The 72,089-nt window shown below is 31.5% G+C and overlaps 3 protein-coding genes and 1 non-coding gene across 5 annotated transcripts; 2 read left to right on the top strand and 2 right to left on the bottom strand.

Annotated features, from left to right (window-relative positions):
* Window positions 1-40,164: 40,164 nt before the first annotated feature.
* On the top strand, window positions 40,165-40,632 carry BDBG_16708 (uncharacterized protein; the record flags this gene model as incomplete). The annotated part of the gene is made up of 1 exon (XM_031724599.1): window positions 40,165-40,632. The coding sequence occupies exon 1, from the start codon at window positions 40,171-40,173 to the stop codon at window positions 40,630-40,632; it is 462 nt and encodes a 153-aa protein (XP_031577429.1). The 5' UTR covers window positions 40,165-40,170.
* Window positions 40,633-53,234: 12,602 nt separating this feature from the next.
* Window positions 53,235-57,370, top strand: BDBG_02970. 2 transcript variants are annotated; one of them, XM_031721038.1, is made up of 2 exons: window positions 53,235-54,248; window positions 54,386-57,370. In XM_031721038.1, the coding sequence occupies exon 2, from the start codon at window positions 54,673-54,675 to the stop codon at window positions 56,581-56,583; it is 1,911 nt and encodes a 636-aa protein (XP_031577428.1). In that variant the 5' UTR covers window positions 53,235-54,248; window positions 54,386-54,672; the 3' UTR covers window positions 56,584-57,370. The 2 variants fall into 2 exon arrangements, with proteins under 2 accessions (XP_031577428.1, XP_002626793.2); XM_002626747.2 differs by having other exon boundaries at window positions 53,235-57,370.
* Window positions 53,488-54,256, bottom strand: BDBG_02971 (uncharacterized protein; the record flags this gene model as incomplete). Its single annotated transcript, XM_002626748.2, has 2 exons — window positions 53,488-53,894; window positions 54,247-54,256. 2 exons carry the CDS (start codon window positions 54,254-54,256, stop codon window positions 53,488-53,490), a joined length of 417 nt encoding a protein of 138 aa, XP_002626794.2.
* On the bottom strand, window positions 57,322-57,440 carry BDBG_16707. Its single transcript has one exon. It is a non-coding gene; the product is annotated as a tRNA-Met (tRNA).
* Between the last annotated feature and the right edge of the window lie 14,649 nt (window positions 57,441-72,089).

Here is a 72,089-nt window from a genome sequence, read left to right as displayed (position 1 = left end):
GCTAAAACTAGGACATGGTTATTTCAAATCCTATATACAAAGATTTGATGATAGATTTGATTCAACAGAGTGCTCATTCTGCAATGTGAATGAAAATCCTGAGTATATTGTAATACATTGTGCATTATATAATAGTCTCAGAGTCAGATTAAAGAAGAAGTATGATTTAAATCAATTAAATATGAGGTTCTTATTCTCAACTGAGACAGGAATTAAATACTTAATAGACTTTCTATCAGAAACTCAAGCAGCTATGAGAAAATGACTGAATTCAGAAGTATCTGAATATGAAGAGACAGAAATTGATTAGATATAGTCTGTTAAAACAGCTATACACTCTCTTTTAATAATTTTATTTTGTTATAGTCTCTCTTTACTGTACTTGTTTCTTTCTGTTCTTTTCTATCTATCTCTTTAATGTGTCTATCTTTAAGACTATATTCTCTTTTCCTTTGTCATAATATTTTCAAATGATTTCAAAGTATCAGAAGGTGTTGAAATACTGCAATTTGTAAACAGTTTTTGTATTCTGAGCTGGAATTTTCTGATTTTGCATGTCTGAAATTGATAAATGTATAATAGTTGACTCTATAGATATAGGAAAAACTCTGAGAACTAAAGGTTCTCAGGTAGATGTCATAGTCTCTGACTGTATACATCTATAATTGAAGAATAATAATAATAATAAGACTTTTTATAGAATATTAGTGAGTGTCTCTGAGCTCACTGATTCTGCTAGTTTTTTAACTCTCTTACTTCTCTTGACTGTGTATGCTGTGTGTAGTCTTTTGCATCATGACTTTGACATCTGCAGTTAAAGCAAGCTTGATACTCATAATATCAAGATTTTCACTCAGAGAATTTCTTTTTCAGAGAATTTAGTGCTTTAGTAATAGCATTCAGATCTAGATTCATCATATTTAGATGTATAACTTGTATTATAGAAGTCTGATTATCTGTTCTCTACTGAGATATACTCAATTGCAGTATTTTCTGTCACAATTAACTTACTTATTCTCATATAATGAGAATATTGTATACTTCTTTCACTATATCTGATTACAAGATTAAGTATTTCCATTCTGCTCTCAACTCAGGTGTAAGATCATAAATGAAGATCTGTAAACAGAAAGATATTAAAAGCTCTTCATTCAACATGAGATAGTATAAACTGAAGTATATGAAGTATGATGTAAGATCACTCACTTATCTACACTCAGTGAAGTATTCATAACACTTGTCTTATATATTCACTTTCTCAAAGTTGTGCAAGATTCATTTGAAAAACTCATTCTATGTTCATGGAAATGAATATCACTCTGAGTCTGCAAGATTCATCTTTTCATCAGTCATTCATAATGACTTTGCTTTTTCATGTAGAAACATGACAGATCTTAAGACTTGTTGAAATTTCATTGACTGTCTGTCTGTAAGTTCACATTCAATCTGATAATATGATTGTATCTGACTTAGTCAGCTGATTACAGCATTATTTTTTCAGTTATCATTGAAGCTTAATGACTCTGACAGATTGTCGGGCTTGATATAATTCATACTTGAATTCTCATCCTGCATAGCAGTCTCAGATGATGTGTACACTTCTGATGAGATTATGAACAATCATGATAAGATTTTCAGATTTGACACAGTTATCTGTCTGTATAAACATTCAATCTCTCACTGCAGATCTACAACCTGGTTTTCTCTATTCTTATTAATGATAATGATTATGTCAGTGAAGCTCTTCATAGTAAATTTTAAATGTTGAAAAAGTTAATCATGAGAAGTTATCTCTCTGGAGAGAAAAGCTTGAATCTCTTATAGACTTACAAATAAGTGAACTATCTAAAGAGAAAGAATATGAACAGCATTTGAGAAGAATTTCTACAATCAATATAAAAGACTCTATTCTGATTTATTCAGATGGCTCAAAAAACGAGAATTTGAATAGATTAGGCGCAGGCATTGCTTATACTGAAGATAATATTAATTGTATCTCATATTTCTGAAATCTAGGATGTGAATCTGAAGTCTTTGACACTGAACTATTTATAATAGTGAAAGCTTTCAAACTTATTGAAATAAAATCTCATAAAAGAGAAAATAGTTTGAAAGAGGCATGAATATTCTCTGATAGTTAAGCTGCTTTAAAAAGACTTAGAAATAGTCAGATTCATAATGATCAAATGAATCTTGAACTGATCTTAAACTCTGTTTTAAAAATTCAAAAGAGAAGAATATCAAAGCTGATAATTCATCTGCACTGAGTTCCTGCTCATATGAATATTCATGGCAATGAATTAACTGATTCAGCTGCAAAAAAAGGTTCAGAACTAAGCAGATCTATTCAAAAAATTGTGTCCTGATCTTTTATAAAGAGAAAAATAAAAGAATCTTGTTTTAACAAGTGAAATGAAAGCTAGCAGAAACAAAAGAAGAGTATACATTATTCAAGATTTAAAACAAAATCCAAGTGAAAATCTTGTTCAACTAAATGTAAAAAGAAAATATTCTCATCTATAATACAGCTAAAACTAGAACATGGCTATTTCAAATCTTATATACAAAGATTTGATGATAGATTTGATTCAATAGAATGCTCATTCTGCAATGCAAATGAGAATCCTGAGCATATTGTAATACACTGTGCATTATACAATAGTCTCAGAGTCAGATTGAAAGAGAAGTATAATCTAAATCAATTAAATATGAGATTCTTATTCTCAACTGAGACAGAAATTAAATACTTAATAGACTTTCTATCAGAAACTCAAGCAGCTACAAGGAAATGACTGAATTCAGAAATATCTGAATATGAAGAGAAGGAAATTGATCAGATATAGTCTGTTAAAACAGCTATATACTATCTTTTGAGAATTTGTTTCATTACAGTCTCTCTCTATTTTACTTTATTTTTTCCTTTCTATTCTTTTCTATCTATCTGTTTAATGTGTCTATCTTTAAGACTGTGTTCTCTTTTCTTTTGTCATGATACTGTCAAATGGTTTCAAAGTATCAGAAGATGTTAAAACACTGCAATTTGTAAACAGTTTTTGTATTCTAAGCTGGAATTTTCTGATTTTGCATATCTGAAATTGGTGAATGTATGATAGTTATCTTTATAGATATAGAAAAAACCCTGAGAACTTTTAATTCTCTGGTAGATATCATAGTCTCTGACTGCATACATCTATAATTGAAGAATAATAATAATAATAATCTTCATAGTAAATACTTAATTCACAGTGAATGTCAATTGTTGTTTGACTTCTGCCTCGGCCTGCCACTGTGTACACAAGATCTCAATCTCATTTAGAATTCTTGTACACATACAGAGCTTTGATTTCACTTCAGTGATCTCAGCTACTTTTCTTACTGCTTTGAGTAAACTCTCTGAGAGGTTCTGCATATCTTCTGGTTCAGATAGCAGAGAAGAGTGTTGTTATTCATATTGACTAGAGAAGATATTCATTTCAGTGATTTCTTATTAATTGTATAATGTCTATCATTATATCATTATATTATTATATTATAATATGACTTCTGATTTCCTGTTATTATCATACAATTCTGATGATAATCATCTCTCTTTTTATTCTTCTTTTGAGTAGAGAGTAAACTTCTTTGAATCTAGTTCATCACTCTCATTCTCTTTTCTTACATCTCATTCATTTGCATACATGGCATTCATCTGAGTATGAAGTTTTTCCTCAACAAGTAGAGCAGCATTAATCAGATACTCTTTCACTCACTGCTCTTCATACACTATCTTTTGAGACATTTTGAAACCACACTGATATGATAACTATGAATCACTTCATAGATGGAATTATCACACTCTGAAGAAGTCTGTACTTCTCACCAGTTTTTAGACATGCTATCAGATGTGATTCAAAGGTTGCTTGAGTCAGCATACAATTACAGGTGTACGCCAGCTTCTTATATATGTTATACTAAATTAATTAGTGGCCGCTATGGCCCCTTTACATTCGTAAGCATGTTCGGAAGCGGCCGCGTTATTATCCGGCGGTCGTACGTTCTTCCGAACCACATTATCTTTAAATTGTATTTGAATAAAAAGTTGATTTTATACTTCTTCAGAAACTGAATTTTGATGCTGAGTAAAAATACATCATTTCTTATTCAAGTTACTACTGCTTTCTATCTCAAAAGTTGAAGATAAAGTCAAGAGAAGTGATCTATGAAAGAAAGACATTAAGATATTAATTTAATCTTAGATTTAATATCATGTCTGACTCTGATATTCTAGTCAGTGATATTATAGATAAAGAGAATGAGTTTAATACTATACCACTTATAAATATTTATAATGAAAAGTTATTGAAGAAAAATAAAATATCTGAATAATTAATACAGAATTTTTAAATATAACTCTGTTAAAAAACTCTATAATTGCAGGAGATTTCAATGCACATTATCTCTGATAGAATTCAGAATATGAAAGAGTAGTAAGAGTAGATAAACTAGTTAAATGAATCTTTAAGTATTCAATAGATCTAGTTAACAAGTCTGATTAACAAACATTCTTTAGAAAAGATATAAAATAGAAATCTATTATAAATTTAATCTTCATGTTATAAAATCTAATTGAAAAAAAACTTATAAACTGATTTATTGATTCAAATGAGACATCAGAATCAGATCATGAGATTATTCAATTTAATATTAAACTGAGTGAAAAATAAATAAGTGAAAATTCTCTTCTCTCTAATCAGCATAACTATGAAGAAGCTGATTGAAAAGCAGTTGAAGAAAGTATAAAACTATTAAAATCTGAAAAGCAGAGTGAGCTCTATTGAAATCTCAGTCAAGATATCTTAAATAAAATACTTAAGAATAGAGTAAAGCTCATTACATCTATTATTCTAATAAGTATTAGAGATAATATTTTAAAGAAAAAGTCTTCTGAGTATTTCAAATCTTGATGAAATGAGAATATCACATTCAAAAAAAATAATTAGTCACTACTAGAAGAGATTGAAAGAATAATGTAATATCTGATAAAGAGTTCAAAGCTGTCAGAAATGAATATTTTTCAGATATTAAACAAGTTAAAACAGACTGCTGAAACAAATTTCTTAAAGAAGTATAAGAAAAAGAAGATTTTAAAGCATTCAAATATACTAAAATAAGAAGTGTAGCAAAACTTTCAGTCTTAGAATATAAGTTTCAGAATGAATCATATACAGTAAATTCTTTTGAGAAAAAATGTTAAGCTTTTATGAGAATTCTCTTTTAAAAGTTATCAGATTCAGATTTACAGAAGAAGAATATATCACTTTATAACTATATTAATGAAAATTACTAAGAATAGTCTGAACTTATATAAGATGAATTAGAGTCAGCTATCTTCTTAAGTTCAATTAAAACTGCTGCAGGGCCTGATTTAATTAATCACTTAATCATTCAAAATACATATTTTACTTGAAGAATGAATATTTTAAGCTCTTTTACAATCTCTTGAAAAATGATTATCATTCTGAATGCTGAAGAGAAGCTACTGAAGTAATCCTTGTAAAACCTAATAGAAAAGCTTCAATTTCTAAGTTATATAGAGTAATATCTCTATTGAACTGTCTCAGAAAGATTTTAGAAAAGATAATAGCTACTTGTGACGGGCTGCGCCTGATCAATTATATAGACTATTCCGTTACACTTCACAGATTTCTACCACTCTGATTCTCGGTTGCTGATTCTCAGCTGAAAACCTACAGAATTTCTATTCTTCCGCTCCGAAGCTTCACTGTGTACATCATCACATACATATATAAATATTCATTCTGATGACTGATTTTCACACTTTCTCTCTTTTCTTTCCTTCTTTAACATTTTTCACTTTGTTATATAAGACCTATATATTATACTGATCTATTCAGTGTAGGTGTGGCGGGCTGCGCCCGATCAATCATATAGACTATTCCGTACACTCCATAGATTCCTACCGCCTCATTCCTGATCGCCGATCCTCGGCCGCCACGAATGTGTATGTTCCAATCGCCGATCCTCGGCTACTACGAACGCGCGTATATTCTTCCGCCCCGAAGCACCACTGTGTATGCCACTGCATATGTGTATAAATATCCACTTCAATCGCTGATTCTTGTACTTTCTCTTTCTTTCCTTCTCTAACATTTTTCTCTTTGTTATATAAGACCTATCAATATAATACTGATCTATTCAGTGTAGGCTTCTTACACTAGAAAAATGTTTATTCATGCATCATCTCCTCATTAGAAACAATTATTTATCAAGAGATATCTGAACATGTAACAACACATAAGAAAGAGAAACAATCAGTTAAGGTAAACACTGAGTTCTCAGATAGAAGCTTGCTCATCAGTCACTCTGACTCTGTAACAAGATCTTACAAAGAGAGTAAGATCTTATAAGAGAATATCAGCAAAAGACCTGAGAGTTCTGACACTCAGATATATAAGATATTCATACAATTACACATCTGACAATTGATAATCATATCTAACAATAATATGAGAGAACTCTTGAACACAAGCATAGAAGTAATATCACAGTAGCTTCAAGCAATGTTGAAATTGTAACAGTAATAAATAGCTGATATGTATATAACTCAATAACATCAATATAAAGAGATTCAACAATTATCATAATAAGAAACTCAGACAATTTCAACATCTATAGAATTGAATACAAAAGTGCTGAAAGAACACTTAGATACTCTTACATATTTCAATACTTTCAATCACACTCTCTACTCATTATGAAGAATAGAAATGCTTGTAAAACTGAGTGTAGATGAAGATATTATCAGTTCACTAATCAATTAAGATTGATATATTAATAAATGATTGAAGAATCATATGAAACAGAAGTTTTATTCATAAATAAAAGCATGTGAATCAGTGTTACAAACATCTGATAATATTATCAAATATCTTGATATTCTGTTCTAAGACACTGTTATACAATAGAAAGTATTAGATTGATTACAGAGTATCTGACAGAGAAACACTTCTCTTATAATATTCATTCCTGACTTCAACATTAAAATTCTAGAAGCAGAAGATCAATCTTGAGAGAATCAAATGAAGATTAGTATGCTTAAGAAGACATTAACTTTCAAACTCTTACAGACTCTTATAAGTGTAGATAAAGACCAGACTTATAAAGACTTCTGCACACAGCTTCAGATATTGAATGACTATCTTATCAAGCTCAAGAGTATACAGAACAGTGATAGAAGACATTACATCTCAGTGACTTATACACTTGTGCTGAAGAATAACAATGATGCAGATATCATGAATTGAGTAGACTCAAATGTCTATATATAAGCAAGAGTCTTTATCATCTGAACAGGCTTCTGAGTTCCTGGGATCACTTTCAAAGAAGTCATTAATTAACATTAACAAGAAGTGTGCATCAACTGTAACTGATCAGAGTATATTACTTTCAACTGCTAATCAACCTCTATATCTTCTCAATCAAGAGAAAGATTGATGTCTTCTTATTTAAAAGATGAATCAGTGTCTGTCTGTGTCAACTATATTACAGTGAAGAAAGATTCAGAAGATAACTATAAGAATGTTCTAATGAAACAGGAAAAAGATTAGCTTCTATTCAAATTCATAAACAGAAGCTTGAAGAGATCAGATTATAATAATTTAAAGAGAAAATAACAATGAATGTGATTCTTGTATCTACTGTGATTGATAACATGTATAATATAAAAGCCATGATAGACAGTGATCTATGTTACTATACAATGATAAAATCTTCAGTTGTAAGATATTATAATCTTCAGCATATCTCTTTATCAAAACTCTGACTTTTCACAGAATTTAATGATCTGAAGAATGTTTGTATCTGTTACATGATGAAACTAAACATAGATATGAGAGAATATCAACATGAAGATATCTACACATATAAAGTTAATAATCTTGATTATAATCTTATGTTAGAACTTATCTGACTATCTGAATAAGATATCTTACTGAATGCTTAAAACAGAAGCTTGATATTCTCTAATAATGATAGAATTCACAAAGATAATATTCACAAGACTATGAATCTTACACAGATCTCTGTCAACACTTACAAAATACTCTGAAAAAGAAGTCATTATTAAAACCACTGACAGAGTCACTGACAGAGTCACTGACAAGTTCACTGACAGTAGAATCATGTGTCAATCTATTCCATCAGTCTGGCTGATATCAAAAAGACTCTAGAAAAGTTATCTCATATTATAATAACAGATTCTTATACAAAACTCTCTTAATAATATCATGAATATCTAGATATCTTTTAACAAGATAATATTATAAATATACCTCTCTTACAAGGTTGTGAAGTGAATCACAGTATCAAGTTAGAGAAAAAGAATGATAAGAATCTTGAATCATCATGAGGTTCTCTTTATAACATATTTCAAGATGAACTTCTTCTTCTTTAAAAGACACTTAATGATCTGTTAAATAAAGAATTCATACATATTAGCAACTCTTTCACTGCAGTCTCTATTCTCTTTGCAAAGAAATCAGATGAAGAACTTCAGTTCTGTATGAATTATCAAGAATTGAACAGATTAATAAAGAAAGATTATTATTCTTTATCTCTTATCAATGAAACTCTAGCTCACATTGAACAAGCTCAATGATTTATAAAGTTAGATATCATCACTGCATTTCATAAGATCTGCATTGTTGAAGGAGATGAGTGATTTACAGTATTTCAAATATAATATAATCTTTTTGAATGAGTAGTCACACTCTTTGAACTGATCAATACTCTCAGTATATTTCAGAAGTATATCAACTGAGCACTCTGAGACTTTCTTGATGAATTTGTATCTGCTTATCTAGATGACATTCTCATCTTCACTGATGAATTCAGAAAGAAATATCAAGAGTATATACAAAGAGTATTACAATAACTACAAGAAGCAGGACTATCAATTGATATTGACAAGTGTGATTTCAAAGTCAAGAGTACTAAATACTTAGATTTCATCATAGAAGCTGATAAGAGAATCTGAATGAATTCTGAGAAGGTCTCTGCTATTCTTGAATGAGAGGTCTCATGCACTGTGAAAGATGTACAAAGTTTCATTGAATTTGCTAACTTCTATCAGTGATTTATATGGAACTTCTCAGATATTGTGAGACCACTTACAGAACTCACTAAGAAAGACACAGTATTTCAATGATCAGCAGACACTGAAGCTGTATTTATACAGATGAAGAAGATATTTATTAATATCTCTCTACTGATAACATTCAATTCTGATTGTGAGATAGTTGTTAAAGCTGATTTCTCTGACTATGTGATAGAAGAAGTGATATTGTAATATGATAATGAAGATGTTCTATAATCATGTGTCTTCATATCTAAGAAACTGAGTCTCACTGAATGCAATTATAAGATCTATGATAAGGAACTTCTTGTGATCATACACTGTTTAGAAGAATGAAACTCTGAACTCTGAAGTGTTTTCAAATTTGAGATAGTCACAGATCATAAAAACCTCAAATACTTCACAACTATCTATAAACTCACAGAATGATAGATGTAATGATCTGAGTTCTTAAGCTGCTTTCATTTTACAATACACTATTATTCTGACAGCCAGAACTCGATGACAGATGCCCTCTCATAACAAGAGCAAGATATACTATTCAATGTAACAGATACTCACTGAATGAACTGAGAGCACTGACTCTTGAATCTGAAGATACTAGTTAATCAAGATGAAACAGCTCACAGCACTATACATGCTTCTCTGATTAGAACTGTCACTGATATCTCAACTTCTTCTGAATCTACATTAGATGAGCTATGACATATAGCAGCTTAAACTGATGAACTTCTTCAAGCACTCACTGAAGCAGTATGACAAGAAGTATTCTGATTTCTCTCAGAATTATATGTAAGAACTGACATCTCAGAATGTTCAATCAATGATAATAACACTCTACAATTTCACAAATGACACTGAGTTCCTCACTCTGAACTCTTACACACTCAGATAATGCAAGAGATGCATGATTCACATATAACTGATTATTCAGACTGTGAATAACTGTATAGAATGATCTCCTGAGAGTTCTATTAACCTGAGATATTAAACAGTATCAGACACTTCATCTGAAACTGTAATCACTGTTCTTTCATTACTTTATAAAAGAATCATAGAAAAGATCTACTGAAATCACTCAATATTTCTGATAGAATCTGGTGAGATGTAGTAATTAACTTCACTGTTGATCTATCTGAGAGTAAGAGTTGTAGAAACATTCTGATTATCATTGATTAACTAAGTAAAGATGTAATATTGAAATCTTGTGACAAGATGAATACTGAACAAGTCACTGAAGCCTTCTTACAGAGTTCATTCTATCAGATACATGAGTTACTGAGATCAATAGTATCAGATCAGAGTCATCAATTTGTAAGCACTCTCTGAACAAGAATCTGTCAAGTTCTCAAGATTACACACTGTCTGTCAACTGTCTATCACTCTGAGATTAATGATGCATCAGAATGAATAATTCAGACTGTAAAGAACTATCTCTGTAAGTTCTGCAATCACTCATAAGATGATTGACATGATCTGCTTCTACATACAGAGATCACTATCAATGAATAAGATGCTGTTTCAACAGACATAAGCTTATTCTTTCTTACACATAGTTATCACATGAAGGTGTTGAATCTTCTAGAGATTACACAGTTCACATCAGATCTCTGCAGTCTGATTCAGATCACTGATAATATAGTAATAAAGCTCTGAGATGCCTGTGATTGAGCAGAGGTCTTCATGACAACTGCAAAATAAGATTAAGAGAATCAAATCAATGTTCACTGAGATCTCACTGAACAATATAAGATAGAAGATCTAGTATAATTAAATCTTAAGAATATACAAATTACACATTCATCTTGTATGCTAGATTATCATCATGTCAAGTATAAAGTGATAGAAGTTCTAGATAGTCATAACTACTGTCTTGACACATCATCAGAGATTCATGATATCTTTTATATAAGCTTGCTTCACTGTGCTATCACTGATCTGTTCCCTTCTCAACTAACTTTCAATTGACAGTCACCAGGAATCATAGAAGAAGATAATGAGCTCAAATAAGAGATTGAAGATATTCTCAATGAAAGATCACACAGCCGCAGTTGATAATATCTTGTGAAATGAGTCAGCTATGATCAACTGACCTGAACTCTGAGTTTCATGTTATTCAAAACAGCAGTTCTTGACTGATGAGAACTGCTTCTGAGAAGAGGGGACTAATATGATGAGCTGTGCCTGATCAATCATATAGACTATTTCATACACTTCATAGATTCCTACCACCTCATTCCCGATCGCTGATCCTCAGCTGCCATGAATGTGTATGTTTCAATTGCTGATTCTCAGCTGCTACAAACACATGTATATTCTTCTGCCCCGAAGCATCACTGCATACATCACCACATACATGTATAAATATCCACTTCAATCACTGATTCTCGTACTTTCTCTTTCTTTCCTTCACTAACATTTTTCTCTTTGTTATATAAGACCTATCAATATAATACCGATCTATTCGGCGTAGGCCTCTTACAGTAGGCCTCTTACACTTGAAAAACATTCATTATCTTCTCATTAGAAACAATTACTCACTGAGATATTTAAACACATAACAACACATAAGAAATAGAGAAATAGTCTTAATCAGTTAAGCAGACACTAAGTTCTCAGATAGAAGCTTGCTCACCAGTCACTCTGACTCTGCAACAAGATCTTGCAAAGAGAACAAGATCTTATAAAGAGAATATCAGTGAAAGACTCGAGAGTTCTGACACAGATATATGAGATATTCATACAATTACACTTCTTCTGATTCCACAGATATCACATGTTCAACAATCAACATAATCATGTCTAATGATAACATGAGAGAACTCTTAAACATAAGTATAGACACAGTATCACAGTAATTCTGAGCAATGTTGAAACTATAATAACAATAAATAGCTGATATGCATGCAACTTAATAACATTAATATAAAGAGATTCAATAATTATCTCAACAAGAAACTCATGCAATTTCAACATTCATAGAATTAAATATAAAAGTACTGAAAGAACACTTAAATACTTCTACATATTTCAATACTTCTGATCTCACTCTCTACTTATTATAAAGAATGAAAATGCTCATGAAACTGAGTATAGATAAAGATGTCATCAGTTCACTAATCAATCAAGATTGATATATTAAGGAATGATTGAAGAATCACATAAAACAGAAGTTTTATTCATAAATAAAAGCATGTGAATCAGTGTTACAAATGCCTGATAATATTATCAAATATCTTGATATTCTGTTCTAAGATACTGTCATGCAACAGAAAGTATTAGATTGATTATAGAGTACTTAACAGAGAAATACTTCTCTCATAATATTCATTCCTGACTTTGATATCAAGATTTTAGAAGCAGGTGATCAATCTTGAGAGAATTGAATGAAGATTAGTATGCTTAAAAAGATATTAACTTTTGAACTCTTACAGACTCTCATAAGCATAGACAAAGACCAGACTTATGAAGATTTCTGTGTATAACTTCAGACATTGAATGATCATCTTATCAAGCTTAAGAGTACACAGAACAGTGATAGAAGACATTACACTTATACACCTATATTAAGAAATAACTCAGTCACTCATACATCTGCACTGAGGAATAACAACAATGATGCAGATGCTATGAACTGAATAGACTTAAATATCTATACATAAGCAAGAGTTTCTGTTATCTGAACAGGCTTCTGAGTCTCTGAGATCACTCTTAAAGAAGTCACTGATCAATATTAATAAGAAGTATACATTAACTGTAACTGATCAGAACATATTACTTTCAACTGTTAATTAATCTATGTGTCATCTCACTTAAGAGAAAGATCAGTGTCTTCTCACTTAAAGAATGAATCAGCATCTGTTCACATCAATCACATTGTATTGAAAGAAGATTTAGAAGATAACTATGAGAATGCTCTGATGAAACAGAGAAAAGATTAACTTCTGTTCAAATTTGCAAACAGAAGCTTGAAGAGGTCAGATAACAATAATTTAAAGAGAAAATGACAATAGATATAATTCTTGTATCTACTATGATAGATAATATATATAGTATGAAAGTCATGATAGACAGCAGTCTATGTCATTATACAATGATTAAATCTTCAGTTATAAAACATTATAATCTTCAGTGTATTCTCTTATTAAAATCTTAACTTCTCACAGAATTTGATAATTTAAAAGACATTTGCATTCATTACATGGTGAAACTAAATATAGATGTCAGAGAATATCAACACAAAGATGTCTATGCATATAAAGTTAATAATCTCAATTATAATCTTATGTTAGAACTTATCTGACTATTTGAACAAGGCATCTTACTGAACACTTGAAACAGAAGCTTAATATTCTTCAATAATAATAGAATTTATAAAGATAATATTCATAAAATCATGAATCTGACACAGATCTCTGTCAATGCATATGAAATACTCTGAAAAAGAAGTTATTAATAGAATCACTGACAAGATTACTGACAGCAGAATCATATGATAATCTACTCTATCAGTCTAACTGATATTAAAAAGGCTCTAGAAAAGTTATCTTATATTATAATAACAGATTCTTATATGAAACTCTCTCAATAATATCACAAATATCTAGATGTCTTTTAACAAGATAATATTACAAATATACCTCTCTTACAAGGCTCAGAAGTGAATCACAGTATCAAGTTAGAAAAGAAGAATGATAAAGATTCTGAATTATCATGAGATTCTCTTTATAACATATTCTGAGATGAACTTCTTCTTCTTCAAAAGACACTCAATGATCTGTTAAATAAAGAATTCATACATATTAGTAACTCTTTCACTGCAGCCTCTATTCTCTTTGCAAAGAAATCAGGTGAAGAACTCTGATTCTGTGTGAACTATCAAGAACTGAACAGATTAATAAAGAAGAACTGTTATTCTTTATCTCTTATCAATGAAACTCTAGCTTGCATTAAACAAGCTCAATAATTTATAAAGTTAGATATTATCACTGTGTTTCATAAGATCTGCATCACTGAAGAAGATGAGTGACTTACAGTATTTCAAACATGATATGATCTCTTTGAATGAGTAGTAACACTCTTCAGACTGACTAACACTCTCAGTACATTTCAGAAGTATATTAACTAAGCACTTCAAGATTTTCTTAATAAATTCATATCTGTATATCTTGATGACATTCTCATCTTCACTGATGAGTTTAAGAAAGAACATCAAGAATATATACAAAAGATATTATAATAACTACAGAAAGCAGAACTATTAATAGACATAGATAAGTATGATTTTAAGATTAAAAGTACAAAATATCTAGGCTTTATCATAGAAGCTGATAAGAGAATCTGAATGAATTCTGAGAAGATCTCTGCTATTCTTGAATAAGAGGTTCTGCACACTGTGAAAGATGTATGAAGCTTCATCAGATTTACTAACTTCTATCAGCAATTTATACAGAACTTCTCAGATATCATGAGATCACTTACAGAACTCACTAAGAAAGACTCAGTATTTCAATAATCAGCAGACACTGAAGCTGCATTTATATAAATAAAGAAGATGTTCATTAATACCTCTCTGCTAATAATATTCAATTCTGATTATAAGACAGTTATTGAAGCTAATTTCTCTGACTATATCACAGAAGAAGCTATATTACAATATGATGATGAAGATGTCTTATAATCATGCATCTTCATGTCTAAGAAACTGAGTCTCACTGAATATAATTACAAGATCTATGATAAGAAACTTCTCACAATCATACACTGTCTAGAAGAATGAGACTCTGAACTCTGAAGTGTCTCTGAATTTAAGATAATCATAGATTATAAGAATCTCAAGTACTTTACTACTACTTATAAACTCACTGAATGACAGATGCAATGATCTGAGTTCTTAAACCACTTTCATTTTATAATACACTACTGTTCTGACAGTCAGAACTCAATAACAGATGCTCTCTTGTAATGAGAGTAAGATATGTCTTTCAATATAACAGATACTTATTAAATAAACTGAGAACACTGGCTCTTAGATTCAAAGATATTGATTGATCAAGATGAAACAACTTATGACACTATACACACTTCTTTAATTAGAACACTCTCTCTTCAAACTGACACTGATACTGATATCTTCACTTCTTCTATACTGAATGAATTATAATATACAATAACTCAAACTGATGAACTTCTTCAAGCACTCACTGAAGTAGTATATCAAGAAGCACTCTAATTCTCTCCAGAACTATATATAAGAATCAATATCTCAGAATACTTAATCAATGATAATAACACTTTACAATTCTGTGAATAATGCTGAGTCTCTTATTCTGAATTCTTGCATATCTGAATAATGTAAGAGATGCATAATTCTCATATAATTAGTTATTTAGATTGTGAATAACTGTATCAAATGATCTCTCAAGAGTTCTACTGATCTGAGATATTAAACAGTATCAGACATTTTATCTGAAACTGTAATCATTGTTTCTTCATCATCTTATAAAAGAACTGTAGAAAAGGCCTGCTGAAATCACTCAATATCTCTGATAGAATCTGATAAGATGTGATAATTGACTTCACTGTTAATCTCTCTGAGAGTAAGAATTGTAGAAATATTCTGATTATTATGAATCAATTGAGTAAGAGTGTAATATTGAAATCTTATAAAAAGATAAATACTGAACAAGTTACTGAAGCTTTTCTACAGAGCTTATTTTATCAGATACATGAATTACTGAGATCTATAGTATCAGATCAGAGTTATTAATTTGTGAGTGCTCTCTGAATAAGAATCTGTCAAGTTCTCAAGATTATATATTATTTATCAACTGTTTATCACTCTGAGACTAATAATGTATCAGTATAGATAATTCAGACTACAAAGAATTATCTTTATAAGTTCTGTAATCACTTATAAGATAATTGACATAATCTTCTTCTACATACTTGTAAGAGGCCTACGCTGAATACATCGGTATAATAAATAGAACTTATATAACAAAGAGAAAAATGTTAAAGAAGGAAAAGAAAGAGAAAGTATGAGAATCAGTAATTAAAGTGAATATTTATATGTGTATGTGATGATGTATGCAGTGGAGCTTCAGAGTGGAAGAATTTACACGCGTTCATAGCAGCTGAGAATCAGTGATTGAGAATGACTGAGAATCAGAGTGTACATATTCAAGAATGAAGTGATAAGAATCTGTGAAGTGTAACAGAATAGTCTATATAATTGATCAGGTGCAGCTCATCACATTAGCTCTTCTCTTTCAGAAGCAGTTTTCATCAGTCAAGAGCTGCTGTTTCAGATAACACAGAACTCAGAGTTCAGATCAGTTGATCATAGCTGATATATTTCACAAGATATTATCAGTTACAGCTGTGAGTCTCTCATTGAGAATATTCTCAATCTCTCACTCAAGCTCATTATCTTCTTCTATGATGCCTGGTGACTGTCAGTCAGAAGTTAGTTGAGAAGGAAACAGATCAGTGATAGTGTAGCAGAGCAAGCTTGCATGAAAGATATCATAGATTTCTGATAGTATGTCAAGACAGTAGTTATGACTATCTAGAACTTCTATCACTTTATACTTGATATAATGATAATTCAGTGTATGAGATGAACATATGATCTGTATATTCTTAAAATTCAATTACATCAAGTCTTCTATTTTATATTGTTCAGCAGAGTCTCAGTGAACATTGATTTAATTCTCTTAATCTTATTTCACAGTTATTATGAAGGCCTCTGCTCAGTCATGAGCATCACAGAGCTTTGTTACTATATTGTCAGCAATCTGAATCAGACTGCAAGAGTTCAGTGTGAGCTGTGTAATCTCTAGAAGATTTAACATCTTCATATAATAATTATGTGTAAGAAAGAACAGGCTTACATCTATTGAAACAGCATCTTGTTCATTGATAGCAATCTGTGTGTGTAGAAACAGATCATGTCAATCATCTTATAAGTGATTGCAGAACTTATAAAGATAATTCTTTACAGTCTGAATTATTCATTCTGATATATCATCAGTCTCAGAGTGATAGACAGTTAACAGATAGTATATAATCTTGAGAACTTGACAGATTCTTGTTCAGAGAGTGCTCACAAATTAATAACTCTGATCTGATACTATAGATCTTAGTAATTCATGTATCTGATAGAATAGACTCTGTAGAAAAGCTTCAGTGACTTATTCAGTATTCATCTTATTACAAGATTTCAATATTACATCTTTACTCAATCAATTCATGATGACTAGAATGTTTCTACAATTCTTACTCTCAGAGAGATTAATAGTGAAGTTAATTACTATATCTCATCAGATTCTATCTGAGATATTGAGTGATTTTAGCAGATCTTTTCTACAGTTCTTTTATAAGATGATAGAAGAACAACAGTTACAGTTTCAGATAAAATGTCTGATGCTGTTTAATATCTCAGATCAGTAGAATTCTCAGGAGATTATTTAATACAGTTATTCACAGTCTGAATGACTGATTATATATGAATTATGCATCTCTTGCATTATTCAGATATCTAAGAGTTTGAAGTAAGAGACTCAGTGTTATTTACAGAATTATAGAGTGTTATTATTATCAATTGAATATTCTGAGATATCAGTTCTTATATGTAGTTCTGAGAGAAATCAGAGTGCTTCTTAATATACTGCTTCAGTGAGAGTCTAAAGAAGTTCATCAGTCTGAGCTGCTGTATATCACAGTTCATTCTGTGTAGAAGAAGTAAAGATATCAGTGTCAGTGTCAGTTTAGACAGAGAATATTCTAATCAGAGAAATGTATATAGTGTCATGAGTTGTTCTATCTTGATCAATTAATATCTTCAGATCTAAGAGTCAGTGCTCTCAGTTCATTCAACAGATGTCTGTTACATTAAAAGACATATCTTACTCTCATTGTGAGAGAGCATCTGTCATTGAGTTCTAACTATTAGAGTGATAGTGTATTATAAAATGAAAGTGACTTAAGAACTTAGATTATCACATCTGTTATTCAGTGAGTTTACAGATAGTTATAAAGTACTTGAGATTCTTATAATCTATGATTATCTCAAATTCAGAGATACTTCAGAGTTCAGAGTCTCATTCTTCTAGACAGTGTATAATTGCAAGAAGTTTCTTATCATAGATCTTATAATTGTATTCAGCAGAACTCAGTTTCTTAGATATGAAGATGCATAATTATAAGACATCTTCATCATCATATTATAATATAGCTTCTTCTATAACATAGTCAGAGAAATCAGCTTCAACAACTGTTTTATATCAGAATCAAATATTATAAGCAGAGAAGTATTAATGAATATCTTCTTCATTTATATAAATACAGCTTCAGCATTCACTAATCACTGAAATACTGAGTTCTTCTTGATGAGTTCTGTAAGTGATCTTATGATATCTGAGAAGTTTTGTATAAATCACTGATAGAAGTTAGTGAATCTGATGAAGCTTTATATATCTTTCACAGTACACAGAGCTTCTCATTCAAGAATAGCAGAGACTTTCTCAGGATTCATTTGAATTTCCTTGTCAGCTTCTATAATAAAACTCAGATATTTAGTACTCTTGACTTTAAAATCACACTTATCAATATCTATTAATAGTTCTGCTTCTTGTAATCATTGTAATACTCTTCACACATATTCTTAATATTCTTTTCTGAGCCTGTCAGTGAAGATGAGAATGTCATTGAGATATGCAGATATGAATTTATCAAGGAAATTCTGAAGTGCTCAGTTGATATACTTTTGAAATGTACTAGAGACATTAGCCAGTTCAAAGAGAATAATCACTCATTCAAAGAGATTATAATATGTCTGAAAGACTGTAAGTTATTCATCTTCTTTAGTGATACAGATTTTATGAAACACAGTAATAACATCTAGTTTTATAAATTATTGAGCTTATTCAATATGAGCTAGAGTTTTATTGATTAGAGACAAAGAATAGTGATTCTTCTTAATTAATCTATTCAATTCTTGATAATCTACATAGAATCAGAGTCCTCTGTCTGATTTTCTTGCAAAGAGAATAGAAGCTGCAGCAGAGAAATTGTTAATATGTATGAATTTTTATTCAACAGATTATTGAGTGTCTTTCAAAGAAGAAGAAGTTCATCTCAGAACATATTATAAAGAGAGTCTTATAGTAATTCAGAGTTCTTATCATTCTTCTTTTTTAACTTGATACTGTGATTCACTTCTGAACCTTGTAAGAGAGGTAGATTTGTAATATTATTATCTTATCAGAAGATATCTACATATTCATAATATTATTAAGAGAGTTTTATACAAGAATCTGTTATTATAGCACAGAATAACTTTTTTAGAGTCTTTTTAATATCAGTCAGACTGATGAAATAGATTGATATATAGTTCTACTATTAATGATTCTTTCAGTGACTTCTTTTTCTGAGCATTTCATAGATGTTTACAGAGATCTGTGTCAGATTCATGATCTTGTGAATGTCATCTTCATAGACTCTATCATTGTTAGAGAATATTAAACTTCTGTTTTAAGTATTTAACAAGATGCCTTGTTCAGATAGTCAGACAAGTTCTAATATAAGATTATAATTAAGATTATTAACTTCATATATAGACATCTTCACACTAATATTCTCTGACATCTATGTTTAGTTTCATTATATTGTGGTTCGGAAGAACGTACGACCGTCGGATAATAACGCGGCCGCTTCCGAACTACTAGCGTACGAATGTAAAGGGGGCCCTAGCGGCCACTAATTAATTTAGCGTACGAGATTCAATATATAAGAAGCTGGTGTACGCCTGTAATCATACACTGGCTTAAGCAACCTTTGAATCACATCTGGTAGCATGTCTAAAAACCGGTGAGAAGTGCAGACTTCTCCAGAGTGTGATAATTCCGCCTATGAAGTGATTTATAGTTATCATGCTAGTGTGGTTCTAGAACATCTCAAAAGATAGTGTATGAAGAGCAGTGAGTGAAAGAGCATTCAATTAATGCTGCTTCACTTGTTGAGGGAAAACTCCACACCCAGGTGAATGCCATGTATGAGACATGAATAGATGAGATGTGAGAAAAGAGATGAGGAGCGGTGAACCAGATTCAAAGAAGACCACTCTTCACTCAAAGAGATAAAAGAGAGAAGTGGCCATCACCAGAGTCATACAATGACAACAGAAATTATATAATGATACAAGTGATATAATGATAGATATTATACAATCAATCAGAAACCACTGAAATGAATACCTCTTTTAACTGATACAAATAACACTCTTCTCTGCTATCTGAACTGAAAGGTATGCAGAACATCTCAGAGAGATTACTCAAAGCAGTAAGAAAAGTGACTGAGACAGCTGAACTGAAATTGAAGCTTTGTACATGTATGAGAATTCTAAACAAGATTGAGGCCTTGTATACACAGTGATAGACTGAGATAGAAGTCAAACAATAATTGACATTCACTGCAGATCAAGCATTCACTATGAAGAGCTTTGCTGATGCAATCACCATCATTAATAAGAATAGAGAAAATCAGATCTTAGACCTGCAGCAGAAGATTGAATGTTTATACAGATAGATAACTACACTGAATCTGAAGATCTTATCATAATTATTCATAATCTCTTCAGAAGTGTACACATCATTAGAGACTGCTGTGCAGAATGAGAATCTGAGCATAAAATACATCAAGCTGAGAGATCTGTCAGAGCTATCAAGCTTCAATAACAACTGAAAAAATGATGCTGCAATCAGCTGACTAAGTCAGATGCAATCATATTATCAGATTGAATATGAACTCACAGACAGACAGTTAACAGAATTTCAATAAGTCTTAAAATCTGTCACATTTCTACACAGAAAAGTGAAGTTATTATAAATAACTGATGAAAAGATAAATCTCACAGACTCAGAGTAATATTCATTTCTACAGATATAGAATGAGTTTTTCAAATGAATCTTGCATAACTTTGAGAAAGTGAATATATAAGATAAGTGTTATAAATACTTCACTGAGTGTAGATAAATGAGTGATCTTATATTATACTTCACACACTTCAGCTTATACTATCTTGTATTAAATAAAGAGCTTTCAATATCTTTCTATTTATAGATTTTCATTCATGATCTTACATCTGAGTTGAGAGTGAAATGAAAATACTTAATCTTGCAGTCAGACACAGTGAAGAAAGCATACAATATTCTTATTATATGAGAATAAGTGAGTCAATTATAACAGAAAATACTGTAATTGAGTATATCTTAGTAAAGAATGAGTAATCAGACTTCTACAATATAAGTTATATATTTGAATGTGATAGATCTAGATCTGAATACTATTACTAAAGCATTGAATTCTCTGAAAAAGAAATCCTCTGAATAAAAACCTTGATATTGTAAGTATCAAGCTTGCTTCAACTGCAGATATCAAAATCATGATGTAAAAGATTGCACTCAGTGTGTGCAGTTAAGAGAAGTAAGAGAGTCAAAAAACTAGCAGAATCAGTGAGCTCAGAGACACTCACTGATATTCTATGAAAAGTCTTTAAAGTGAAAGAGATGCTTACATTAGATAACTCTCTGAATTCTGTGAATGTAAAGAAGAAGCAGGCTTCTGAATGAGATGTGAGTAAGAATGATAAAGTAAACACTTATCTCAATGCCTTGAAGCTTGAAATATTAATGTATAGAGAACACTTGAATAAGAATCAAGAGATGACTGTAAAAGTGTTAGTGAACACAGAAGCTTCTATACAATATATTGATAATTATATAATTTGAAGATTGAAAGAAGTCTGCTGAGTGAAGAATCTCTGACACATAAGATTATCTAATAACTGATATTTAATATCACCTGTAAAAGTAGGAGTTCTCTTGCACTTCAGAGAATGATCTTGCTATATTTGAGTGTAAGAGCTGCAGAACATGAAATACAATCTTATTCTTAAACTTGATTGATTTCAAAGATTCAATTTACAGATTCAATGATGTACATGCTATATACAGTTAACTGATAGAAAGAAAATAGTTCATACAATTCTATCAACTGATATGAGAAGGACATTCCATGTCTCTGATATAGAAGGGTTAAATCTGCTTACACATTAATAAGTAAAGAGAATGATTCACAAGACCTCATCTGAAAGCATTCTGTATGTATCCAGATTATGAAAGTGAAGAAAATCCAGATAAAGATATACAGAGATAGTGTATGAAGAAGCTTCTGAAGAAGTATGAAAAGATCTTTTGAATAGATCTTTCACTGGAATTGTCACTGAAACAATAATTTGTACATGAGATTGATATAGGGGATGCAAAACCAGTCAATCAGAATGTGTACTCTCTGTCACAAACACATCTTGAAGAACAGAAGTGTCAGATCATAGACCTTCTAGAATGTGGTCTCATATAATTCTCATTAAGTATGTGAGGCTTTCGAGTTCTATTCATGAAAAAGGCGGGTGAAGAGTGATGAATGTGTATCAATTATTAAGCACTCAACAAGCTTATAATCAAGAATGAATATTCACTATCATGAATTCAATAACAGTTAAATACAGTCAGAAACATCTGATATCTATTAAAGATTGATCTTCTCTCAGAATACTGGCAGATTCATGTAGATGAACTGTCAGTTCTGTGAACTATGTTTAATATGCAATGAGAGAAGTTCAAATTCCTGATAATATCATTCAGTCTGATAAATACATCTGTCATCTTTCAAACAATGATGAATATAATTCTTTATAAACAGAATGAAACCTCATGTCTCATATATCTCAATGATATTCTAGTCTTTTCAAACTCATATGATGAACATCTGAAGTATCTCAATGAAGTACTTACAACTCTGACAGAGTATAAGCTCTATATCAAATCAATCAAGTGTGTGTTTGAAACAGAAGAGTTAGAGTTTGTAGAATATGTAGTAAGTAATAACTATATATATCTCATTCTGGAGAAATTGAATGTCATAGTAAATTGACTGTGATTAAGAAATGTATATCATGTACAACAGTTTCTTGAGTTAATCTCATACTATTACAGATTCATCAAGGATTTTGCATGAATATCTGCATCACTCTCAGATCTCTTAAGAGAAATGAATACAAATCTGTGAAAGAAGAAGTTTTATTCAATCATCTGAAATACTATGTGTGAAGAGGCTTTTCTCACACTGAGAGAATATGTAATAACATTCTCAGTGCTTATTCAACCAGATTGTGATAAACCTTTCTATATCAAGATAGATGCATCTGAATAAGCTATCAGAGGTGCTCTTCTACAGATGAGCAAGAACAGCAAGCTGCATCTAGTAATGTATAATGGTAGAAAACTATCAGACACTGAGCTCAATTACTCAGTGTATGAAAAGAAATTGCTAGTGATCAAGCACATGCTGGCATTGTGAAATAGATATATTGACAACAGATATATGATAACAGTGATCACAGATCATGAAAGTCTTGTCTATCTATAATTAATGATAAAATCTTTCAAATACTTAGTATGTTGAATCTCAGAGTTTCAAGTGTACAATCTTCATATCAAATACTGAAAGAGATCAGATGCAGTGATACCTGACACAATCAGTTACAGATCTGATTTCATGAATAAGAGTTCTGTGAATCAGATACAAGGAATGTTTGTATTAAATATACTGAGAAGAAGTAAGGAATCAGAATGAGTGAATATCATGATCTCTTGCTTAAAGAATAGCAAGATATTGAATAACAAGTGTCTTGTGAGAGTAGTAGAAGAGATGCTTTCAAACTTCAAGCTGAGGAAATTGAGAAATGAAAATGATGTTGTGCTTTATCATGATCTAGAATACACAGAAGCTCTCTATCTAGAATCTTCATTTAGATGTGACTTAATAACTTACATGCACAAGGAATTCAGTCACTTAGAAAGCCCTGAACTCATGAGTGTACTTGAATCAAGAGTATACTAGTCAAGCATGGCTGAGGACATTCAGATGTATGCTCATGAGTGCCTGAATTACCAGATCATGAAAGAATCTAAGAAAGGATTAGAATATGAGAAAGTGCAATATCAGATGAAGTGTATGATACAATCATTTGAACAATGAGAAGTGAATCTCATAGATATATTGCTGCGAATATCAAATGAAAATTGATGAATAATCACTGCTATTGATTATGCTACTAGCTGGCCAGTTATGAAAGCAGTTTCAGAGATGACAGAGAAGATAGTGATGAAGTTTCTACATGATGAGATCTATGTCAACTATGAAATATCACATGAGATTCTAACTGATAATGATGTGAATCTTGTAGAAGAAGCAGTGAGGCATTTTATGAGTCAGTTACAGACAAGATATTGTAGAACAACATTATATCATCTGCAAATAAACAGAAAGATGAAACACTTGAATGAAATCTTGAGTAACATGCTAATGAAATATCTAGTGAGCAAGCTTATAAGACTATGAGATGAATATCTCGGGCAGGTGCTATTGATCACACGGATTCAACAGCATGCAGTCTTCAAGTGTTCACCATTCTACCTGTTGTATGGATTGCATCCGCACATTCTGAAGAATGCTTCAGAAAAGGTGAGGGAGGAAGCAGTTGCAGATGCAGCAGAAACAGCAGTTGTGAACACAGCAGGAACAGCAGTTATGAATGCAGCAGTAGCAGTTGCAGATACAGCAGTCACAGACATGAAACCAAGATTGAAAGAGATCAATCATGCATGTGCAAAAGCTAATGAGCTACTTCTGAACTGAGCAATTCAACTGAAAAGAATATAAGACTCACTAGTTAAGAAATTAAGTCTTAAGATGAGAATGTAAGTTCTTGTATACAATGAGAGTTCTGAGAAGTTTTAATCTAGATAATTTAAGTCATATAAAATACTCAAATCATATTCTCTGAGAATATATGCATTGAAAGAATCAGAGAAATAAGTCTTATACAACTTAATTAATAATTCATGACTTGTGAAAGCAAAGATGTAAGATCTGAGTAAATTATGATTATTCACAGCACTATTATCAGTGTTGAAAAAGAAGAGACTTACAATTGAAAAGTCTTATGAAGTAAGAGAAATTATAGACACTTATGAATCAGATGATCTCACTTATTCTGATCTTTTCACAATTATAAGGAAAGAATGAGAAGTAATGAAGAAATCAGGTGAATATCACACTTTAATAAGTGATAAGACTGTAGCTAGTTGTACAATAACATGCTGCAGACAGCAGATGCAACACAGTAAAGAGTAGTCTCAGAGTGATAGACTTGTATGTGAGTCAGATTGCAGAAGAAAAAGAAATTCAGAGTTGAATTCAACTGTTTACATCAGTTAAATCACAGAGATCACAGAGAATGAACTATCTGAAACATTCATGAACATGTGAGACCAAGCCATCTCAATTCCTGAGAACACTTAGAGGTCAGATGAGATTAGTTTTGATGAGCTGTTTACTGTAGTAATCTAAGTGAGTGAAGAGAGACAGTATAATGTATGAGACAGAATTACAAAAGATGAAAGCTACTCAACCTAGTCACTGAACACTGTATTATATAGAGATCACATAAGAGTAGTGACTAGCAGATAAAGAAAAAGTGTAAGAAAAGAAATGATGAATTGGTCATCAACTGTAAGAGTCAGCTGTAAAAGACAAATGTTATTATACACATCTCATTCATTTTCATACATCACATATTAATCTATTTCCAATGTCATGCCACCTGAAAAATGCCAAAAACAAAGGAAATCTCAAAACTCAAGGTTTATAAGAGATTTGAGGGCTACAAGTCACTCTTATAACAATACTGTGCACATCTTCAATTCCTCTATCACTCTGTGTATGACATTAATGTCATTTATCACAAGATTGGCTGAAATGCTAATATAGAAATATGTACATGTATATGTAGAGAAATTGAAGAAGAGTGCAGAACCTGCAGGATTAGAAGTCAGGGCAGAGAAGACAGAGATGAAAGAGACAGAAGAAGAAGAAGATGCAGAACTGAACAAATGACAGCAGGAGCTACTCAGTGCTGAATGCTTACAATCTGATATATGCACAATCTTCTCTGCAGAGAAGAAAGAGAAAGTGACAGAAGAAGCTTGAAGACAGAAGAGAGTAATCTCAGCAGTATTATCATCTTTGATTAGAATGATCTCTGACACTGAAGCAACTAAGAATCATTGTTAGTGTATGAAAATTGCAAAAGTAGGGATAACAATTACTGAACAAACACCTGCTGATCTTAGAATTGTATATATAATTACAACACACACAAGGCTTCTCAGAAAGAGAGAGAGAGACATGAGAGAATACAGAAAGCAGAATACAGCATGTGAACAGCTTATTCTCATAATAACATCTCAGACAAGATATACAAGCCTCACACCTGTGAGTGTAAAAGAGTATGATATCTGTGTTTCTGTTTCTGAAAACATGAATATCTTTTGCCTGCATCATGAAGTTGAATGACAGACATCAGAGAATAGACTGATATAAATCTATTATTCTGAAGAAATTCATCAGAGTGAATATTTCTGCAATGTTGAACTTTACAGTTGTAAAAAGTTTCTTAATATCTGTGAACATCATGACTTCATACACAGTAAAATCCATAATGATTTCTCCTAAGAATAGAAAAATCAGTGTCAGAAAGAAAAGATGAAAAAGAAAAAGACTTATAATCTTGACACTGTTAATGAGAAAAGTAATTCTCTGAGATGAACAGATAATTGTCTTATCATGAATATTTAAAATGAATGTAATAATTGATGTCTGTGACTGAGCTTCAGATAGTTGTGTTGTACACTGTCTTTGTACAATAGATTATTCTAGAGATTGATAAGAAGAGTGAGAGTGTATATACTGAGAAATGTGATTCATCAAGTCTATGCAACATCTCCTTGAAATGAGAAGAGCTGATAATGAAAGCAGAGACAGCAAAACCAGGGGGAGCAGAAGTAGTGAAAGTGAGGGTCACAGGAACAGGGGTAGCGGGAGCGGGAGAACCAGACACAGGGACAGGTGTAGGAGATTTGGGGGGAGTGGCAGAGAAAGAAACAGAAGGGACAGAGAGGAATGCAAGAGATTCAGCCACACATGGCACAGACAATTCCTTCATTATCACATTCTTCAGGTTCTCAATTAATGATTCAACATTGAGTTCACTATCATCAGCAGACACAGATCTGTCAATGTGTGAAGATTCTACATGAATAAAAACAAACATATCAGTATCTGCATTCATGCAAAATTGTGTCAGAAGACATGATCAGAAACTCACTGAAGAAAATGATTGAGAGTGTATAAGAAGATGAAGAAGGTGTGCCATTCATAGTAGTATGTTCTGACAATTGTTAGAAGATAAACAAGTCCTGGTCACATTTCACAATGCATTACACTTACTGCTAATGAACTGCCTGGTATGAGCACTATGAGAATGCTTGTTGTGAGAACAGAGAGCCATTGCCAGGAACATGTATGACATGATAGATGAACAGATGAAAAGAGTTGAACAGAAGAAGAGGTAGGAATCTTGAATGAGATAATAGTGTTTGATAATGACAATGATGAAGATGATGGTTGAAGAATGATGTAATATAGTGGAAGTTTCTTTGTAAGAGTGTACACAGAATGCTAGCTGAATCAGGGATAGGTCACAAGATCGTGAAATGCTAGTGGTGAGCTAATCCGCATGAAGCTAGGGTGTATGACATGGTCACGTGGGCGTGACTGAATCTGGTGGGGGAGGATGTGGTTCAGAAGAACGTACGACCGTCGGATAATAACGCGGCCGCTTCTGAACTACTAGCATACAAATGTAAAGGGGGCCCTAGCGGCCACTAATTAATTTAGCGTACGAGATTCAATATATAAGAAGCCGGTGTACGCCTGTAATCGTACGCTGGCTTAAGCAACCTTTGAATCACAATATAATAAATGTAAACATCTTTTAAATCATTGAATTCTGCAATAAGTCAGAGTTTTAATAAGAGAATACACTGAACATTATAATATCTTATAACTGAAGATTTAATTATTGCATAGTGACATAGACTGCTGTCTATCATGACTTTCATATTATATATGTTATTAATCACAGTAGATATAAGAATTACATTCATTATTATTTTCTCTTTAAATTATTGTTATCTGATCTCTTCAAGCTTCTATTCACAAATTTGAATAGAAGCTAATTCTTTCCCTGTTTTATCAGAGTATTCTTATAGTTATCTTCTGAATCTTTCTTCACTGCAATGTGATTGATACAGACAGATGCTGATTTATTCTTTAAGTAAGAAGACACTAATCTTTCTCTTGAGTGAGAAAGTGCTGATCTTTCTCTCAAATGAGAAGATATATAGATTAATTGATAGTTGAAAGTGATGTATTCTGATCAGTTACAGTTGATACATATCTCATATTAATGTTGATTGACAACTTCTTCAGAAGTGATCTCAGGAACTCAGAAGTCTGTTTAAATAGTAAAGACTCTTGCTTATATGTAAACATTTAAGTCTACTCAGTTCATAGCATCTATGTCATTGTTATTATTCTTTAGTGTAGATGTAGATATATAAGTGATTGAGATGTAACATCTTCTATCACTGTTCTGTATACTCTTGAGCTTGATAAGACAGTTATTCAATGTTCAGAGCTGTGTGCAGAAGCCTTTATAAGTTAGGTCTTTGTTTACACTTATAAGAGTCTGTAAGAGTTCAAAAGTCAATGTCTTCTTAAGTATGCTAATCTTTATTCAATTCTCTCAAGATTGATCATCTGCTTCTAAGATCTGAGTGTCAAAGTCAGGAATAAATGTTGTGAGAGAAGTGTTTCTCTGTCAGACACTCTATAATCAATCTAATGCTTTCTGTTATATAGCAGTATCTTGAAACAGAATATCAAGATATTTGATGATATTATCAGATGTTCATAACACAGGTTTACATGCTTTTATTCATGAATGAAACTTCTGTTTCATATGATTCTTCAATTGTTTATTGATATATCAATCTTGATTAATTAATAAATTAATAACATCTTCATCTACACTCAGTTTCATAAGTATTTTCATTCTTCATAATGAGTAGAGAGTGAGATCAGAAGTATTGAAATATACAGAAGTATTTAAGCATTCTTTCAACACTTTTATATTCAGTTCTGTAGATGCTGAAGTTGCATGAGTTCTCTGTTGAATTAATTATTAAATTTTCTTATATTAGAGTTGTTGAGTTACATGCATATCTGCTATCTATTACTATTGTAATTTCAACATTGCTTAGAGCCACTGTGATTTCACTTCTATACTCATATTCAAGAATTCTCTCATATTATCATTAGACATAGTTATGTTATTTATTGAATATATAATATCTGTGAAATCTGAAGAAGTGTAATTATATAAATATCTCATATATCTGAGTGTCAGAACTCTCAGGTCTTTCACTGATATTCTCTTATAAGATCTTATTATAGAGTCAGAGTGACTGATAAGTAAGCTTCTATCTAAGAACTCAGTGTCTGCTTAGCTATGTTTCTCTTTCTTACATGTTGTTACATGTTCAGATATCTCTCAATGAATAATCATTTCTAATAAGAAGATAATGAACATTTTTCTAGTGTAAGAGATCTACACTGAATAGATTGATATAATAAATAGAACTTATATAACAAAGAGAAAAACATTAAAGAAGGAAAAGAAAGAGAAAGTATGAGAATCAGTAATTAAAGTGAATATTTATACACATATATGGTGATGTACAAGGTGGAGCTTCAGAGTGAAAGAATTTACACGCGTTTGTAGCAGCCAAGGATCGGCGATTGAGAATGACCGAGAATTGAAGTGTACGCATTTATACGCGTTCATAGCAGCTGAGGATCGGCGATCAAGAATGGCCGAGAATCGGAGTGTACACATTCGAGAATGAAGCGGTAGGAATCTGTGGAGTGTAACGGAATAGTCTATATGATTGATCGGGCGCAGCCCGCCACAATGCTGAAGTTACTATCAATGACTGAGATGCTGTTTTAACAGATATAAGCTCATTCTTTCTCACATACAGATATTATATGAAGATATTAAATCTTCTAGAGATCACATATTTCACACTGAACTCTCACAGTCTGATTCAGATCACTGATGATATAGTAATAAAGCTTTAAAATACTCATAATTGAGCAGAAGTCTTCATGATAAGTACTAAACAGAATTAAGAAAATTGAACTAATGTTCACTGAGATCTTATTAAGTAATATAAGATAGAAGATCTGATGTGATTAAATCTTAAGAATATACAAATCACACACTTATCTCATACACTGAATTACTCTTATATTAAATATAAGATGATAGAAGTTCTAGACAGTTATAATTACTATTTTAATATATTATCAGAGATTTATAATATCTTTTATACAAGCTTACTCTGCTGTATTATTACTGATCTGTTCTCTTCTCAACTGACTTTCAATTGACAGTTATCAGAGATCATAGAAGAAGACAATGAACTTGAGTGAGAGATTAAGAATATTCTTGATAAGAGACTTCACAGTTACAGCTGATAATATCTTGTAAAATGAGTTGACTATGATTATCTGATCTGAACTCTGAGCTCTGTGTTATTTAAAACAGCAGCTCTTGACTGATAAGAACTACACACAATCTCACTTCTGAAAAGAGAGAGTTAATATGATGAGCTGTGTCTAGACTGGTCACTGAGATTATGAATTTCATATTTGACCTCATTTGATCTGATCTCATACATTTCTCACTGTGAATCCTGCTGGGACTAATCATTAAAAAAATATATAAAGTGACTATATATCAGATCTCAAAATAAGATCATGACTTAGAAAAAATAAGAAAGTAATCTCATTTGATTTCATTTAGTCTCATTCTTGATATAAAGTTACTATTTTTAGACATTTTAAGGTTTTTTTTAGACTATTTTTAATTTTTTAAAAAGTAACACTTTTTGATAATACTTAAATAAGATTTAAAGTCATTTAAAGTAATAGAAATAATTTAAATTGAGAAGTAGAAATCATGATCTCATTTGAAAAATGTGATAAGAGTAGACAGTAAGTCTCACTGAGACAGTATGAAACTACTATCTAATGTTAAAACAGTGTAATGAAATCAGTTGAATTGATAATAGAATCATCAAATATTCTGATTCTGATCTCAGACACGGTCACACGGTCAGTCTAGCTGTGTCTGATCAATTATATAGACTATTCTGTTACACTTCACAGATTTCTATCACTTCAATTCTCAGTTGCTGATTCTCAGCTGAAAACCTACAGAATTTCTATTCTTCCGCCTCAAAGCTTCATCACATATATCATTACATACATATATAAATATTCATTCTAATTGCTGATTCCCGCACTTTCTCTCTTTTCTTTCCTTCTTTAACATTTTTCACTTTGTTATATAAGATCTATATATTATACCGATCTATTCAGCGTAGGCCTCTTACACTACTAGATAGTCTGACCGTGTGACCGTGTCTGAGATCAGAACCAGAATTTTTAATAGTTTCATTATCAATTTAACTGATCTCATTACACAGTTTTAACATTAGATAGTAGTTCTATACTGTCTCAGTGAGACTTACTGTGTACTCTTATCACATTTTTCAAATGAGATTATGATTTCTACTTCTCAATTTAAATTATTTCTATTACTTTAAATGACTTTAAATCTTATTTAAATGTTATCAAAAAGTGTTACTTTTTAAAAAATTAAAAATAGTCTAAAAAAAACCTTAAAATGTCTAAAAATAGTAACTTTATATCAAGAATGAAACTAAATGAAATCAAATAAGATCACTTTCTTATTTTTTTCAAGTCATGATTTCATTTTAAGATCTGATATATAGTTACTTTGCATGTTTTTTTAATGACTAGTCTCAGCAGAATTCACACCAAGAAATGTATGAGATCGGATCAAATGAAATCAAATGTGAAATTCATGACCTCAGCGGCCAGTCTACTACTAGACTATCTTTTATAAGCTGTGTTAGTAATTCTCTTCTATTTAGTAAATTAATGAGAGATAGAAAATAATACTCTGCAATTGACACTGTTGTCTCAGTTATTTATAATATTCAAATAGTAAAACATGAAGATCTGGTCTCAACTGCAGTTTTTATTGATATAAAAGATATATTTGATCATATTTCAAAGTCAAAGATAATTCAGACTTTGAAGATGTTAAAAGTGTCACTTTCTCTAATAAAATGAGTTAACTGGTTTATATTTAAAAGAATCATATAACTATTCTTTGGTGAAATGAAATAAAATAAGACTGAGATAAAAATAGAAGTATTGTAAGAATCTTCAATCTCACTTATTTTATTTACAATATACACTGCATATCTATTCAAGAATAAAGACATGAAAATAGTGAGATCTTCAAGTTATGTAAATAATATTGATTTAGTCTACAGTTCAAAAATAATTAAAGAGAATTTAGAAGTGATTGAAAAAGCAGTAAAGAAAATCTTTATTAGATTAGATATTAATTAAATTTAATTTAATATGAATAAAACTGAGTTAATTCATTTTTTTTCTAGATTCAATGAGAAAGAACTATATCTAACTCTTTTATATAAAGAGATTAAACTCAGTTTGAATGTCAAATAATTAGAAGTATGATTAAACTCTAAGTTCAATTTTAAATATTATATTCAATAAAGAACTATCAAGATAGAAAGACTATTAAATAGCATAATCAGACTATTATTATTATTATTATTATTATTCTTCAATTATAGATGTATGCAGTCAGAGACTATGACATCTATCTGAGAATCTTTAGTTCTCAGGGTTTTTCCTATATCTATAGAGTCAACTATTATACATTTATCAATTTCAAATATGCAAAATCAGAAAATTCCAGCCCAGAATACAAAAACTGTTTACAAATTGCAGTATTTCAACACCTTCTGATAGTTTGAAACCATTTGAAAATATTATGACAAAAGAAAAGAGAATATAGTCTTAAAGATAGACACATTAAATAGATAGAGAAAAGAACAGAAGGAAACAAGTACAGTAAAGAGAGACTATAACAAAATAAAATTATTAAAAGATAATATATAGCTGTTTTAACAGACTATATCTAGTCAATTTCCACCTCTTCATATTTAGATACTTCTGAATTCAGCCATTTTATTGTAGCTGCTCTAGTTTCTGATAGAAAGTCTATTAAGTATTTAGTTCCTGTCTCAGTTGAGAATAAGAACCTCATATTTAATTGATTTAAATCATACTTCTTCTTTAATCTGACTCTGAGACTATTGTATAATGCACAATGCATTATAATATGCTCAGGATTTTCATTCACATTGCAGAATGAGCACTCTGTTGAATCAAATCTATCATCAAATCTTTGTATATAAGATTTGAAATAACCATGTCCTAGTTTCAGCTGAATTATAGATGAGAATATTTTCTTTTTACATTTAATTGAACAAGATTTTCACTTTGATTTTATCTCAAATCTTGAATAATGTATACTCTTCTTTTGTTTCTGCCAGCTTTCATTTCACTTGTTTAAACAAGATTCTTTTATCTTTCTCTTTATGAAAGACCAGGACACTGTTTTTTGAATAGATCTGCTTAATTCTGAACCCTTTTTTGCAGCTGAATCAGCCAATTCATTGCCATGAATATTCATATGAGCAGGAACTCAATGCAGATGAATTATCAGTTTTGATATTCTTCTCTTTTGAATTTTCAAAACAGAGTTTAAAATCAGTTCAAGATTCATTTGATCATTATGAATCTGACTATTTCTAAGTCTTTTTAAAGCAGCTTAACTATCAGAGAATATCCATGTCTCTTTCAAATCATTTCCTCTTTTATGAGATTTTATTTCAATGAGTTTGAAAGCTTTCACTATTGCAAATAGTTCAGCATCAAAGACTTCAGATTCACAGTCTAAATTTCAGAAATCTGAGATAAAATTAATATTATCTTCAGTATAAGCAATGCCTGCGCCTAATCTATTCAAATTCTCATTTTTTGAGTCATCTGAGTAGATCAGAATAGAGTCTTTTATATTAATTGTAGAGATCTTCTTCAAATGCTGTTCATATTCTCTCTCTTTAGATAGTTCACTTATTTGTAAGTCTATGAGAGATTCCAGCTTTTCTCTTCAGAGAGATATCTTCTCATGATCAATTTTCTCAACATTTAATGAAGAAAATTGATTCTTAATAAGTGAACATAGTCTATACAGTTGAGAGGGCATTTTCTTTAAAGTATTATTCTCATTTCAATCAAGAAATCTATTTCAATCCAGTTCATTTCCTGAGTTAACTGATGGAAATGAAGAAGAGACTCTTTCTCTGATTATATGATTTGAGCTCATCTTCATGACTCTCAGAGCATAGTTTATACAGGCCTTTTCAAATCGAATAGTAGGAGATGAAATTGAAGCTTCAATTTCCATTGCTTTAATAGAAGATGACTTGAATGCACTCAGAATTCTTCTCAAAGCTCTGTTTTGTAGACTTTGAAAGAGTTCAGTGAAGTTTCCTTGATTATTTCATCAAACTTGAACTTCATAATCAGCTACTGAGGTAATACAGGCTATGTATAACTGTCTCATAGCCTGAAAGGATAGACCTCTCTCAGTATTTAATAGCCTGATTATACTATTCAGTAGTCTCTCTGCCTTGATGATTCTTTGTTGAATATGATATTTAAAATTCAGCTTGGAGTTTAATCATACTCCTAGCCATTTGACATTTAAACTGGGTTTAATCTCTTTATTCAAAAGAGTTAGACTTAGTTCTTTCTCATTAAACCTGGGAAAAAAGTGAATTAACTCAGTTTTATTCATATTAAATTGAATTAGATTGATATCTGCTCTAACAAAGATTTTCTTTACTGCTTTCTCAATCACTTCTAAGTTCTCTTTGATTGTCTTTGAACTGTAGAGTAGATCAATATCATCTACATAACTTGGAGATCTCACTATTTTCATCTCTCTATTCTTGAATAGATATGCAGTGTATATTGCAAATAAAACAGGTGAGATTGAAGATTCTTGTGATACTTCTATTTTTATCTCAGTTTTATCTTGTTTTCTTCCATCAAAGAATAGTTGTATAATTCTTTTAGACATGAAACAATTGACTCATTTTATTAGAGAAAGTGACAGTTTTAACATCTTCAAAGTTTGAATCATCTTAGACTTTGACATATGATTAAATGCATCTTTTATATCAATAAAAACTGCAGTTGAGACCAGGCCTTCATACTTTGCTACTTGAACATCATGAATAACTGAGAGAACAGTATCAATTGCAGAACATTGTTTTCTATCTCTCATTTATTCATTAAATAGAAGAGAATCACTAATAGAGCTTATAAAAGATAATCTAGTAGCTATTATCTTTTCTAGAATTTTTTTCAAACAGTTCAGCAGAGATATTACTCTATATGACTTAGGAATTGAAGTCTTTCTATTAGGTTTTGCAAGGATTACTTCAGTAGCTTCTCTTCAGCATTCAGAATGATAATCATTTTTTAAGAGATTGAAAAAGAGCTCAAAATATTCATTCTTCAAGTAGAAATATATGTTTTGAATAATTGAGTGATTAATTGAATCAGGCCCTGCAGCAGTTTTAATTGAACTTGAGAATATTGCTGACTTTAGTTCATCATATGTAAGCTCAGGTCATTCCCAGTTATTTTCATCAATATATTCATGAAATGACATATTTTTCTCTTCTAAATGTGATGATGAGTTTTGAAAGAGAATTCTTATAAAAGCTTGACATTTTTCCTCAAAAGAATTTGCTGTATATAATTCATTCTGAAATTCATATTCTAAGATTGAAAGCTTTGCTACACTTCTTGTTTTAGTATAGTTGAAGGCTTTGAAAACTTCTTTTTCTTATGCTTCTTCAAGAAATTTGTTCCAGCAATCTGTTTTGGCTTTTTTAATATCTGAAAAATATTCATTTTAAATAGCTTTGAACTCTTCATCAGATATTAAGTGATTCTTTCAATCTCTCTTAGCAGTGGCTAATTGCTTTCTTTTAGAAGTGATATTCTCATTTCATCAAGGTTTGAAATACTCAGAAGACTTTTTCTTTGGAATAATTTCTCTAATACTTGTTAGAAGAATAGATGTAATCAGCTTTGCTCTATTCTCAAGCATTTCATTTGATATATCTTGACTTTGATTTCAATAGAGTGCATTCTGTCTTTCAGATTTCAGCTGTTTTACTCTTTCTTCAACTGCTTTTCAATCAGCTTTTTCAAAGTTATACTGATTAGAGAGAAGAGGATTTTCACTTCTTTGTTTTTCACTCAGTTCAATATCAAATTGAATGATCTCATGACTCAATTCTGAGGTTTCATTTGAATCAATAAATCAGTTTATAAGTCTTTTTTCAATTAGATTTTGTGACATGAAAGTTAGATCTATAATAGATTTCTGTTTCATGCCTTTTCTAAAGAATGTTTGTTAATCAGACTTGTTAACTAAATCTATTGAATGCTCAAAAGTTCATTTAATCACTTTATCTGCTTTTACTGCTCTTGTGCACTCTGAGTTCCATCAGGGATGATGTGCATTGAAGTCTTCTGCAATTATAGAGTTTTTTAAGAGAGTTATATTCAAAAATCCTCTATCAATTGTCCAGGTATTGTTGTTTTCTTTCAATGATTTTTCATTATAGATATTTATAAGTTGAATAGTATCAAACTCATTATCTTTATCTATAATGTCACTCACTAGAATGTCAGAGTCAGATATGATATCAAATCTCAGATTAAATTGATATCTTGATCTTTTTCTCCCATAGATTGCTACTCTTGATTTTATCTCAGATTTTTCAGGAAGAAAGCAGTAATAGCTTGGATGAGAAATAATGTACTTTTGCTCAGTATCAAAATTTGGTTCTTGAAGAAGTATAAAATCAACTTTTTATTCAAATGCAATCTGAAGACAAGAATAAATGCAATTTGAGTTTCTATTCACATTATTTTGAATAAATGTGATTTTTGAAGAGTTTTTAAACTTTTTTTGTTGTTTTTGTTGTATATTCATACTAAAAGAGAGTGAAGATATAGTAGAATCTAATCACTATCACTAGATAGTAGATTATAACTATTTTGAAAAGCAGGAATCTCAACTGCTTGCATTCTATCTAGTTTATTATCAGAGTCATTTCTCAATTCTCTAATCTTAACAGGTGTTTAAGAATTCAAATTCTGTTTACATTTAGCTGGAGAATTGAAGTTTGAAGACCTAGATAGTTGAGAGTTTCTTCTTTTTAAGCTTGCAGTTATGGATTTACTAGCTTGACTTTTCTCTTCAGTTTTAGATTCACTTTGAGCTTCATCTTTTCTCCAGTTCTTCTGAGTTCTTGAAGCAAATACACATTCTTTTGAGCTAGATGCATGTTTTTCTTTGCAATTGAAGCACTTAAGCAGAGTATGTTGATATATTTCATCTCTTTTTAAGCATGTTTCATATTTATGCTCACTAGTTTTATGATCTTGAGCACAGAATGTGCATTTTGAGTCTCTGAAACAAGAGATTGCAAAGTGTTCATATCTTTGACAGTTTGAACACTGTGTTTGAGCTTTGAGATTCATTCTTGAATCTTTGTATTCATGAACTCTTATTTTCAAACCTGCTACTCTTACTTCAGAGATTCTTGATTATTCAAGTATCTTTATATATACTAGAACAGAGGCATTTCTTCTGCTCTGTCTGAACTTAATTGAATTAAGTCATACAGGCTCTTTTCTCAGTTGAATAGAATTGTATTCTTCTAATTCATTTTTGAGAAGCAGCATTTCTTTCTCACAGTCAAAAATTTCAACTGAAATATCATGAAGAATGAATTTGTCTCACTTTTCATCTCTTTCAGATAGAATTGTTGTATTCAGTAGAGATTCTATTGCTGATTTTCAGAGATTCTCATTCTGAATGAGGAATTCTGCACTGAATTCAGGCATTGTAGTCAAAATAATAGAGTTTTTAAAGAAAGATGGCTCAATTGAAGCTATGACTGATTTTTGAACTTCAATATCAGTCATTAACTGAGAAAAGAACTGCTGATTAATTTCATTTCTAATTCTGAAAATGAGATTTGAGTTTAGCTTGTTTTTTTGCAAGCTCTCCTGGTTTGAGACTTTGAGAATAAGTCTTCTATTTCTGAAGATTTGAAAGTTCTTCTCTTTTTACATTTCTTTTTTTTTCTTTCTATGAACAGAGGTCTGAGAAATATTCTTCTCAGATTTCTTAGAATTTTGAGCAGATTTTGAACTAGCAGGTTTGAAGACAGCAGATTCTGCTACTTGAGTATATATTTTCTTCTGATTTGAAGAAGAAGATGAAGAAGTAGAAGATGAAAAAGAGTCAGTGACTGTACTGGAAGATTTCAATGTTTTTTGAATTGTGTTTGAAATTTCAAGTTGAACTTGATCACTTCTTGTAGTTGTCTAGTCTGAGTATGAAGAATTAACAGAACTTCTTCATTCTCCTCACTCAGACACTGTTTTTCAAGAATTTTGCTTGCTTTTTTCAGTTCCTGTATTTTGAGAACTTGTTATTTCTCTATTTCTTCCTTCTTTCTTCTCTTTAGAATTTCAATCTCAGGAATGACATCTGGGAAAACATCTTTTTTCACATCAACTGAGTGTACTCTTGAACTCATTTTACTCACTGAATGAAAAGTTGATCAGACTGTTTCAATTGAGAGATTTATCAGTATATTTTCAAATGAAAAGTTGATCAGACTGTTTCAATTGAGAGATTTATTAATCTATTTTCAAATGAAAAGTTGATCAGACTGTTTCAGTTGAGAGATTTATTAGTCTATTTTCAATTGAAAAGTTGGTCAGACTGTTTCAAAAGAAGAATGAAAGACTTTTATGTATAAAACATCTGATTTTTTTTTCACACTAGTTCAGTAACTAGATTAGATTTTTGAAGAGAATCTAATAAACTAAAAGTGATTTTTAAGATAAATCAATAAAATCTTTACAAACTCTTTCTTGGAATACAGTGAGGAAAAGTATGATATCAATTGATAATAAATCAGATGATATGACAGTTTTTGAGAGAAAAACTGACAAAAAATAAGTCAATTTTTTGCAGAGAAATTAATTAAAACTATTCAATTTTATTCTAAATCATTCAATTCTTCTCACATAACAAGTGTGCAACTCAAATCAGTCAATAAAGAGTGTAAAAGAGAATTAAGTATTAATGAAAGCTCTTCAGTCACTGAAAAAGTAATTCTTACTTAAAAGAATATGAAATTATGACAGAAAACAACTCTGTTTTTAATTCTTTGTAAGAATATTGTATAAAATTCAGAGAAAAACACCTTACTTTTTCAAGAGAAGTAAAAAACTATTTCTAAGATCTTTTTTTTTTTTGCATTAACTGCTGCAGAAGAATGAGATAGAAACTGCTAAGATATGCACTACTGTATACTCTCTATCAAGACTTTCCCTCTTCAGAGTCTTGATATTATAGAGAATATAAGTCTGTTTCTATATAATAATGTAAATATTGTCAGTGAGATGTAGAGAAACTGGTTATTTATATCTCAAAATAGAAGACTTTGTCAATGATTATATCAATATAGAGTTAATTCTCAAATTCAATAGAAATCTAGTGTTGCTGTTCTCAATCTCTTGCAGAATCTATTGAATATTGAGATATTAAAACTAGATTTAATATATCTCACTGTGCAGGAATCAAAGGCTCAGTCAGATCTTGAAGTATACTGATTTTATAGTTATTGATGTGCTGTTGACTTGTTGTTCACTGATTATGTATTGAATGCTGTTACTGAGGTATCTTTTTGTATTGTTCTGCTGGGGATGGGCCAGATTGAGAGGGGTAGTACAAGGGTGAGACTTGGTGTTGAAGTCTAGATACACAGGCGACGGACCGTGGAGATTGCACTTCAGAAGAGTCCGTTGATTATGTGCTTGATATTATCACCGAGGTATCTTTTTGTATTTTTCTGCCGGGGATGGGCCAGATTGGGAAGGGCGGTACGGGGGTGAGACTTGGTGTTGGTGTTTTGGAACATCAAAGATGGACAGGGTTTTCGCGGAGGTCGCTCCTCGGATATCTCCACAACTACAGGTCGGGGATCTTCCAAAATCGAGAAGATTGGTGCATATGGCTAGGTCACTTCACCTTACAATTTGTATGGCACTCTGGCCCGGGGTTGTGGTGTGGTAGGGGAGAACGGGGGATAATCCCACACAGGAGCTTTGAACAATGTCCGGTTCACGTTTGGCTGGATAACTCCACCACCACACAGGGTATGCGGTCGGCGATGGGGTCAGAATGCTCGTATGATCGAGGGCTTTTCGATGGATCTATCGGCGGGTTCTTATTCGAAAAATCGAGCGAGTTCGTGGTGGAGCGGTTGTATATCAGACTATTAAATAGAGAGAGAGATCTATTCTTTCAGGCTATAACATAGTTATATATAGCCTGCATTATCTTAGTAGCTGATTATGAAGTTCAAGTTTGATAAAATAATTAAGAAAATTTCACTGAACTCTTTCAAAGTCTGTAAAACAGAGCTTTGAGAAGAATTCTAAAAGTATTTAAATTATCTTCTATTTATGTAATTAAAATTGAAGCTTCAATTCTCTCTTCTACTATTAGAGTTAATAAGACCTGTATGAACTATGCTCTGAGAGTTATAAAGATGAGCTTAAATTATATAATCAGAGAAAGAGTCTCTTCTTCATTTTCATTAATTAACTCAGAAAATGAACTGAATGGAAATATATATCTTCATTGAAATAAAAATAATTCTTTAAAGAAAATACTCTCTCAACTATACAGACTATACTCACTGATTAAATATTAATTTTCTTCATTAAATGTTGAAAAAGTTAATCATGAGAAGATATCTCTCAGAAGAGAAAAGCTTAAATCTCTTATAAACTTGAAAATAAGTGAACTATCTAAAGAGAGAGAATATGAACAGTATTTAAAGAGAATCTCTATAATTAATATAAAAGACTCTATTCTGATTTATTTAAATAACTTAAAAAAATGAGAATTTGAATAGATTAGATACAGACATTGATTATACTGAAGATAATATTAATTTTATCTCAGATTTCTGAAATTTAGACTGTGAATCTGAAGTCTTTGATACTGAACTATTTATAATAGTGAAAGCTTTCAAACTTATTAAAATAAAATCTTATAAAAGAGAAAATAGTTTAAAAGAGATATAAATATTCTCTAATAGTCAAGCTGCTTTGAAAAGACTGAGAAATAGTCAGATTTATAATAATTAAATAAATCTTGAACTGATTTTAAACTCTGTTTTGAAAATTCAAAAGAGAAGAATATCAAAACTGATAATTTATCTACACTGAGTTCCTGCTTATATGAATATTTATGACAATGAATTGACTAATTCAGCTGTAAAAAAGAGTTCAGAATTAAGTAGATCTATTTAAAAAATAGTGTTCTGATCTTATATAAAGAGAAAGATAAAAGAATCTTATTTAAATAAGTGAAATGAAAGCTAGCAGAAATAAAAGAAGAGTATATATTACTCAAGATTTAAAATAAAATCCAAGTCAAAATCTTGTTCAATTAATTGTAAAAAGAAAATATTCTCATCTATAATTCAGCTAAAACTAGAATAGAATTATTTCAAATCTTATATACAAAGATTTGATGATAGATTTAATTCAATAGAATACTCATTCTGTAATATAACTAAAAATCCTGAGTATATTATAATACACTGTGTATTATATAATAGTCTCAGAGTCAGATTAAAAGAGAAGTATGATTTAAATTAATTAAATATAAGATTCTTATTCTCAACTGAGACAGGAATTAAATACTTAATAGACTTTCTATCAGAAACTCAAGCAGCTACAAGAAAATAACTAAATTCAGAAATATCTGAATATGAAGAGAGGGAAATTGATTAGATATAGTCTATTAAAACAGCTATATACTATTTTTTAATAATTTATTTTATTATAGTCTCTTTTTACTTTACTTTTTCTTTTCTATTCTTTTCTATCTATCTATTTAATGTGTTTATCTTCAAGACTATATTCTCTTTTCTTTTATCATGATATTATTAAATGATTTCAAAGTATCAGAAGATGTTAAAATACTGTAATTTATAAACAGTTTTTATATTCTGAGCTGGAATTTTCTGATTTTATATATCTGAAATTGATAAATGTATAATAGTTGACTTTATAAATATAGAAAAAACCCTGAGAACTAAAATTTCTCAGGTAGATGTCATAGTCTCTGACTATATACATCTATAATTGAAGAATAATAATAATAAAACTATCTAATCTTAAAACTGTGTAATGAGATTAATTAAATTAATAATAAGATTATCAAATATTCTGATTCTGATCTCAGACACAGTTACACAGTTAATTTATCTACTAGTTAGTCTACTTCTGACTCTAGTATTGACATAGCTTCTGACTCTAGCTCTTGATTCTGACATGACTTTAATAAGCAGTCTTAGTCAATTATCAAAGAATTGATTGAATATTCATATAGAATAGATCTTGAGCATTTAGTAAAATAAAGCTGATTTGATTATATGTGAAGAAGATTGAGATATGTTATATCTTTTTCAAAGAGCTTTTTCATGCCTCTTATTGAGAGCTTTCAATACCTGTCACGCTCCCGGCCGCGTCAAGGCCCCGTTGCGGTTCCACACGGCTCATTGCTTTCATGCGGATGATTTCATCCTGTTCAAACTGATTTTCAATCACTCTATGACATCATTCAAATATATTATAGAAAGATCTGATTGATGAATATAAGAACCTTACTTCTATACAAGGTCAGCAGATTACTCTTTCTTAATAGTGAGACACTGCTGAGGTATTACTCTAGCTATTCTTACTCATGAAATGAGAGAAAAGTATCTGCTCATTATCTATATAGAATAGCTAGATACTGACTTCTTATTAAAGAAGTCAGTGATTCATTTTTCTTTTACTGAAATATATATAAGAGTTACTATGTTTCTTGTACAATCTTCTTTGTATACTAAGTATTATATCTGTGATATTCTTGCAATAACTCTGTAGTCTATAAGCTCACTATTTAAGCAAGATAGTCAAGCTCACTTATATGGCTTCTTAAATAACTACTTTTATATAATACTGCTGACTAGTCATCACTTCAGTTCTGTTATATTACAATTCAAATCACTTAATCTGATTATAAGTTTGAATCAGTTAAGCTCTAATGAACTGATATAATCTTATATACTTATACTGAGACTGATCTGACTTCATTCTCTGAGAGAAACTTCACATCATTCTCTAGAGTATGTACATCTCTATCTCAGCAGAAATCTAAGATTTTTGAATCTGTTACATACTTTGATATGAGCTCTTCAATCACTCTGTCATTATCACAGCCTCTACACACCTACATCTATTATAAAGATAGAGAGATTAAGATCAGAGATTCTCTAAATTATAAGAGAAATATAGTATCTGAATTTCACAGCTTTATCTATACTCTTGAATAAAAATTTCATCTTAATCTGAGCTAGTTTAATACTCATGAGATATAAGTAATATACATTATCAATCTTCTTGAAGACATCTCTACAACTACTTAAGTTATTAAGAAGAGAGAGCTTGAGTATATCACTATTATTATAACTTAAGAAGAATTCAAAGACATTTTACTGAATTAAATTAAAGATTACTGTAATCACAGCTTTACAGCAGTATAGTAGTTTAACTCATTATATTAATAAGATAATAAGAATTCTTTTAATTTCAATATAAGATTTAAAGAATATTGAGAGAAATTGACTGATGATTTAAATTAATTAAAGATATAGCTTTATCTTATAAGACTGACTTACAAGATATGAATAATGATATTATAGTATCAGAGTTCATCAATCAATTGTACTAAGCTTGTTAACTTGACTTTTTAAATCTATTTAAATAATCAATACTCTAAGAAAAAGATTAATAAGATCTTTTCTAAAAATTAATGATAAGATCTAAATAGCACTGTGATAGCTTCAGTGTAGAGAAAGTAAAGAAGAATTTCAAGTATTCTAATTCTTCACTCACTGTAAAGAAATGTTAAAAAAGATTTAATAAAGATCTCTATTTTAACTGTGAAGCTGATAATTACTATACTAGTGATTATAAGAAGTTGAAGAAGAAAAGAAACTGAGAAGATATCTTCTCAAAGTTAACTTCTCTTCTGATAAATGTATTCATAAAAGATAAAGAAGAGAAAAAAATGAAGAATTAATAATTCTTATATCTCTGAGTTTATATTATAATCACAATAAATACTCTGAATAAGAAGATATTAGTAAGATGTCTACTTGACTCTGAGATAAATATTAACTTCATATTCTATTTCTTTTCTTTGATAAAGAGTTGAAAGAAAATAGATATGTCAGATTATATGAAATTTACTGATGAAATAAAATATCATTATTTTGACATAATTCAAGTGAAGTGTGTGATCACAGACTTAGAAGAAATCTTTAAGAAAAGCAGTCTGCTTCTTCATATTATTAACATTATAAATGAGAATGTCATTCTAAGTCTTCTGTAATTGAGAGAAAACAATTCTCTCATTAACTGAGTTATTCAGATATGACAGTATTATCTCACTGATAAGAAGACAGTGATAGAGAAATCTGAAGAGTTTTATTAAAAGAATCTTGAGAAAAATATAGAGTTGATATACTGTGTAGCAGGTAACTGAGACTTAAGAATAGATGAAGAAGTTATCACTCTCACTGTAAGATTGACAGTGATATCTGTTATTAAAGATAGATGTACATAATATCTCTTTACAGATTATAAGAATATCTTTTTAAAAAGAGAAGCAGTGAAGTTTTCTGATATTAAGATATGATATAAGATTTATCTTACAGATAATGTAACAGTACTGTATAAGCCTCTTTATAACTTGTCTATAAAGGAATTGAATGTTCTGTATAAATATCTTGAGAAAGTGTAATTAAAGAACTGAATACACTCATCAAAGAGTTCAGCAGAGATACTCATACTCTTTGTACTTAAGAAGAATGATAGACTACATCTATGTGTAGACTATAGAGATCTTAATAAGATGATAGTTAAGAATTACTATTTATTACTGTTAATTAATAAGATGATTGATTAATTATCTGAAGTAAAAGTGTTGTTGAAAATTGATATACAGAATGTCTATCATAGAATCAGAGTTAATGAAGATGATGTTTAAAAACCAGCTTTTTATACCAAGTATAGCAATTTTGAGTATCTTGTTTTATCTTTTGATCTTTGTAATGCTTCAGTCATCTTTCAGATCTATATAAATGAGATACTGTAAGATCTTGTCAATATCTCCTGCATAGTATACTTGAATGACATTTTAATCTTCTCAAAAACAGAAGAAGAACATGATACTCATATTTAAGAAGTGTTGAGTTACTTGAGACAGTATCAACTCTATATAAACACTCAGAAATACTTGTTCTACATACAGAAGATTGATTTCTTAGATTATATTATTGAGATGAACAGTATTTGAATGAACAGAAGTTAGGTCTCTGTCATTAAGAACTGATCAGTGCTGTGAACATACTGCAAGATGCAGATATTTCTAGAATTTGTAAATTTCTACAGATAATTCATTTATATATATTTATAAATTACTGTTTCTCTTACTGATCTGTTAAAGAGAAGTGTGAAAGACAGAAAAACAGAATTATTTATTCTCACTCAAGACACTGTATAGACATTTGCAGAATTAAAACAAGCTTTTACAGATGTCATAATACTGAATCACTTTAATCTCAACTTACTCAGTCAGTGTAAGACTGATGTATCTAGACTGGTCACTGAGACTATGAATTTCACATTTGGTCTCATTTGATCTGATCTCATACATTTCTTGGCGTGAATCCCGCTGGGACTGGCTATCAAAAAAACATGTAAAGTGACTATATATCAGATCTTAAAATGAAATCATGACTTGAAAAAAATGAGAAAGTGGTCCCATTTGGTTCCATTTAGTCCCATTCTTGGCATAAAGTTACTATTTTTAGACATTTTAAGGTTTTTTTAGACTATTTTTAATTTTTTAAAAAGTAATGCTTTTTGGTAACACTCAAATGAGATTTAAAGTCATTTAAAGCAATAAAAATAATTTAAATTGAGAAGTGAAAATCATGATCTCATTTGAAAAATGTGACAAGAGTAGACAGTAAGTTCCACTGAGACAGTATGAGACTACTATCTAATGTTAAAACCGTGTAATAGAATCAGTCGAATTGGTAATGAGACTATCAAAAAATCTGATCCTGGTCCCAGACACGGTCACACGGTCAGTCTAGATGTATCTGAGAATGAAATCTATGAAATCTTTTCACAGTTGACACTGAAGACCTTTCAATGTTAAAAGAATCAGAGAATAATAAACTCTGAAGATACAGATAATAAAATATCTGTAGAAGAAGACTTTTTCATAAAGTCTATCAGACACTGTAAATGAAGATTAGTGATCTTCTTCTTCAAGAAGTTATCACTCACACAGAGAAGATATAATACTTATAATCAAGAGATATTAGCAATTATTGAAGTCTTTAAGATCTGATGATATTATCTTCAGAATAGTTAGTATTCAGTGTAAGTTCTTACTGATTGTATAAATCTGCATTATTTCTTAACAATAAAGAGCTTGATAGAATATTAAGTCAGATGAGTGAAGCTGCTTTCAAAGTATGATTTCTATATCTGATACTGTTCAGATCAGCTTAACTCTATCAATACACTGTTTAAATAATCTGATTATAATATTATTAATAAGAAGAAGAATTCTATAAAAGAATCTCTGTCATTACTATGAAAGAAGCTGACTATAGAGAGTTAAGATTCTCTGAAGCTTAGAAATGACACTGATAAGACAGCTGTATGACTTAGTATAGAAGATGAAAGAAAATCTGAGTCTCTGCAGAGAACTGACACTGAAGATCATAAGCTTCTTATATTATATCTTACTATTATTGAATTAATAAAGAATGAAACAATCTATAATCTTTCAATCTGACTACTTTTGAAATTCATTAATAAATTACAGAAGAGAGACATCTCTACTGCAGCTTGAATTCAGAAGTTGAAGAAGAAAGAATTCAGTTTAAACTTGAAATAGACAGATTCTGAGTAGAACAGTGCTGCTAAGAAATCAAGTCACTGATAACTAGAAGAATATGAACTTCTACTACTGAATAATTCAGTCTTCATCTCTTATAGCAGAGTGATGCATCAGAAGTTATTGAGAATTTATTATAATAATTCTTATATAAGACACTTCAGATTAGAGAAGACTGAGAAGCTTTTAAAATATAAATATATTTAAGACAAGCTTCAGACAGATATTAAAGAGTATATTAATACTTATAATATCTGTCAAAGAATAAAGATTCTGTGATATAAGTAATGTGATAAGTTAGTATCACTGTCTGTTTCAAAGAGCTTATGATAGAATCTATTAATGAATTTCATAGTTAATCTGCTGAAGTTGATAAGAGTCAAAGAATATGACTTAATTTTAGTCATTGTCAACTGTTTTATAAAGATGATAAAATATATCTCTACTTATAAAAAGATTAAAGCCTTTAAATTAACTGATCTATTTTTAGATATCATCATTTGTAATTATAATACTCTGAAATCATTGATAATAGATTGAGAATCTCTCTTTATTAGTAAATACTGATCAGCTTTTTACTATTATCTTATAATAAGATATCTTCTCAGCACTGTATTTCATCTACAAATAGATGATCAGACTAAATATCAGAACTAAATACTAGAACAGTATCTTCAAGTATTCTATTTATATTATTAGAATAATTGACTTAAATATCTTCTAATCACTGAATTTATATATAATAATATAACAAATGCAATCTTAAAAGTATCTTCTTTCCATACTTATTATGAATATAATTCTTTATAACTCAGTGACATTGTGAATGATATTTTAAAGAGAGAGATAGACAGTCAGAATATTAAATAGATACAGAGAACAGAGTATCTCTCAGTATCAGAAGTAAAAGTGAGATTGAAACTTTTAAATAAAATTCATAAGAAGATGATGAAAAGCATCTACTATACTTAGAAGTAGACTGACTGTGTGACCGTGTCTGAGACCAGGACCAGATTTTTTGATAGTCTTATTACCAATTCGACTGATCCCATTACACGGTTTTAACATTAGATAGTAGTTTCATACTGTCTTAGTGAGACTTACTGTCTACTCTTGTCACATTTTCCAAATGAGATCATAATTTTCACTTCTCAATTTAAATTATTTTTATTGCTTTAAATGACTTTAAATCTCATTTGAGTGTTATCAAAAAGCATTACTTTTTAAAAAATTAAAAATAGTCTAAAAAAAACCTTAAAATGTCTAAAAATAGTAACTTTATGCTAAGAATGAGACTAAATGAGATCAAATGAAATCACTTTCTCATTTTTTTCAAGTCATGATTTCATTTTAAGATCTGATATATAGTCACTTTACATGTTTTTTTAATGACTAGTCCCAGCGGGATTCACGCTAAGAAATGTATGAGACCAGATCAAATGAGATCAAACATGAAATTCATGGTCCCAGTGACCAGTCTACTCAGAAGTAGTAGATGAAATACTATAATTAAAAACATCTTTCAATGAAGTTCTTAATAGAGAATTAAGTACTACTTTCAGTAAAGAATATCAAGACAATGAGACTGTGTAAGAAGCTCAGTAAGTGATGACTAGAATCTTTCCTGATAATAAGAGTAATAAATAAGCAGATATATAAGTTAAAATTACTCTCAGAATTGAAATTAATTCATTCTATTTTTCATATTTTCTATTTAAAGCTCTATAAGTAACACTCTGAGATGAAGCTGTCTTAATCAGATAATATTGAGATTGAGAGTGATACTGAATATCTTATAAAGAAAATATTAAATAAGTGAATGCATTATAACAAGCTTCAATATCTTATTAAATAAGAAGATTATTTATTATCAGAGAATTTATAAGAACTGTTTAAGTATTTGAAAAATGCTGAGAAAGAGATTATAAGTTATAAGATAACTAGTAGAGACTACTTTATTATATATCAGAGATATTGAGTAAGAAATACTGTTTAAAACTTCTTATTTTTCTTAAAGAATTTTTTAAAGATAATCTTATAATGATGAGCTAATGTCTTATAAACTCTGTAGCACTCTTCATCTATTTTCTCTCAAAGAATTTTTAGAAGTTTAATAAGACTATATAAGTGTAAAATTCCTGAAGCAGTTAGAGAAAAGAGATATTTGAAATTAATAAAAAGATTAATACTATTAACTTATAAGCTACTACTATTCTAATAGAGCTGCAGTCTGTAGAAAAAGTAAAAGAAGAGAATCTCAGAGCTTACTTATTAATAATCATATCTTTATTAAACTTATTCTTCACTGTTGAAGTCTCTGATATTAATATCTTTATCTGCTGAGAAGTTAGTACTGCAGCACTACAGAAGAGTATAAGAGATATATAAAGTATTAACTTATTAATTTATAAAGCATCTCAGTTATTTACTTCAATTGAAGTGAGATTCTCTTCAATCAGTAATTTATCTCTATAATACTTTTAATAATAGTATCAGCTAATCTCTTCTTGAGATTAGTCATTCTGAGATGTTTTTTCATCTCAGAGATTCATGCTTTTATCTTATTATTACTATTATTATTATTCTTTTATTATACTCATATACAAGCGGAGCTTATAATGAGTTCTTGTGTGATGTTAAATACAGGTCAAGTGTTGATTATACAGGAGGAAATACAGATGTTAAGACTATGTCAAGATAACAAGAACATAGAAAAATACAAAGAAGTGATAATTAGATATATATAATAATAACTTCTCAGCTCAGAAACATAGAGTAATTCATTGAAGTGATTTGTACATCTCTGTATTTATTAGAAACCTGAGATGCTTGAGTTCTGAATTTAATGTATTCTCTGCAGGTTTCAAACTCACACACCTTGGTTTCTCATATCAAGGTGCTACTGAGTGGCTGTATTAATCATTCAGTCATCAGAGCAATGCTTTTATCTTCTTTTACAGATAAGTAAGAGAGATCTCTTTAGTCTTGATAAAATTCATTAATACTTAAAGCTCTGAGATTCTCACTCTGTACTGCTTAAGCATCTGAGCTTCTTATCAGAACTGACACAATGTCTTCTTATAGAATAGATAGTACTTACAGAGAGATAAAAGTTATTATTACAGATGTAATAAAAATAACAGAAGTGAGAGAAGAAGTAAATATATAAGATTCTCTCTTTCTTCAGCTGCTTAACATAGTATAGATAAGCCCCGGTGGCTGAATAGTTAATGCAGCCACCTGGTAGTGCCTTGGCGTGAGAAACCAAGGCATGTGAGTTTGAAACCCGCAGAGAATACATTAAATCCAGAACTCAAGCATCTCAGATTTCTAATAAATACAGAGATGTACAAATCACTTTAATAAATCACTCTATATTTCTGGGCTGAGAAGTTATTATTATATATATCTAATTATCACTTCTTTGTATTTTTCTATATTCTTGTTATCTTGATATAGTCTTAACATCTGTATTTCCTTCTGTATAATCAACACTTGACCTGTATTTAACATCACATAAGAACTCATCATAAGCTTTACTTATATATGAGTATAATGAAAGAATAATAATAATAATAATAATAAATAGTATAGATAAATAATAATATTAGTCAGAGACTACACTGAAGTCTTTTTATAGAGAGAAGATAAGAAAACTATAGAACTCTGTAAACTCAATTCAGCAGTATTTCAAGCAGAGCTCAGATATGCTATAGAAGAGAAATCATAAATTAAACTTCTTAAAGTTATTATTCTCAGAATCAAGCTCTCTCTGAGATTCTCTCTGAATAATCACACAGAGTTATACATTACTATATTGACTGAGAAGAGAAGCAGTGTTATAACAGTAGTAAGAAGAGTGAAGAATAGATCAGACACAGATGAATTAACTAATAAAAGAGATAATATCTCACTGTAAGATATAGCCCCGGTGACCGAATGGTTAATGCGGCCACCCGGTAGCACCTTGGCATGGGAAACCAAGGCGCGTGGGTTCGAAACCCGCAGGGGATACATTAAATCCGGAACTCAAGCACCTCAGGTTTCTAATAAATACAGAGGTGTACAAATCACTTCAATGAATTGCTCTATGTTCCTGGGCTGGGAAGTTATTATCACATGTATCTAATTGTCACTTCTTTGTATTTTTCTATGTTCTTGTTATCTTGGTGTGATCTCAACACCTGTATTTCCTCCTGTATAATCAACACTTGACCTGTATTTAACATCACGCAAGGACTCATTATAAGCTCTGCTTGCATATGAGTATAATGAAAGAATAATAATAATAATAATAAACTGTAAGATATAACTACTATCATCACAGCTGTAAGAGATACAGAAGAAGAAGAAGATATAATAATAAAAGTAGTACTTTTACAGCTTATTAACATTATTATCTTCATCTTTAACCTGGCTTTCTTAACAGTTATGAAGACTGCAGCTGCATTATAAAGACATTTATTACTTACTAGAAAATATTAAAATAAGTCTCTTATTATCTTTCAAGAATAATACTCTCATACACTCACTATTGAAGATAAGAGAAGAAGAGAAAAACTGTGTTATAGAGAGAGAGAGATCTTTTTAAAAAATTCTACTACTACTATTAACTTTATCTCTGAAATATACTACTTTTGTAGAGAATTCTATATATAGAATGAAATATAATAAGAGATCTGTAAGTTACTTATTAACTATGTTTTTCATATTCTAAATTAATATATAAGAAACTCACTTATCACATGTTTAATTTAAATAGAGATAAGAAAGAAAGATTTATATAATTAATAGAGAAACTTATCTATTTCTTTATATTATAGTATATATACTGTTAATTAATTGATAATTATTACTATATAATAAAGATAACTTCTAATCTAATAATCTTAAGAGTATCAGAACTATACTTTTAAAAAGAAGAGTATTATTACATTCTCAGTCATATTAAGACTCTGTTACAGTTTCACACAGCTTATTACTTTTATACAGATAATTTCATTCTATTTAAAGTAGTTTTCAATTACTTTATAACATTATTCAGATATATTATAGAAAGATCTGATTAATAAATATAAGAACTCTGCTTCTATATAAGATTAGCAGATTACTCTTTCTTAATAGTAAGACACTACTGAGATATTACTTCAGCTATTCTCACTTATGAAATAAGAGAAGAGTATTCACTTATTATCTATATAGAATAGCTAGATGCTGACTTCTCATTAAAGAAGTTAATGATTTGTTTTTCTTCTACTGAAATATATATAAGAGTTACTGTGTTTCTCATACAATCTTTTTAGTATACTAAGTATCATATCTGTGATATTCTTGTAATAACCCTGTAGTCTACACACTCACTATTCAAGCAAGATAGTCAAGCCCACTCATACAGCTTCTCAAACAACTATCTCTATGTGACACCGCTGACTAGCCACTGCTTCGGTTCCGCCATGTTACAATACCTCACATTTTAAGAGCTTTGTTTAATCTTTGAACATGAATTCTAGTCATTTACTAGCTATTCTGTCAAGTCCTTATCTTGTCCACTGTTGTAGGAGACTCATAGAACCAACCCCTTTTTAAAGCATGTAGTTGAAATGGCGCGGGAGCGGCCAAGGGCCCATAACCTGATGGAGGTGGAAGGTTGGTTGATTGTACACTAATCTACCACGCAGCATTCTATAGGTGTGTGGGTCACGTGGCCTCATATAGGGCATCCGGCCAACAACTACTGAGTCAAAACAGAGATGCAATCTCTGCTCGTCTCAGGTCAATGCCATGTCTTGGCACTACGCAGCATCAGTTAGTCGTCCATAATTTACACATGATTCGGCTGCTCTATATCCGGCCCAATAGCTGATAACCGCGCTTCATGAGGATTGTTTGTCTGTCGCAACGAGTCAAACCCTCAAGGCATGTGTAAACGGGACAGAACTAGGGATGAAACCTCTTCAGGCCGTAGCCATACCAGTTATGAGACCGATACCAGCCCGTTCGCAGAAGCGGATATTCCAAATGCGACCTAGCGCATGAGACACCCACCGTGTTCGAAACCAAGCGCGCACCAAACTAGTCCTGTTCCGGGCAAGCATGCCCTGGCAACTCGAATAGACTTTGACGCCTTACCTGATCAGGAGTTCTCCCAGCGCGGCATGCGCTGCACCAAGCCCTGGAGGTCCGCCTCTGGTGGCCTCTCGCGCCCTGGTGGCTGGTGGCGGACCGGTGGCTTGCTGTTTGGGTTCACGGGCGGGTCTGATCCATGGCTGAGGGCTGGTCCTGGGCCCGCACTTGCGGCTGGATTTGCTCTTTTCAACCCTTTGGCGCCGTAATTAATCTGCGTCAGACCCTGTACCAAGATTACGCTCTTGCCCTTTTCAAGAAGGGGCTGGCGCAACCCGGAAAAATCTCCCCGTTGGCCCAAACGGGCGGTGTTGGAGACGGAGCAACCTTGCGCGCGGACACCAGATATTATTGGAGGCAGCACACCCGGAGAGCTGCAACAAAGCTCCTGTCCTCTTCCCCCTGGCAGTCGACTACCTGTGTGGCATGACGCGAACAGTAGTGATTGCGAGATTGGAAACATCTGGCACTTGAGTACGGAGTAGTTCCTCAGCCTTGCCCGGCGACCTCTTCAGCTCCCCGCGTCATCAGCATCAGCATTCGCTTCGAAGAGAACCAGGAGCGAAACAGAAGTGATTGGGGAGATAAACTGGCTGTTATCAGCTGAATCTTCCGTTCTCTTCCATCTTTTCCATTTCCCTCTCCCTCCCCGCTACTTGCTCGTTATCGTTCTCCATCGCGACCCAGCATCGAGCTTCGCTACGTTTTCTTGCCTCTTTCGGTTAAACCGGGGGCCTCATCCAACCCCCGCTCACTCCCAGTCACCTACAGGTGGTCATTTTTATGTTCCCTCACTTCTATCCCTCGGGGCTTTGCTACGTTTGCCGTTAGCATAATATTCCGAATTTGTTCAAACTTCCAGGAACAATGCTGTATTGCGACAGCTAACCATAATACTACCTCTCCAGTACTCAGGCCAAATGGCTCATGTTTGTGTGGCTGCGAAGTCGGATTCCATACCTTAGCCAATCCTTATAGGGTCAGCTATCTTCAAGTCCCAAATACCACTTCCACTTTCGCTCGTTTGAAACGCTTTTCGTTCAGCAAAATCACGAGAGCGCTAGATACCTCTAATCGCAACTGCACTTACCAGGGAACATATACAAGCGACCAACGCCTTTTTTCTCCGTATATACTTTGTTTATTTATTTGCCCATCTATCTATATATCTCAGGATCGCGGCTAGCATCCATCCATGTTGCTCACCGTGAAACCTCCCCTGCACAACGGAATCTTACCTCATGAGTACGCTGCTTTGTCGCCGCCTTCCCCTCAGACCCATCAGCGCCATCACCATCACCATCACTCCTTGGCCTCGACCACTCGTTACATCTCTCGTGCCTCGTCTTCTACCACTTCTCCCCCTCCCGTTTCTGGTCTTTCTGCGCCATCAATCCGCTCCCCTTTGTCAGACGAGGCTATGGACTCGTCCAACCGAAACTTACCACCAATGTCCGGAACTCTTGCCCCTTCGGAGCGCGATCTACCCGCAATGGCTCCTATGGGCACATCCATGTCTCATCTACCAGCACCCCCTTCGCAATGGCAGAATACAGATGAATCAATGCGCCAATGGTTGCAAACAAAAGCAGAGGAGGATCGCCGGAAACAAGAGGAGGAACGCACGCGCCAAGAATGCTACCGGCTGGACCAGCGCAAAATTGAGCAGTCAATGCTTCGAGAGTCCCTCAAGGCCGGTGTGCCTCCCTATATGGTACCTCTGATATTTGCTAATATGGGCGGTGGATGCAATCTCCAATGGACTCAGCAGCATATGTCTCAAATGCACGGGTCTTCCACTCACCCGCTTATTCCTTCTCACGCAATGCCGCAACCTCAACCTCAACAGTATTCACCACCTCAGCAGCAACAGCAGCAGCAACAACAACACGCTACCCCAACGCCTCAACCTACCCCTTCATCAAGTGCTCATCGTCATCCTCCGCAGCCACATCCTCAAATTATGCCACCCCCTTCTCTAACGCCAGTAGCCAGTCAACATGTCGCACCTGAAACTCCCTGGGATTCCCGTATGATCCCCCCAAACCCATATGCTTCACAACCTCCACCACATACAGGGGTAGGTCCGTCATCGCAATCTGCGCCTCCATCACCATCATCCCATGTTTCGTATACACGTGCGCCATCGTTGCGCCCGCCGAATCAACCCCCGGGCCAACCAAGTTCCAATGCTACCCCATTGTCGCGCATTAATACGTCAGAAATGCATATCCAACAACCACCGAACAACTCTTATACCGCGGCTTCTCCATCGGTTTCGGGACCCCCACAGCAGTCGCCATCGCTAGCCAAATCCGATTCAGGAGCTCACTCGCAATCGCAACGGCAAACTCAGTCATCTCCATCCATCTACTTTCATCATTGGGTTCCGCCTGGTCAATCACAACCAAATACCCCATCAAGCAAAAGTCCGAATAATTCACCGTACTCATCAAATCCCAATTCCCAGCTTCGGTCTGAATTCCAAAGTTCCCCGAGGAAACGAAAGGCGCAATTCGTCCACCAATCTGTCCCACCTCCATCACGTTCCGACACAGTGACGTCTCATACTTCACCGGGCCGGATGTCTCCACGAGGGAACGGACGGAGCAGTGGGCATTTACGACATCAGAATCAATCTCAACTGCAGAGTCAGGAGTCAAGACATGGCGATCTACTGGAGCCTGGCAGGCCTGGCGGGCAGATGCACGTGACTTCATTGGTGAGGAGCGCCGACGAGGGAGATGGCAGGTCGACATCAAGAGGAAGGTCAAATTCAGATCGAGAGAGTAAACGGGAACGGAGCAGTAGCCGTGCACAAATTTCCGGTGACCGTAATGGCAACAGTCACGGTAACTACGCTGGGAGGGGCTCACGAGACGACCCGCAGAGCGGACCTGGGGGAAGTCATAAACAATCGGCTTCCAGCAACATGGTTCACTCTTCCTTCAGTACATACGGCTCTAGCTACGGACATGCCCGTGAAAGCACCGGGCCATCTAATTCGGTATCCGGAGCCGATACTAACAACTATCGATCCCCTTCAGACCGATCACCTATTATTCACCCTCGAGAGGACCACCCACAACCATCATCGGCAATATAATGTGAACGGCTAGCTTGTTTTATTCTATTTCCACTTTTGTTCTATAACTATTCTGTCTTATCTAAATTGCTCTCATTTAACGGGGGTTTCATTCTTTGTTGTTTTCATATGTCACTTTGGGCCATAGAGCGATTATCATTTTTTTGGGCTCTCATGTCATATTTTATGTATCTTGCTTTTGGCTTCCACCTCTATACATTAGGATGTGTCAGGCATTTGTTATATGTGTGTGGTCATTGCATCGGAGCTGGAAATTTTGCAAATCTTACCCTCATTTCTTTCATCCCCATCTTCAACTTTCAAATTCTATTTTCATTCATTCTCTTAATTGTTCTCTCATCATTGCCCATTTCGTATGGGATTCTTTTGTCTCCTTCGGTTACAAACAGTACGCAGGATGAAGTGAGGATTTCCATCGAAATTTCTTTCTACCTACGACAAACTCTTCATAGCTATACGTTTCTTTCCATTTTGGTCATCATTGTATTTTTGACATCCCAAAAACGTTTCCTTGATCTCTCCTCAGTGTTTATTAACTTCTACAATGAGTGCGCCCCTCTACAAATAGAAGTGGATGGGTTTCATAATCATTTTTTTCTCTACAATAAATAAATAAACATGCACATTTCCGACGAATATGATCCTGGAAGGGTAGAACATATTCCGATATCTAAAGAAGCAGAATTGAAAGATAGAAGGAGATTTTGGATTAAAACAAAAACAATCGGAAAAAAGAAATGCCCCCGGCCAGGATCGAACTGGCGACCTTGAGATCGCTAAGTAGTTTTTGCTACCTATCATATTGTAATAGGACATGAATATGAGACTCACGTGATAACCAACTACACCACAGAGGCAGACTTGTTAGTGTACGGTAATGCCGAGCTATTGATATGCCGTATCCACATACGCAGGTAACGTAATCAACCACCTAACGCTCGTTTCTGTTGGTGATTACTACACCTACCCTAGTCACATGCTATCTCAACCTATTCATTTAGTGTAACTCGCGTAGTTAGATTACAACATAATAATATTATTCTTCAAGAGATTATGAAGCTCTTCATAAGTAATAAATAACTGTAATAATGTGCTAACTACATCTTTATATATTATTACACATGTCTAGATGTTTTTTATTAATTAATTGAACTTATAATGAACCTGAGATCAGGTGAAAAGCCTGACTTAATGAAGAATTATATATTAATATATAGAAGAAGAAATTCATAAACATCTGAAGTATAAGAAGAATTGAGTGTGAGCTTATTAATATCTGTAATAAATTAAAAAGTGACTGTCTCAGAGATATTTGAGCTGGATAAAATTATTGCAGAGAAACAGTCTGATGAGTTCAATATATACAAAGACTCAGTTGAAGATATCAGTGAGATATCAGACAATGTAGAGAGCTTAAGTGATTAGAATAATAATAGCTCAGTGAGTAAGAAGACTCACATGAGACTAGAAATTACAAGACTTCAGTATGAGATTGAGTGAATGAAGATTAGTAGAAGTGACTCTGCAGATGATGAGATAAGAGCAGATCTGACAGAGTATCTTCAATGAAAAGAGAAGATATCTGTTATAATAAAAGTTCTTAAAGAATTCAGAAGCTAAGTAAGACTTATCAAAAGATTAATAGTTCTCACTGAATTCATCAACTACTTAATATAAAGAGAGGAAATTCTTTTGACTGCAGAGCAGTCTGAAACTGATAATATTTTTAAAGATAATGATCTTGATAAGAATGCTACTATAAATATACAACATTTCTGAAAAGAATATAATTTTTGATTATATAATTACATATGATCTGCAATTGCTCTGCAGATCAAGACTCATTTCACTATACTTAAGAAGTTCAAATTATCAGCTTATACTCTATGAACTATCATAGAGAATAACTTTTTTAAGAGACCTACTGTACACAGAACTCATTTGTTTGAAGAGCTTATTAAAATGATTTTTAAAAGCAAAGAATTTGACAGAGCTTTTATTAAATATCTGATTGTTATAAGAACTGATTATATTCATCTAAAATATAAGATTCTGAATATCATGTTTTTCAACAGACTGCTTACAGAAGTCAACAGAGGTTGAGTCTTATTCATAAGAAATTAAATGAATTAAATTGACAAAGATAATACTCAATTCTTAGAGAATGATTTTATAAGCCTGTACTGTGATATTCTTTTACAGCTCTCTGCTGTAAATGAAGTAAATACTGATATATCTAGAAATTCTATCAACAACGTGCAAGATAAGAATAAGAAAGATAAGAATAAAGAGAAAGACAATGACAAGAACAAGAACACTAAATTCAAACCTGAATATAGAGATAATGATGTGAGAATCTGCTATCATTGTCAAAAGATTGATCATATTCAGACTGACTGTTGAAAGAAATATCCTGAGAAATATTCTTCAAATTTGAATTTCAATATCAATAGAAATAAGAATAAAGACAAGAATGCAGAGAATACAGATACTGCTTCTGTTCACAACATTATAAAGCAAGTATTTTACATCAAAGAAAAGGCCTATGTGAGTAATCAGACAGGAAAAGATACCTGAATCCTAGACTCTGAATCAGGTGCTCATGCCACATTTCACAGAAATCTTGTCATGACAAAACCTCAGAAGATGAAAGTGATGTTGAAAATGACAGATTATTATTATTATTATTATTCTTCAATTATAGATGTATACAGTCAGAGACTATGACATCTATCTGAGAACCTTTAGTTCTCAGGGTTTTTTCTATATCTATAGAGTCAACTATTATACACTTATCAATTTCAGATATGCAAAATCAGAAAATTCCAGCTCAGAATACAAAAACTGTTTACAAATTACAGTATTTCAACATCTATTAATACTTTGAAACCATTTGAAAATATCATGACAAAGGAAAAGAGAACATAGTCTTAAAGATAGTCATATTAAATAAATAGATAGAAAAGAACAGAAAGAAACAAGTACAGTAACAAGAGACTATAACAAAATAAAATTATTAAAAGATAGTGTATAGCTGTTTTAACAGACTATATCTAATCAATTTCCACCTCTTCATATTCAGATACTTCTGAGTTGAGTTATTTTCTTGTAGCTGCTTGAGTTTCTGATAGAAAGTCTATTAAGTATTTAAGTCCTGTCTCAGTTGAGAATAAGAACCTCATATTTAATTGATTTAAATTATACTTCTTCTTTAATTTGACTCTGAGACTATTGTATAATGCACAATGCATTACAATATACTCAGGATTCTCATTTGTATTGCAGAATGAGCACTCTGTTGAATCAAATCTATCATCAAATCTTTGTATATAGGATTTGAAATAACCATGTCCTAGTTTTAGCTGAATTATGAATGAGAATATTTTCTTTTTGCATTTAATTGAACAAGATTTAAAATGACAGATAAAACAGTGGTTCCTGCTGCAGCTATAGAAGATATGAAGATTTCAGTGAAAGAAGTGAATATACTGTTAAATAATGTCTGCTATGTTCTGAAGTTAGAAGTGAATCTCATGAGTATGAGTAAGCTTGTACATCAGAGTTATATCTATAAGTAGTTGATATATGAGAATAATCATGCTATGTTAATTATGTCTCCTGATCACATATTCTCATTTACAGTAAGATTAAATGAGAATGATATCTATGAGATGAAAAGACTGATTATATACAGAGACTTGATTCAGTTTGCTATACTTAATAATGATTTTAAATCTGTAAACACATTATGAGTGAAAGATGACATAATATTGACACTATCTGAAAGAAATGATACAAAGATTATAGAACTTATAATAATACAATGATATTAAAAGCTAAAACATCTAAATTCTGTGAATATTGTAAAAATAATAGCAGATTCATATCTAGAGATGAGAATTATTAATTAATGAGCTTTATTATTCTGCAAAGTCTGTGTTCAGGTAAAAATAACATGTTCAATCTTTGCATCTATAACATGAGCTGTCAAGCTGATAATGAGATTCTTCATCAATCTGACAGAGGGTGGAAAAACACTTTTCAATGAGAATGATACTCTCACTAGAGAGAATGCAAGCTACTGATTGAGTATAACAGACAATACAATCTGTTATAGATAAACAATTCTTATAATGAGAAAGAGAGAATCTACTGCAAGATTAATGAATTTCATCACAGATATTGAGATAATTACATAATATTCAGTTAGAACTCTACACTGAGATGATGAAGAAGAGTTCAAAAGTCAAGAACTTAAGATCTACTGTCAGAGTAAAGAAATAGCATATGAAATGACTACATCTGTGTGATTCAAAGGTTGCTTAAGCCAGCGTACGATTACAGGCGTACGCCGGCTTCTTATATTGTAATATCGTACGCTAATTTAATTAGCGGCCGCTATGGCCCCTTTACACTCGTACGCGTACGCTAGTAGTTCGGAAGCGGCCGCGTTATTATCTGACAGTCATACATTCTTCCAAACCACATCCTCCCTCACCAGATTCAGTCACGCTCATGTGACCATGTCATATGTCCTAGCTTCATGCGGATTAGCTCGCCACTAGTGTTTCACAATCATGTGACCTATTCCTGATTCAGCTAGTGTTCTGTGTACACTCTCACAAAGAAACTTTCACTATATTATATCACTCATTCACTAACTTTTCTCATTCTTTAACTATCTTCTTCATCATCATCATCATTGAATGCTACTATCTTATTCAAGATTTCTACTTCTTCTTCTGTTCAACTCTTTTCATCTGTTCATCTATTACATCATATGTGTTTCTGATAATAACTCTCTGTTCTCACAACAAGTATTATTATAGTGCTTATACTGAGCAGTTCATTAGCAGTAAGTGTAACACATTGTGAAACATACATGGTCAGGACTTGTTTATCTTCTAATGATTGTCAGAATATACTATTATAAATAGCATATCTTCTTCATCTTCTTATACATCTTCAATCATTTTCTTCAGTGAGTTTCTAATCATGTTTTCTGACACAATTTTGTGTGAATGCAGATGCTGATATGTTTGTTTTTATTCACATAGAATCTTCACATGTTGACAGATTCACATCTGCTGATGATAGTGAACTCAATATGAAATCATTGATTGAGAACTTGAAGAACATAATAATGAAGAAATTGTCTGTGTCATGTGTGACTAAGTCTTCTGCATTCTTTCTTATCTCTTCTACTGCTTCTTTCTCTGCTGCTTTTCTCTCTGTCCCTTTCTCTGCCACTTCTCAATTCCCTATACTTGTCCCTGTGTCTGATTCTCCTGCTTCTGCTACCTCTGTTTCTGTGACCTCTGGTTTTACCATCTCTGCTTTCATTATCAGCTCTTCTCATTTCAAGAAGATATTATGTAGACTTAATAAATCATATCTTTCAGCATATACACTCTCACTCTTCTTACTGATTTCTAGAACAATTTATTATATAAAGACAGTGTATAATACAACTATCTGAAGCTCAGTCACAGACATCAATTATTACATTCATTTTAAATATTCATAATGAGAGAATTATTCATTTATATCAGAGAATCATCTCTCTTCTTAACAGTGTTAAGATTATAAGTCTTTTTCTTTTTATCTTTTCTTTCTGATGCTGATTTTTCTGTTCTTAAGAGAAATTATTATAAGTTTTACTGTGTATAAAGTTATAATGTTTATAGATATTAAGAAACTTTTCATAACTGTAAAGTTCAATATTGCAGAAATATTCACTCTGATGAATTTCTTCAGAATGATAGATCTGTATCAGTCTATTCTCTAATGTCTGTTGTCTGACTTCATAGTACAGATAAAAGATATTCATGTTTTCAGAAACAGAAATACAGATGTTATTCTCTTTTACACTCACAGATATAAGACTTGTACACCTTGTCTGAGATGTTGTTATGAAAATGAGCTGTTTGCATACTGTATTCTGCTTTCTGCATTTCTTTGTGTCTCTCTCTCTCTTTCTGAGAAGTCTTATGCATATTGTAATTGCATGTACAACTCTAAGATCAGCAGGTGTTTATTCAGTAACTGTTTTCATCTCTGATTTTACAATTTTCATATGCTAATAATAGTTCTTAGTTGCTTCAGTGTCAGAGATCATTCTGATTGAAGATGATAACATTATCAAGACTACTCTCTTTCACTCTCAAGCTTCTCTTATCACTTTCTCTTCCTTCTCTGCAGGAAAGATTGTGTACACACTGAGTTATAAATGTTCAGCTCTGAGTGACTCTCACTGTTATTTATCTGATTCTGCATCTTCTTCTTCTTCTGTTTCTTTCATCTCTATCTCTTCTATTCTGGCTTCTGATCCTGCAGGTTCTGCACTCTTCTTCAATTTCTCTATGTGTATGCATGCACATTTCTATATTGACATTCCAGTCAATATTGCAATAAATGACATTAATGTCACATGCAGAGTGATAGAGAAATCAGAGATATATACAGTGTTATTACAAGAGTGACTTGCAGTTCTTGAATCTCTTGCAGATCTCAAGTTTTGAGATTTCCTTTGTTTTTGATGTTTTTCAGATGACATGGTATTGGAAATAGATTAAACATGTGATGTATAAAAATAGATGAAGTGTGTATGATATCATTTATCTTTTTACAGCTGACTCTTACAGTTGATAATCAATTCATTATCTCTTTTCTTTTCTTACACTTTTTCTTTATCTGCTAGTTACTACTCTTATATAACCTCTATATAATACAGCATTCAGTGACTAGGTTCAGTAGCTTTTATCTTTGTGATTCTGTCTCATATATTATACTGTCTCTCTTCACCTGCTCAGATCACTACAGTGAACAGCTCATTGAAACTAATCTTACTCAATCTCTGAGCATTCTCAGAGATTAAGATGGCTTAGTCTCATGTATCTGTGAATATTTCAGATAGTTTGTTCTCTGTAATCTCTGCAATTGAACTGATGTAAACAGTTGAATTCAACTCTGAATTTCTTTTTCTTCTGTAATCTGATTTATATACAAGTCTGCTGCTCTGAGACTGTTCTTTATCATATTACACTCACTGTCTGCAGTGTGTTATTGTACAACCAGCTACAGTCTCATCACTTATTAAAGTATGACATTCATCTGATTTCTCTATTACTTCTCATTCTTTTCTTATAATTATGAAAAGATCAGAATAAGTGAGATTATCTGATTTATAAGTATCTATGATTTCTCTTACTTTGCAAGGCTTTTCAATTATAAGTCTCTTCTTTTTCAATACTGATGATAGTGCTGTGAATAATTATAATTCACTTAGATCTTGCATCTTTACTTTCATAAGTCATAAATTATTGATTAAGTTATATAAGACTCATTTCTCTGATTCTTTCAATGCATACATTCTCAGAGAATGTGATTTGAGTATTTTATATGACTCAAACTATCTAGATTGAAACTTCTCAGAATTTTCATTGTATATGAGAACTCACATTCTTATCTTGAGACTCAATTTCTTAATAAGTGAGTCTTGTATTCTTTTCAATTGAATTACTTAGTTCAGAAGTAACTCATTAGCTTTTGTACATGTGTGGCTGATCTCTTTCAATCTTAGTTTCATGTTCATGACTGTTGCATCTGCAACTGCTACTGCTGTGTCTGTAACTGCTGTTTCTGCTGCATCTGCAACTGCTCTCTCTTTCACCTTTTTCAAAGCATTCTCCGGGATGCGCGGATGCAATTCATACAACAGGTAGAATAATGAATGCTTAGAGACTGCATGCTGTTAAATCCGTGTAGTCAACAGCACCTGTCTGAGATATTCATCTCATAGTCTCATAGACTTGCTCACTAGATATTTCATCAGCATGTTGTTCAAGATTTCATTCAAGTGTTTCATCTTTCTGTTTATTCATGAATGATATAGTGTTGTTCTATAATATCTTGTCTGTAACTGATCTACAAAATGCCTCACTGCTTCTTCTATGAGATTTGTATTATTATTAGTTAGAATCTCATACAGTATTTTATAGTTGACATAGATCTCATTATATAGAAACTTTATTATCATCTTCTCTGTTATCTCTGAAACTGCTTTCATAACTAGCCAGTCAGTAGTATAATCAATAGCAGTGATTATTCATTAATTTTCATTTGATGTTCACAGTAATATGTCTATGAGATTCATCTTTCATTGTTTGAATAGTTGTATTATACACTTTATCTGATATTATACTTTCTTACATTCTAACCCTTTCTTAGATTCTTTCACAACCTGATAATTCAGGCACTTGTAAGTATATATCTGAATGTTCTCAGCCATGCTTGATCAGTATACTCTTGATTTGAGTACATTTATAAGTTCAGAACTTTCTAAGTGACTGAATTCCTTATGCATATAAGTTATTAAGTCACATTTAAATGAAGATTCTAGATAGGGAGCTTCTGTGTATTCTAGATCATAGTAAAGCATAACATCATTTTCATTTCTCAATTTTCTCAGCTTGAAGTTCAGAAGCATCTCTTCTACTACTCTTATAAGACACTTATCATTCAGCATCTTATCATTCTTTAAGTAAGAGATCATGATATTCACTTATTCTGATTCCTTGCATTCTCTCAGTGTGTTTAACACAAATGTTTCTTGTATTTGATTTATAGAACTCTTATTCATGAAATTAAGTCTGCAACTGATTGCATCAGATATCATAGTATTCAATTTCTTTCAGTATTTAATATAAAGATTGTATACTTAAAACTCTGAGATTCAACATGCTAAGCATTTGAAAGGTTTTATTATCAATTATAGATAGATAAGGCTTTTATAATCTGTGATCACTGTTGTTATATATCTGTTATTGATATATCTATTTCACAACACTAGTATATACTTAATTACTAGTAATTTCTTTTCATATACTGAGTAATTAAGCTCAGTATCTGATAGTTTTCTATCATTATATATCATCAGATGCAGCTTGTCATTCTTACTTATCTGTAGAAGAGTGTCTCTGATAGCTTATTCAGATACATCTATCTCAATGTAGAAAGGTTTATCATAATCTGATTAAATAAGTACTGAGAATGTTATTATACATTCTCTCAGTGTGAGAAAAGCCTCTTCATATATAATATTTCAGATAATTGAATAAAACTTCTTCTTTCACAGATTTGTATTCATTTCTCTTAAGAGATCTGAGAGTGATGCAGATATTCATGTGAAATTCTTGATAAATCTACTGTAGTATGAGATCAACTCAAGAAACTATTATATATAATGTACATTTCTCAGCTGCAGTCAATTTACTATGACATTTAATTTCTCTGAAATGAGATATATACAGTTATCACTCACTACATATTCTATAAACTTCAACTCTTTCATTTCAAACACACACTTAATTGATTTAACATAGAGCTTATACTCTGTCAGAGTTATAAGCACTTTATCAAGATACTTCAGATATTTATTATATAAGTTTGAAAAGACTAGAATATTATCAAGATATACAAGATATGAGATTTCATTCTATTTATAAAGAATTGTATTCATTATTATTTAAAAGATGATAGATGCATTTATCAGACTAAATAATATTATCAGAAATTCAAACTTTTCTCATTATATATTAAACACAGTTCACAGAACTGATAGTTCATCTACACAGATCTGTTAGTATTCTGAGAGAAGATCAATCTTTAATAGATATTAAGTGTTTTCAACTGTATTCAACTGTTATTGAATCTGTGATAGTGAATATTCATTCTTAATTATAAGCTTATTAAGTGCTTGATAATTAATATATATTTATCACTCTTCATCTGCCTTTTTTATAAATAGAATTGAAAAGTCTTATATACTTAATGAGAGTTATATAAGATCATATTCTAGAAGATCTGTGATCTGATACTTCTGTTCTTTAAGATACATTTGTAACAGAGAATATATATTTTAATTGACTAGTTTTGCATTCTCTGTATTAATCTTATGTATGAATCCTTGTTTCAGCAGCAATTTCAGTGAAAGATCTGTTTAAAAGATCTTTTTATACTTCTTCAGAAGCTTCTTCATACACTTATTCTTCTATATATTCTTTATCTTGATTTTCTTCACTTTCAGATTCTATATAATATACAGAATACTTTCAGAGAAGGTCTTATAAATTATTCTCTTTACTTATTAATATATAAGCAGATTTAATTCTTCTATATCAGAGACATGAAATATTCTTCTCATATCAGTTAATAGAATTATATGAATCATTTTCTTTTTATCAGTTAACTGTATATAGTATGTACATCATTGAATCTGCAGATTGAACCTTTAAAATCAATTAAGTCTGAGAATAAGATTATATTTCACATTCTACAGCTCTCACACTTAAATATAGCAAGATCATTCTCTGAAGTACAAGAGAACTCTTATCTTTGCAGGTGATATTAAATATTGATTATCAGATAATCTTATATATTAAGAATTCTTCACTTAGCAGATCTCTTTCAATCTTCAGATCATATAATCATTAATATATTATATAGAAGCTTTTATATCTGCTAATACTTTTGCAGTTATCTCTCAATTCTTACTCAAGTATCTCTTATATATTAATATTTCAGGTCTCAAGATATTGAAATGAGTATTTACTTCATTCTCATCTACTTCTCAGTCAGAAGCCTGCTTCTTCTTTGCATTTATAGAATTCAGAGAATTATCTAATACAGATATCTCTTTCACTTTGAAGACTTTTTATAGAATATTAGCAAGTGTCTCTGAGCTCACTGATTCTGCTAGTTTTTTAACTCTCTTACTTCTCTTAACTGTGTATACTGAGTATAATCTTTTATATCATGATTTTAACATCTGCAGTTAAAGTAAGCTTAATACTTATAATATTAAGATTTTCACTTAGAGAATTTCTTTTTCAGAGAATTCAGTGCTTTAGCAATAATATTCAGATCTAGATTTATCATATCTGAGTATATAACTTGTATTATAGAAGTCTGATTATTCATTCTCTACTGAGATATACTTAATTACAGTATTTTCTATTATAATTGACTCACTTGTTCTTATATAATAAGAATGTTATATACTTCTTTCACTATGTCTGATTATAAGATTAAGTATTTCTATTCTACTCTTAACTCAGATATAAGATTATAAATGAAGATCTGTAAATAGAATAATATTAAAAGCTCTTTATTCAATATAAAATAATATAAGCTGAAGTATATAAAGTATGATATAAGATTACTCATTTATTTACACTCAGTGAAGTATTTATAATACTTATCTTATATATTCACTTTCTCAAAGTTATACAAGATTCATTTGAAAAACTTATTTTATATTTATAAGAATGAATATCACTCTAAGTTTATAAGATTCATCTTTTTACTAGTTATTTATAATGACTTCACTTTTTCATGTAGAAATGTAGCAGATCTTAAGACTTATTAAAATTCTGTTAACTATCTATCTATAAGTTCATATTTAATCTGATAATATAATTATATCTGACTTAGTCAGCTGATTGCAGTATTATTTTTTCAGTTACTATTAAAGCTTAATAACTTTGACAGATCTTCTGACTTAATATATTTCATATTTAGATTCTCATTCTGTACAGTAATCTCTGATGATGTGTATACTTCTGAAGAGATTATGAATAATTATAATGAAATCTTTAGGTTCAGTGTAGTCATCTATCTATATAAATATTCAATCTTCTGCTGCAGATCTAAGATCTGGTTTTTTCTATTCTTATTAATAATAATAATTGTGTCAGTGAAGCTCTTTATAGTGAATGCTTGATCTGCAGTGAATGTCAATTATTGTTTAACTTCTGTCTCAGCCTGTCACTGTGTACACAAGACCTTAATCTTGTTTAGAATTCTCATATGTGTACAGAGCTTTGATTCTGATTCAGTGATTTCAGCTGCTTTTCTTACTGCTTCAAGTAAATCCTCTGAGAGGTTCTGCATACCTTTCAGTTCAGGTAGCAGAGAAGGGTGTTATTCATATCAGCTAGAAGAGATATTCATTTCAGTGGTTTCTGGTTGATCATACAATGTCTATCATTATATTACTATATCACTGTATCATTATATCACTATATCACTGTATCATTATATCGCTATATCGTTCTATCACTATATCATTATATGATTTCTGTTATCATCATACGACTCCGGTGGTGGCCACCCCTTCTTTTATCTCTTTGGGTGGAGAGCGGTCTCCTTTGAATCTGGTTCACCACTTCCATCTCTTTCTCACACCTCATCTGTTCGCGTCTCATACATGGCATTCGCCTGGGCGTGGAGTTTTCCCCCAACAAGCAAAGCAGTATCAATCAGATGCTCTTTCACTCACCACTCTTCATACACTATCTTTTGAGGTGTTCTAGAACCACACTGGCACAATAACTACAAATTGCTTCATAGACAGAATTATCACACCCTGAAGGAGCCTGTGCTTCTCACTGGTTTTTAGACATGCTATCAGATGTGATTCAAAGGTTGCTTAAGCCAGCATATGATTACAGGTGTATACTGGCTTCTTATATTGTAATATTGTACACTAATTTAATTAGCGGCCGCTATGGCCCCTTTACACTTGTACACGTACGCTAGTAGTTCGGAAGCGGCCGCGTTATTATCCAACAGTCGTACGTTCTTCCGAACCACATCTGATATATCACAATTAAATGACTTAGTGAAACATGCAAATTGAATAGTTACAGAAAAGATGTAAAGCCTACTATTTAATAGTAAATTAGAAAGAGAACTTTGAGATGAAGTAATATAAGCTGTAATTATGATGATCAACACATTCTCAATATCAACAAAGATATTTGAATGTAAGAAAGAAACATCAAACATCACTTACATCTTTTAAAGTGTGAACTGAAGTGCAATCTTCTATTCATTGAATATGAAGATAAGAGTGCAAGATCTACAAGAAGAATTTGAAAGTGTTAAATAAGCTCATGAATAGAACTGATAGCAAGAAATGACAGCTGATTGAATATCAAGAATTACACTAATATCATGTGTGAGATCCTGTTGTATATTGTTTTGAGATTGTATGAGATATCATATTTAATGAAGCTCTTGACATGAGTGCAAATACATCTGTAAATACAGTGAGAGAATTCAATGAATTGTCTAATGAATTGAATATTCTGAATGTCAGAGAGAGATAATAGTACTACTTACTATAACATCTTACAAAGAAAAAGTCAGATATTTTGAAGATGATTGTAAATAAGAACTTAGAGAGTGTAACTGATTCAATCTATCTTCTAGATAATAAGACATAGCTTGTTATAAATAAAGAGTCTGAAGACTCTGTTAATGAGAATGATTCTATTCTAAGTATTCTGACAGACTGATCAACTATACTGATAAAAGCCAAGAGAAGCTCAGACTGAGACTATTAACATAAGATAATGAAAAAGAAGATTAAGATATTTGAATAGAAGAAGACATATATTATCATTGAGAAGACTCTGAAAATGAATATTCTTACAGATAAATAAGTGTATGATTGAAAATTCAATAATAAGAGAGAAATCATCTGCTTTAGAGCTCACTGAGTGATTAGAGAGTTCTTACAACAGCAGAATATTCATTATACAAGATTATATACTGCAGTGGTATCAGGGTCTATATCACACAGTCTATTCACTATATCAACTGTCAAAGAATGAAAGATTAAATTAATTGACTATATATCCGTGTTTTTGAATGACATACTATCACAAAATGAGATAATCTATATACAACTGTTCACAGGTGTAAAGCACAGCAGAGAGAGCTTGATAAGCCTACTTCATCAGAGTCTATATAAAATGAAGCAAGCTGTAAGAGTATAATATTTCCTAGCAATGAAACATCTCATCATATTGAGATTTAAAATATTATCTTATAATGATGAATTTCTATATCACTCTGTTTATAAGATCTATCTGACATTGCATATTAATGATTATCAGATGACAGAATCTCAAGAACAGCAATTAGACTGAGTATTGAAAGAGATTGTAAAGAGATTTGAGACAAAGAATGTTGAAGAGATCAAGTCATATCTTAGAATAAAGATCAAATGTCAGAGAAATGATAATCTAGTAATTACACAGAGCTGTTATATTGAGAAGATTCTTGAAGATTTTAATATGAATAAGATGAATTCTGCAGAGATCTCAATGATGACAGGTATATAACTAGAGTTTTCACCTGATGAGAATGATGAATTGAATAATAACTTTACAGCTATAAGATATCATCAAGAATTGAGATTATTGCAGTATTTAATCTCAAGCAGCTGATCAGACCTGGCATTCATGATCAACTATCTCTTGCATTTTAACTCATATTCATAGACTGACCGTGTGACCGTGTCTGAGACCAGGACTAGATTTTTTGATAGTCTCATTACCAATTCGACTGATTTCATTACACGGTTTTAACATTAGATAGTAGTCTCATACTGTCTCAGTGAGACTTACTGTCTACTCTTGTCACATTTTTCAAATGAGACCATGATTTCCACTTCTCAATTTAAATTATTTTTATTGCTTTAAATGACTTTAAATCTCATTTGAGCATTATCAAAAAGTGTTACTTTTTAAAAAATTAAAAATAGTCTAAAAAAAACCTTAAAATGTCTAAAAATAGTAACTTTATGCCAAGAATGAGACTAAATGAGATCAAATGAGATCACTTTCTCATTTTTTTCAAGTCATGGTTTCATTTTAAGATCTGATATATAGTCACTTTACATGTTTTTTTGATAGCCAGTCTCAGCGGGATTCACGCCAAGAAATGTATGAGACCAGATCAAATGAGATTAAATATGAAATTCATAGTCCCAGCGGCCAGTCTACATATTCATACAAAGCATGTTGAGCAGCGTTGAAGCATGTCCTGTATTATGTCAAGAAGATGAAAAACTATGACATATTATACAGAAAGAAGATCAGTGATATGAGTCTGAGTTCTGTGATATACTGTGATTTGAACTGAGTGAGAGCGGATTCTCAATACAAATTGACTACTGACTATGTTATATTGATTAATGAGTCACTGATCTTATGATAGTTACAGAGACAGACATCTATCATCAAATCAATCACAGAAGCTGAATATATTACAGCTAGTAAGACAGCTTGTAAGATAATCTGATTAAATGATATATTATATAATACTGAGTTGATGAATGATGGAAAAGTGAAAATATGCTTGTATCTATAAGTTAATAATAAGAGAGCAATTGATCTAGTAAAGGAGGAATTCTTAACATGAAGATCATACTATATCAAGATTAGATATCATATTCTCTGCAATTTAATTAAAAAAGAGGAAATCATGATAAAACATGTTGATTCTACAGTGAACATAGCTGATGAGCTCATCAAGTCACTGATGAAGCCTGCATTTGAAGATTTTATCAAAAGAATTGATTTGAAAGAGATCAGAAAGGAATGATTGAATGATAATAATAATACAGTGAATCAGTGGATTTTGCATGTATTTCT

Source organism: Blastomyces gilchristii (genome assembly GCF_000003855.2).
Source record: "Blastomyces gilchristii SLH14081 genomic scaffold supercont1.4, whole genome shotgun sequence".
Classification (NCBI taxonomy): domain Eukaryota; kingdom Fungi; phylum Ascomycota; class Eurotiomycetes; order Onygenales; family Ajellomycetaceae; genus Blastomyces; species Blastomyces gilchristii.
Note: the sequence above shows the minus strand (reverse complement) of the source record. Positions and strands in the feature narration are given on the sequence as shown.

What these genes read in the sequence shown, in the direction of transcription:
- BDBG_02970 (XM_031721038.1), top strand. Translation starts at nt 54,673, where the DNA reads ATGTTGCTCACCGTGAAACCTCCCCTGCACAACGGAATCTTACCTCAT.